This window comes from Amblyomma mixtum, chromosome 6 (genome assembly GCF_055824585.1).
Source record: "Amblyomma mixtum isolate Tamu chromosome 6, ASM5582458v1, whole genome shotgun sequence".
Classification (NCBI taxonomy): Eukaryota; Metazoa; Arthropoda; class Arachnida; order Ixodida; family Ixodidae; genus Amblyomma; species Amblyomma mixtum.
The window spans coordinates 90688218-90749165 of NC_143017.1; the positions used below are offsets into that span (position 1 = coordinate 90688218).

At 49.2% G+C, this 60948-nt stretch overlaps 1 protein-coding gene across 1 annotated transcript; it reads left to right on the top strand.

Annotated features, from left to right (window-relative positions):
- The first annotated feature begins 9468 nt into the window (after nucleotides 1-9468).
- On the top strand, nucleotides 9469-60463 carry LOC149339641 (lipid droplet-associated hydrolase-like). The gene is made up of 4 exons (XM_089548345.1): nucleotides 9469-9967; nucleotides 55067-55207; nucleotides 56259-56413; nucleotides 56880-60463. Exons 1-4 carry the CDS (start codon nucleotides 9769-9771, stop codon nucleotides 57396-57398), a joined length of 1014 nt encoding a protein of 337 aa, XP_089404471.1. The 5' UTR covers nucleotides 9469-9768; the 3' UTR covers nucleotides 57399-60463.
- Nucleotides 60464-60948: the final 485 nt, after the last annotated feature.

Sequence of the window (60948 nt, forward strand, 5' to 3'; positions counted from 1 at the left end):
CGAACGGCCCGCTTATGACCACGTCTGCTACTGGTAGGCAAACGCTCGATTCTTCTAGTATAGGTTTTATCCAGGCGCATTTGCCGTTGTATTGCGTTTGTTCAACGTAGTCCGGATGTACAATGTCAATTGTCGCTCCACTGTCTCTAAGCACCCGACATGTCTTTCCATTCACAGTAAGATTAAACAAGTACGGGCTCAGCAGCTCCTCATTTGAGGCTGAATCGCAAGCGTAAGCAAACGTTACTTTTGGTTTGCGACATCCTGCAGCGATGTGCCCAGTTTCCTGACAGTTATAGCATGTGAGCGGCCTGCGCGCCTCAAAAATTTTTTTCTTTGAGCGGTCATCATCTCCCTTTTTCTCTCGCTCACTTTGCGTGTTCTCAACTTTAGTAGGCTCTATCGTAGCCTCTGGAGTCTCAAGCTTCGGCTTTGGTGCCGCTCGCCACTGGCGCTCTGTCCAGCTCTTCCCCCTGTCAGCCGGCCTGGCGGAAGAAAACTCCTCTCGTACCCCTCGGCGGGAGACATACTCGTCCGCCAGTTCGGCCGCTGCCTGCACCGAGCATACAGTCGCCCTGTCTTGGATCCAAAGTTTCATCGACTCTGGAACTTTCGAAAGAAACTGCTCGATGGCGATAATTTCTAGAGCCTTACTAAACTCATCATTAGCTTTGGCGCCTTTCATCCATTCCACTAGGTTTGCCTTCAACTCATAGGCAAACTCTGCATAGCTAGCGCCCTGCTTCTTTGTTAGGCTCCGAAACCTATGCCTGAATGCCTCTGGCGATAAGCGAAACCTCTTAAGAAGGCTTTCTTTCACTTTGTCATAATTGTCCGAGTCCTCAGCAGAGAGTCTAGCGATCACATCCGCTGCTTCGCAAGGTAGCAAGCTCAACAACCGTCGCGGCCAAGAGCTGCGACTAAACTGCGCTTTTTCGCAAGCTCTCTCGAAATTAACGAGATAGAGGCCTATGTCTTGCCCAGTCCTGAAGGGCTGCAGCAGTTTCGTTAGATCATATAGATCTGGCCGGGCCACTGCCTCTACGCCTTGAACACTGCTCGTCTTTCTGAGATCAACTTCTAGGCGAAGTTTCTCTACTTCCAGCTCTAACTGCTTTTGTTCTGCCGCTTGGCATCTCTGCATCTCTTTCCATGCTTCTTCTACTTGCCCGCTCTCGGCATCCAAACTTTCTATTGCCCCGAGATATCAGACTTTGTCATCTCCGGACCGACCTTAATGCCTAGCTCCTCACTCAGACTCACGAGCTGAGTCTTGAGTAGCCGCTTGAAATCCATGACTGACAGCAGTGCGACAATGCCGTGGCCTCCACCCAGAAGTACTTTAATCCACGCTTCTGCGGCTGGCCTCACCAGGGAGAAGATTACACCTCTATCTTATCAGCCTGGCAACCAAAAGCAATGCCGGCACTCACCACTCTGCAACTGCCAGTCTCTGCGATCTCTGCGTGCTGTCCTCCGTCAGTCAGCCAGGCTCGATCCCACCACGCTGCCACCAGTTGTCGCGACGCCGGACGTTGGGCCCGAGTCGAGGGTAGCGAAGACCAGCGAGGCGTCGAGAAACCTCGGAGGCGAGGAGCTCTCGTAGGCGAATTAGAATTTATTTACATCTTTACAGATGGAGATTTCAGAGAATTCTGCCTCTTACGAGGCGGAAACACCGGGTTTTAAGCCTTAGAATGTCCCTAGGTCCCTAGGCAGGGAATTTGTTGTCCTTGGGCACGCACCAATCGAAGAGCACAAATTGCCATTCTTTTCACACGGCACCATAAAGGCCCGCCCCCGAATTCCTGCACGTAAGCCACAGCACGTGAGCACACACACCACCAGCCTTCCGCAGGCAACCGCTGTTTCTCACGCTGCGAACTTGGAAGATCGTGTTCTCGGCGTGTCCGCTCGTCCTTCTGTAGGCTTGCTTCTCGACGATGTGTACGTTTCTCCAAACGGCGGGTTTCGGTAAACCGACCCCGGCGCGAAGCCAGCGTTGCTTGTGTTATGCCCACGCCGTTGCACCTGGGCGAGGTCGCCGTTCTCGAGTAGCCTTGTATATCTTCTGCCTCATCCGGACACTCGAAACGATGCGAACTTGAGCTCCGTTTACGGCCACGCTCTACGGCAACCCTCGTCGACGAGTGCTTGTTTCCAGGCCATGGTTGCTATCCGCCTTTATGCGCTCCACGGTATACTTGTCATCAATGAGACGCACCGGCGCCTTCGCAGACAGTTGAGACATTACACCGCATTAGCCCGTCAGCTCGGTTCAGTGGCTGGCGCCAGCCAGGCCGCAGCATCGGTAGCATCGGAGACAACATCGCGCCCGCGGATAAATATGGAGGTCCCCTCCTTTTCCGGGTACACGGACGCGAAATCAGTCAACGAGTTTTTACTACAACTCGACGACTACCAGACGGCTCTGGGCGCCCCAGATAACGTGATGCTAGGGCAGGTCCTGCCTGTAGCACTCGTCGAGAGCGCAGCGCGATGGAGGCGCTGCCAGCCGACTTTCCAGTCGATGGCGGACTTCAAAGACCGTTTCCGCACCGAGTTCTTGCCGCCTGATTATGAGCGCCGGATGCTGGAGGAGCTCGCGTTGCGCACCCAACACCCAGAGGAAAGCCTCCTCGAGTACGTGCGCGCAATGCAAGAGCTGCACAAGAGGGCAGATCCGACGGCAAACGACCGAGATCAGGTTGCGCGTGTGATCAGGCAGTGCCATCCACGCTTCAAGCCGTATCTGCGGGGCCGCAGTTTTACAAACCTCGAGGCCCTAGCGCAGAAGGCCAAGACCGTGCAGGCGGATTTACTGGCCGAACTGCGCTACCAGCCGCCCCCCAGGCCAGCCGAATCGCTAGAACCGGGATGCGCATGAGATGGAGGCCGAGAATACGCGATGAGGGCTCAGCGCGCCGAGGTAATGGCCGTGGAAAGGCAGGCGGAACCCCCTGTTGTCCCTCGCGCGCTGGACCCGTACACCTTCGAGCAGCGGCGTCGTGCCGGCCTCAGAGGCCGCGCGCCGAGCGAGCGTCAGGAAGGCGCGGAGAAAGGGGAGAGTCGTCCCCAACCGCTTCGTGGAACGAGGGGTCCTCCGTCCACGCGGCGGGTGAACGACCGGCTTTGCTGGAATTGCAACCAGCCCGGCCACATGGCACGCGAGTGCCAAGCTAGGCGTATGCAGGGAAACGCCAGACGCTGGCGGTGATGTCTGGTTAAAGTGAGCTCTGGTGGCACCGGCCTTTCACCGTCAGCGGGAGAATTTCATGGTTGTCAAGGCGCTAGTCAGGAAAAGAACTCCCGCGCCGGCGACGGGGAGGCCTTTGTCCCGCTCGCCTGTAGAGCTCAGGGAGTCGCTCCGCGCTCAAGCCCATTTATGCTAGTGCGGTTAGCGGGTCGATGCTACTCCGCACTCGTAGACAAGGACTCAACGCTGTCACTGGTCGGTGACGAGGTGTACGAGGCCTGCCGGATAGGTAACATCCGTGTCAGACCGGCCGAAACCCCGTTAAGCTTAGCAGCTGGGGCGGCAAAGGCAAAGGGAGCAGTGCGTCTTACGATGCGCTTTGACGGCAGAAAGCGGAGACATCGCTTCGTCTATCTGCCTGGCTTGTCGATACCAGTAATTCTGGGAAGGGATTTCCTCTCGAACGAAGGCATTGTGCTCGACATGGGGGAGAATGGCTATCGTTACAGCCAGCTCGCCCCCCTCATTCCCTTCGAAAGCGCACCCTTGCCCGGCTGTCCTGCACAAAAGGTGGGTGTCCACACCTGTGCGACAGAAAGTCAGGGGAGCTCCCTCGAGATGCTGAGAGACGGTGGCCCGTTAGAAGCGATTATTGTGTCTTTCTCAGGACCCAGTAGTCAGCGCCGAAGGCTCGCGGAAACTTTACTCCCGTTTTCGGATTGCTTCACGGAGAAACCGGGCAGAACCGACCTGCTTCAGCACGAGATTCAGACGGGTGATACGCGCCCTTTCAGGTGTAACCCGAGGCCGTTAAGTGCGCTTAAGAGGCAGCTTCTCGACAGTGCCCTTGACGAGATGATTGATACCGGTGCGGTGAGACTCTCACAAAGTCCCTGGGCGTCACCAGTGGTTCTAGCACCGAAGAAAGATGGATCGGTCAGGCTGTGTGTTGATTATCGTAAGCTCAACTCACTGACGCCTACGGTTGCGTACCCTTTTCAGTCGATCGAGGCTGTGATGTACGCGTTAGGGAACGCGAGGTTCTTCACAGTCCTAGATGCAAGCAGAGGGTACCTGCAGATTGAGGTGGCCGAAGGTGACATTGAGAAAACCGCATTCACCTGCCACCGCGGGCTCTTCGAATTTACTCGACTCCCGTTTGGTTTGTCTAACGCCCCGAGTACGTTCATGCGACTGATGGACATCGTGCTGGGCGATGCAAGGTTCAACTACGCCATGGCGTACCTCGACGACGTTGTGATATTCTCACAGTCGTTCGAGGAGCACCTCATTCACCTGAATTCCGTTCTCGATAGAATGAGACGTGCCGGTTTAACCATTAATCCAAAGAAAGTACAGTTGGCATCGAAGAAAGTGAACCTCTTGGGCTTTGTCGTGGATGATGGCACACTGAGACCGAATGATGACAAACTGCAGGCAATTCTGAACTACCCCTGCCCCATGGATGTGAAAAGCTTGCAGAGGTTTTTGGGGATGGTTGCGTTCTACAGGCAATTCATCCCGCGCTGTTCGGAGCTTGCAAGGCCGCTGAACCTGCTGTTGCGTAAAGGCTCGAAGTGGGTCTGGGGCAAGGAACAGAGTGACGCATTTGTTGCCTTGGCTCGCGCGATAGCGAATACCGCTAGTCTGCGCCTCCCCGACCTGAACAAGCAGTTTGTCTTGCAGACAGACGCTAGTGACTACGGTGTTGGAGCTGTTTTGTTACAGGAACACGAGGGCAAACTGCGCCCTGTCGCGTTCGCTAGTCGCACGCTCACATCGGCTGAGCGGAATTACTCCGTGACCGAAAAGGAATGCCTGGCGATCATGTTCGCATTGTCGAAGTTCGACATGTACCTAGACGGAGCGGTCTTCACCATGCAGACAGATCATCAGGCATTGTCTTGGTTAAAGAGGCTCAAGAACCCCGCAGGCAGACTCGCGAGATGGGCGCTGACGTTGCAACGTTACGCGCACGCCATAGAGTACCGCCGGGGCAGCTTGAACAAGGTGGCCGATGCTTTATCGCGCGCACCGTGGAAGGCTGGCGGAAGCGCTTCAGAGGCGCAGCCCAGCTTTGCAGAAAGCGGCGTCACAGCTGTTAGAGAGGAGGAGAGGGCGGACGGGAGTGTCGCGCCTGGTTTGGCGAAGGAGGAGGCGGACAAAGGTCCCGTACGGTGCTGTGAGAGAAGGGAAGCACAGCAGCTCGTGGTGGCGACCGCTCGCCTGCCAAGGAGCGAGGCAGAAAGAAATCTGTCTTGGGGAGTAGCGGTCAGTAGAGAAGAGCTGATAGAGGCCCAGAAAGCAGACGGTCTTTGCCAGCGGGTGCTGAAGGAGCTTGCGAGCAGCGCAGCTTGCACCGGGAACGCTGAGGGCAAGTACGACGCGTATCTGCTGGGCGATGATGGCTTGCTGCTCCGCTATATTCCCCAACTTGACGAGGAAGAGGCGATAGCATCCCCTTTCCGAGTCGTGGTCCCGAGAAGGTTGCGGAAACGGTTCCTGCAGTACTTCCCGCTGGCAGGCCATGGCAGCGGCAGTAAGACTTACGACAAGTTATGCCGTGTCGCGACCTGGCCAGGCATGAGAAAGGATGTGCTGGGATACGCCCGTACCTGCCCGGTATGCCAGGTAGACAAGCCTCGGGCGGGCAAGCCCGCTGGCATGATGAAGGCGGTAGTTAGCAACTACCCGTGGCAAGTGGTCGCGTGCGATATCATGGGACCCCTCCCTCGGTCCGCGCGCGGAAACCAATTCATCCTGGTAATAACGGACCACTATTCCAAGTGGGTTGAGGTTTTCCCCCTTAGGAAGCTTGTGTCGGAACGAATTTGGGAAAAACTGTTGGAGACTTTCACTCGTTTCGGTTTCCCTTCCGACCTGATTACAGACAATGCTTCTTATTTCACAAGCAAAGTCTTTGTAGACTCTTGTCGGGCGCTTCAAATCCGCCACAGGAGAACGAGTCCCTACCACGCTCAGAGCAACATAACCGAGCGGGTGAATCGAAATCTGAACTGCATGCTGGTCGCGACGACCGAGCAGCACAGAGATTGGGACGCGCGGCTGTCCGAACTGGCGTTCGCTACAAGGACAACCGTGAACAGGTCAGTGGGTATTACACCCGCTTACTTGAATTTTGGGAGAGAGATCGCTTTTCCGCTAGAGAATGCCCTACTCGACGCGGCGGGGCCTGCGCCCCCTCCGCTTTCGCAGTACGCGGCAAGGCTCCGGGAGCGCCTGGAGGCAGCGCAGCGCGCAGCCCGCGAAAACCTCGATGTCGCGCGCATGGAGCAGGCGGATCAGTACAACAAAGGTCGCCGTCACGTCGTTTTCAACACGGGCGACTTAGTACTCAAGAGAACGCACCCACTTAGTAACGCAGCGCGCGGTTTCGCCGCGTCGCTAGCGCACAAGTGGGCTGGGCCGTACGAAGTTACGGCACGGACTACGCCGCTCACCTACCAGCTGCGGTTGTTGACAAACGGCGAACCCGCCGGTCCGGTGCATGTCGCTGATTTGAAGGCTTTCCACCTTCGCAAGGACGATGGCTGCAAAGCGGTGGAAAATCAGCGCGATGCGGCGATCTCACCCCCGGGAGGACGAGCAGGTAGCGGTGCGGTTCGCAACCGACGCTACAACCTGAGGACCAGGTAGCACCCGTGTCTCTCGATTAATAATCACTAGCCATGCTCTCGCCCTCTCAGTATGTCTTCTAGGAAGCTCCAGCGGACCGACGCCCTTAGCTCGGACTCCAGATAGCAAGGCAGACCACCGTCGAACGGTAGCCGCCATCAAGGCGCCCCACCCGGCGGGCGGCAGGAGCCGCGCGAGTGGCGCAGGTTCCACGGCCGCGGTGGCCCCCACCGCCAGCCAAACCACGTGCCTAACCACAGGAGAGCACCTCCCAGTGGTGCAGGCCAACGCAAGGGCGCTATAGGATCATCAAGCGCAGGGCACCCCTCAGCACCCAGCCGGCGCTTCGGCCGCCGAGCAGCCGCAACCCAGGCGGTCCAGGAGGCATCGGCCGCTTGTACAACGACGAGGAGCGGGCCGGCCTGTGCTCGCTCTGCGGCACACTTGTCGTGCACCGGCTCCGCCATGAGGCCGGTGCGTTGCATACCTGGCATAACGGCGACTGCAGCACCTTTCCCCGCTGCGCCACTGCAGAGGGTCAGCCCGGAGGAGGCGGCCCTCCGCATCCTCCAGTCCAGCCGCCCAGACCTGCTGTCCCCGGCGGCCGAGGAGCTTTGGAGGGCGCTGCCGGCAGGGCCCCAGTGGAGCCAGGCGCCTCGCTCCCCCAGGCGGCTCGTGAGGAGCCCATCCAGCTAGCGGTGAGCGGCCCCACGGCGAGCTCTCCTCCCCCCTGCGACGACTCCATGGATAACGACCCGGACCCGGAGGTCATCGAACGCCTACTGGCGGACCCCGGGACGGACGTTTGAGGGGGAGGGGAGATGTAGGGTCTGCTCGCGGGCAGGTCAAATCTCGCGCCGCTCACCGCGGGTAGCCTCGACCCCTTCTTCCCGAGTGGCGGGGCGGGGGGAGCGAGGCTAGGAGAAAGCCTTCTTAAGGCGCGACCGCGAAGGCTCTCTCTCTCTTGGACCAGCCCTGCCAGAGGACCACCTGACCCCGCTGCCCCACGACGACGACCGGCCCCCCTGATGTGAGATTAAACCTTTTCATACAGAGACCTGCCTCGAGTCACTGCCTGTGCGTCTCCGCGCAGAGGAATCGCCCACAAAGCCCACTTGGGACGATGATGGGGGCTCTTAAAATGTACCACCTGTGGTAAATATGAAATGGTGGGTCTGCCACAAGGAGCCTGTGGGGTAGGGAGCAGGGGCTTCGGGCATGTGCCATCGACGGTAACTAAGATACTGGTAGGCCTGGATCACAAGCCCCATGTGGGCCTGGAGAGCGTGCTTTCATGTTTGTAACATGATAATGATGGGCGTGAACCACACGGCCTACGTGGGCCGGAAGGGTCTCGAGAAAGTTCCATCTGCGCTAAACATGATAATGTGGGTCTGTACCACGAATGCCACGTGGGACGGAGAGTGGGTGCTTCCAGCATGTGCCATCGGCAGTAATGACGATCCTGGTAGGCCTGGACCACCAGGCAAACGTGGGCCGTGTGTGGGCGCTTTCAAGAATGTACCATCTCTGCTTAAAATGATAACGGAGGGTCTGGACCAGAAGGCTCACGTGGGTTGGGGTGGGCGCTCTAGAAATGTGCCATCTGTGGTGAATATGGTAATGATGCATGGGGCGTGGAGAACGCGCTTCCAACATGTGCCATCTGTCGTAGAATGATACTGGTTGGTCTGGAACATAAGGGTCACGCGGGTGGAGCTGCGGGCTCTCAAAGCGTACCCTCTGTGGTAAACGTGATGATGATGATGAGTCTGAACCAAAATGCCCACATGGGGTGTGGAGTAGTCGCTTTCAGCTTGTGTCATCGGCGATAGCTAAGATCCTGCTGTGCCTGGGCCAGAGGGCCCATGTGTACACTCTCAAGTACATAACACCAGGCATAAATATGATGCTGATAGGCGCCAGCCGGGTAAATATGACCCTCGTGCACGTGCACCAAAAGGTCAGCGAAGGTGGGAGTGGCGCTTCGAGAATTCGCCTTTTGTCGTCACGTGGTCTTGCTCGGCTTTGGAGTGGGCGTTGGCGTAGGAATGAAGGAGGAGAAGGAAATGCGGGGAGGTTAACTGGGACATGAATCCGGTTTGTTTCAGGGGTGGTATAAAGCTACGGCTGTCGTTTCCTCCGTTCGAAGGATGGCGATAATTCTCAGATTTTTAAAGAGCGTTATGTTTTGAAACGCGTCAGTCCTTAGTCTCTTCAAGTTCACTCATCGCAAAGAAAGCCCTCATTTTCACAAGTGTGCAGTTCTATTCACTAGGGAAGTCGGCGCCCTCCATTCGCTGTTCGAAACGAAGAGAGCTCACAACACGAGTGGCCCTAGACGGCGCACACAAACGCCCGAGGTCGGCGGTCATAAACCGCGCCGCGCGTTGACCCCCGCGCTTGATTGCCGAACAACGCCGAGCGCGCACCGCGTGCTCCGGGAAACCGTAATAATAACAATAACTCTCAACAGTCCATCCTACTGTCCCCTCACACACGCGACGACCGCCGATGGCGGTGGTGGAGGGCCAAAATAGCTCCACCCCCTGCCGACACACAATCAGCGCGCTCGGCACGCGCCGCCGCGAGCTTCCCGCCGGGCGCGTCACGTGGTTCGGGTACGCTGCCGCGGCGCTCCCTCGGGCCGCTCGCGCTTCGCGCGTCCGCACAGTCGCGCAACGCGGCGCAACGAGCGAGCCGTCGGAGGAGCCGCGGGGCCCCAGACCAGCTGCCGCTGCTGGACGCGCGCGCGCTCTCTGTCTCTCCCTCCCTCTGCATGTGCTCTGCGAAGAGGCGAGCGTTCTCGCCGCGCTGCCCGCCGCCGCCGCCTCTGTAGTAGCTGCTCCTCGACGCCGTCTCTCTCCGAGCCTCGTCGTTCACGGTTGCGAGGCGGCGGCAGAAGGACGCCACGCCGTGAGTGCGGCGCAGTCAGGATGGAGAAGGGCGGCGCCGCGCCGCCGCAGCCCGGCAGCAACAGCGACGATTCCGCCGCTCAGCAACAGCAGCACCGGGACGTTCCCATGCACTTTGTGTCGGTGAACAAGGTGCCGACGCAGGTGATCTGCTTCGGCGACCAGTGCAGCAGCCTCGTTGCAACCGATGACGCCAGGCCCGTGGTGCTGGTCATTCCAGGTGCGGTGATCCTGCATGCTCCATGCCGACTCGGGGGGGGGAGGAGAACCGAAACCGCGCGCAGAACTTGGCGCAGTGCTGCTGCGCTGCCGGTAGGAGCGCATGCGGTAACTCTCTTTAGCTTTCCGGAGCCCGTTGCGTTGCCCCTCGTTTGTTTTTGTGGACTGTCAGTGCAGCATCCCACGTGAGAGGAAAGAAAGGGGAGAACGTGGCGAGCTGCCTGCGGCCGGTGGATTTTGAGCTTCCTTGCTTGCGAAAGAGCGCTGACACAATTCAGGAAGCGACAGTGCGCGTGATGGACCTCTCGTTTGGTGACGCTTTCTTGCCAAAGAAAAACGGGGACGAAATGCGGATCCAAAGCAAGCTAGTTGCATGGCCTGTTTTGCACTGGGTACCAGCTGTCGACATGCTGGGCGTCAGTTCTTCGTTATATGTATTCCCTTCTGCGTAAATATCGCAAAAAAAAAAAAAAAATTGGGGCGAAAATGTCAAAATTTCGAGCGTTACGGTAAAGAATTCTGTAGTTTACCCTGCACAGGGCGGGCTACACTGCGTTTTTTTTGGACATTGTTTATTGCGCACTGTTTTGTTGGAGATTGTACTCCACAATTTATTGCGCAGTGTATGTGCCCGTTATCGCCCTTGTCACTTTTTTAGAGTGGTTATTTGAACTGTGACCTGCAGCTCCCTACCTGCGAGATCCTCTACGCTGAAAAGCTGTAGACAGGGAAAAAGCAAAGTTGCCCCAACGTTAACACCTAAGGCAGAAAGGACTTGGAACACAGTCTTCGCGCAGACAGTGTTTTGCCGGGACTCAGCTAGGTCATTACCCAACACTTGTATTGACCCGGTTTGTCCTCTACCTTATAAGTATAGCCTTGCCTTGGGCGCCAGAAGTTGCTTTGCGGTGCCTGTCATTCCTCGCGCGAATCGTTATTTCCGTTTGTCAAAACCAAGCCATCATGGACCAGGATAATTCGCCTGTCTGACGTACGCCACTCACAAATACAAGCCTCGGCGACAAGCTGTTAAAAGCGCTAAACTAAACTGGATTAAAGGAAAGAAAAAAAAAGGATTCTCACTTAACAACTCCAGCGAGGTAATTTCACTGTCTGTAGTCCTTTGCTGTCCAGACTTTTCTTTATAAAGTCTATAGACTTTCTATAGACAAATCCTATAGAGTAGTCTGTAGGCAGTACAAACCCTACACTTTTAGTAGAATTTTTCTAACTATGAATAGATAAAAGGAAATATCTATGGGAGGCAATGAGAAAACTATAGAGAGTCTATGGACCAAATTTATAAGGGCTCTTCCCTGCTTTATAGAACAACATCGTGGGCAGCCGGGATAATCACCATCAAGGCGGTTTTGCTATCTGCGCGATTAGACACTGCTTTACGTAGTAGGTGTTACAACGCGATGTCTCGTAGTACAGAACCATCAGCCTCGGCAGCAACTGGGTCGTACGCCTGGGCCGCGTACACCAATATATATATATAATACATCGAGTACATAAGCGTGGTGCGCAAGAGCATTCCCAGTCACCGTAAATATAACGTGAATCCCACGGGCTGCGGGCAGAAAGGATATGGGGACGAATGGAAGCGACAAAGTGCCGCTACGAGAAAACCAATTAGCGGGAGAGCCTAGCTAGCGACTAAACGAGCGTGCTGAAGAAAGAGGTACGAACAAGAACTTAGCCTTGGCAAGCACGTCACGATTAAGAGCGTCTGTTCAGGTTGCGACTAGCCCCATTGCTCTTTTTTCTTCGTTCGCTCAGCTGAACATTCAGCTGGGGCTCTATTTCCGAGTCCTATAAATAACTCCGTCATCCCCGCAATGGGTCGTCGTTGATGCGCGGAAGGCGCGCTACTTCCGATGTGTATCGTGATCACTGTCAGTTAAGATTCTGTAGACGGTAATGACGTCATGAAGAGATGGATATCAAGAACCTCTGGTCTCAATGAAAAGCACACCCGGCATTTACTATACGACGGGGCAAAACAGTCGCAGATTACATTTTCAGGATATCGCCATGCAAGTTTGCTTTAAGTTTTTGGCGATATGAAGCCGGCAGCAGTTAATGACGCCTGTATACTATCGCGTTTAATATCAGCTGCAACAAACAAGATACGGTAGGTGCTCAGTTCTCGAAGCAGTGTCAGCTCAACGGTGCTGGAAATTTGCGTATTTAGATGTATCCGCAAAAAAAAAGAAAGCACATTGAATGTTTGTGCAAGCTGGGTGGTCTGTGCGAAGCGAAACTGATATAAAGCGAAAACTTCAGTTGGTTCAGTTTGGCATAGTACGTTCCCATAGCACACGAGCGAAAGTCCAAGGCTGCATACCATCATTGGACGCGCAATCTGAACGATGATGATGATGACGACACCAGTGAACAGAAACGACAAACTTCTGCTTTAATTGTTCTAAAATGGATTGACGTAACACCAAAGTTCGATACTCGAAAAGTAACGCATCTTTCTCTTGATTCAATAATCGAATTTCAGGTGAGTGCTCAGTCATTCCCAGTTTACCGCTGGAGCCAGAGGAATCGCATGAATCCACAAACGGCTGCAAAAGGAAAAGATATAAGGGGGTGCAACACCCAGACCTTTTTCTATGCGTCGATGAAGCGGAGAGGGAGGGGTCGCGAACGAGCAAGTGTGATAGCTGTGCCCCCTTTCCACATAGCCCACGTGATTCAGGCTCATCGCGCTAAAATTAAGCCACAAATGATGTTTAACCGAGTACACTGTGGGGCCAGTTGGTCATACATAATCTGAACGAACAAACGTAGCGTTTAAACAGGACACAGAAAGATGAGGACAGGACGGGGCGGAGTCCTGTCCTCATCTTTCTGTGTCCTGTTTAAACGCTACGTTTGTTCGTTCAGATCACAAATGACGCATTTTCATTGAACCAACCGCTAACTTGAATTACGTCATTTCTGAAGGGTGACTAATAGGCACTCAGCGATCTGAGCTACTCACAAATTGAATCCTCGCAAGCCCCACAAAGTGTCTCTCAAACAGCTGCTGGTGTAAAAAAAAAAAAAAAACTGAAACAAAAGAGAACAAATCATTAAACGTGATCTTGCAAAACAAGAGAGAGTGAAATATTCATTCATGTGCGCGCACTGTACGAGCAGTGTTTGGCGGATCGCAGCAGACCAGAGACGAAAATTCCTGCGCATAAGTGTGCTCTCTGTCGACGCCGGCACGGATGTGGTAAAGCCATTGTTGAGAGGAAAAAAAAAGGTATGCAGCTGTTCATGTAATGCTCGTATCATCACAAAAGGAGGTACTTGTTTCACGTGTGTTATATGCGGAGCGAGGCGCTTTCGTTTTTTAATTCTTTTTTTTTCGCCTTGTGCACTAGACCGCGCGCTGACAGTTGCGTTCACCGAATGTGCCGACGCATAGGCTCCAGCAGCTGCGTCGTCGATATAACTCTCTGTGAAAACTGTGCCTCCGACAGGTGCAGACGCGCGCTGTATACTTTTCTGTAGTTAGCGTTCGCTATTCGCTTTTGTGTGCTAGCTTGGCTGTTCGTTATTTCGACGACGTCAGTAGCCAGCCTGTCACAGACTTAACATAAACACGATGGAAGAAATGGAAGCAGCTGCGTCGATTTTCAGTAATTAAGCCAATCCTCACAAAATTACGTCGTCGCTTAGCCCTCTAACACTACTCTACTGGTTGCCCGCAATAAAGTTCAGGTTCTCTTCTTTCCTTGCACCAGGGGTACACCGCCAGAGACGGTTTGTTCAACTGGAAAACTGAAGATTTTCTTCGCACCAGGGGTGCCCCGTCAGAGACGGTTTGTTTACTTGGAAGACTGAAGGGTTATCTTCGCACCAGGGGTGCCCCGTCGGAGACGGTCTTACGATGAGTTAAGATGCAGGGATAAAGGGAGTACTTGTAGATTTATATACAGATATTTACAACACATACAAGTTTAGGCACTAGAGACATATTAAGCAGCAAAGGTACAAAACAACAAAAGTTGGAACTAGCTAACACTAGGGGAGGCCCCTACTCGGCATAGCCGAAGATGCATTACATCTGACCTTAGCCCAGAACCCCCTTTCCGGCTCCGGGGCTCGGTTTTAAAGACCTAAAGGCCCGGCCCAAATTTGGTAGCATCCAATCATGTTACACTCTTCACATGATTGGTTTATCGAGAGCATGGCCAGCCCTCCAACCCCTGTAAGGTAGAACATTCTCTCCACCTCAAAATAAAAGCAAAACCAAATACAAATACACAGTCGTGCCAGCACGTGCAAGGTAAAACATTCTCTCTCTCGCAAAACTAAAAGAAAAAGCAAATGCAAACACACAGTCGTGTCAGCACTTGCGATGTTCACTGGTTCTATATGTCTTCCTCGCACCAGAGGTGCCCCGCCAGAGACGGTTTGTTTACTTGGAAGACTGAAGGTTTATCTTCGCACCAGGGGTGCCCCGTCGGAGACGTTCTTGCGATGAGTTACGATGCAGGGATAAAGGGAGTACTTGCAGTTTGATATACAGATATTTACAACACATACAAGTTTAGGCACTGGGGACATATTAGGCAGCAAAAAGACAACACAACAAAAAGGTGGAACTGGCTAACACTAAGGGAGGCCCCTACTCGGCATAGCCGAAGATGCATTACATCTGACCTTAGCCCAGAACCACCTTTTTGCTGCTTAATATGTCTCTAGTGTCTAAACTTGTGTGTGATGTAAATTTCTGTATATAAATCTTCAAGCATTCCCTTTATCCCTGCATCTCAACTCATCGCAAAACCGCCTCCGACGGGGCACCCCTGGTGCGAAGATAAACATTCAGTCTTCCAAATAAACAAACCGTCTCTGGCGGGGCACCTCTGGTGTGAGGAAGACAAAGAGGACCAATGAACATTACTCCCGCTTTTTTGTTGTAGCGGCGTTCATTTTTAGCGCGATAGCGTTGGAGGCCCCGTCCGAAAAAAAAAAACTTGATGGCGTCACAAAAATCCCATTGGTCGACAGGGCCGTGACGTCACAACCACATGACAGCGCGCAGGTAATTCAAAACACCCGACAGCGATCAGACTGTACATCAGCAATAACGTCACTGCACAATTTCTCATTGGTCTGCACCGTCGTGACGTCATCCCATCACCATTACGTAGTGCCCCTGTACAAAGAAAGGTAACTGGGCTGTTAAGAAAAGTGGTCCTGCCGGGACTCGAACCGCTGCCCCTTGAGTCGTGAGCCGGGCGCGCTAAACCTCGACCACATCGACTTTTTTTCTTTATTGAACCTCGACCACATCCACATCGATCGCATTACACTCTTAAGGTTACTGAAGTACCCCAGAAATTTTCATCCTTTGCTGTTAACTAGTGCTTCAGTTTTGATAACATGAATTATGCCATAGTATCCCCACCTTTTGTGTAAGGGGACAAACGGTGATAAGGTTGATTATGATAAAGGCAATGACGAGAAAGGTGGAAGCGGTTATAAAAAAAACCGTCGGCCTTTTATCGCGTTAATTCAACATGTCTAATCATTTGTCACCGTATTCCTCTATGCACTAAATCTAGAGTTTACATTGTTCAAACTCTCTAACATCGGCGGCGATGACCTGAGCGACATGGCTAACGAGATGTATTGCGTCACAGATACTCTTCAACAGATAAGATATCCTCACTCATGCGAACTCGATTCAGGAATGCTTCTGCGATCGTGATCGGCTTTGCGGATGCCCGAAGTTACTCCTCGCCGTGTTCTTGTTCGCTGCCTCACATTGTCTAGCTCCTTGACGTCATATTAAAGAACATCACTCGAGTTATAGATATCGTTGCGGATATCAGAGTGAAAAATGAACTTGAGCACGACATGTAGTGCGGAGATAAGATAACCAACGATCTGCTTGGTAGCAAAGCCGATTCCAAGCGGTGGATATACGTAGCCGGGGGTAGCAGAATGTCAGATGGGGAGAATGAGATTAGAAAAGTTGCGGCGATAACGTGGCGTCGCGGCTGGCTGGTGCAAGACAGGACATACCAGAGATCACGGAGGAGGGGCATTGTCCTATTGTGGACGTGACCTGGATTTTGATGATGATGACAATGATAATAGTTATCGAATCTCAGACGGGCACGCAGTGCATACGTCGCAGGCGGAGCTTCATAGCGTATGTATTACACATACGCACGGTCTTCATTACGTCTCTTAGCTTGCATGGTTTCGCACGACTCTCTGGGAGGTCGCCAAGACATCAATTACAACGTCTAGGGTCGCTTTTCTTCGTGAAGGCCGCATGCATATAGTGGGCATGCTTGCCTCTTGTAGTAACCCCACCCATGCTTTTCTATGGGCGGATGTCTTCCGCGCTCGACTTTCCTGTCTCTGCTGCCCTTGGTTTGCAAGAAAGCTTGAACTAATGCGAATTGGCAACGGAGGCCCAACGAGGAAGACAGAGTGTAGTTGAGTCTAATTGAAGCAGACTCCCCGCACCACTAATGTATTTTGGAAGTGCAACGAGGAAGACAGCAAGCGCTCGCTTTCCAGTGCGTCCTTATTAGGACGCAAGTATCACACCAGTGCGCTGTGAACGCTTTGAAAATGATAGCGCGCCAGCACAGGTGTGGTTTTCCGCGTTAACGTTTCTGTTATGCGTTGACGCAGCTACAGTGGGACATCTAGACAACGAGCGTCTGTGTATATAGTCAACGCCTGTTGTTCGCGGCTCAGGAAGAGAACGCGGACTCTGTTACTCGCCTGTCGTGCCGTCCTTGCACTGAAAAAGGTTGTGTAACGCCAGTAATTGTGGCTCAACAGGAATGAGCGCTTTAAATGGTCAGCACTGTTGACGATAAACGCAGGAAATACATCGGTCGGCGTCGTAATGGAAATCGTCACGTACAGTCGTGAGTAATGCGAGAGGGGACAAGGTTTGAGTATTATTTTATTGATTACTCCATAAATATGTGTGACAAGCACACTGTTTTCTATATTTTTTTAACTAGTTTCCTCCTTGGCGAACGATTTGCGAAAGTCATTCTCAAATTTAGTGGAGAAAAACCTAAGAAATTCTCAGTTTTGTGGGAAAGTTTGTTCCCCCTCATGTTGTCCACTACTGTACCTTTGAACCATTATCTGCAGCATTTATAGCCGTATATATCCGTAGCGAAATGGATGACGAAATGAAGCGTGTGATGGGCTTCGCGTTCACCTGTGTGTTGCAAAAGGCATTTCTATATCGTCTTCGCCTCAAGCGTATGCACACCTCTCCCTTAGATATGGCGAAGTACGGAATCGCACGGGTGACCTTGACACTATCCGAGTTTCATCCTAAGCAAGAAATCATTTGCTTCAACGTGAGGTAAGCTTACATGAAGGCTGCGTGTATCTCGTGAGCGAATCGCTAATCCCGCTTTCATGGCGTTTGTGCACTGCTTTAAAGGTCATTCTTTTGCAACAACATTTTTATTACAGCCAGGCTGAAGTGCGTTCGCATGCAGGGATTGTTAGCCGAGGCTGTTGCTAGGAGATACATTCGAAACATATCTGGTATAGACGGGCACGCTGCGACTCGAGAAAGTTGAAAGTCAATGGCTGTGCCTGTAGTATGACTAATGAATTTGTGTGCACTGGCGTCACGCTTATATGCGGCTCGGTTACTCGTGCGTAAAGATGTCTAATCTTCTGACGTAGGTCATCAGGTGTGTACATGCCAACCCCTCTACGTTACGGAGTTAGGCAACTACGTCCTGCTATATTATATATAAAGAGGGCTTACGCCATTCCTCGCATGTAGTACACGTCATCGTCACAGCGTTATTACGGCGCGCATAAGTTCGGTTTGAAGCGGCGGGGAAAAAAAAGCACGCCCTGTATTCTTACTTTTTAACAGCAAATTTATGTCTGACGGAGTTTTTTTATATGTGCTAGCTGTAACTATGCATGTGTTCATGACCGACTTGCGAAAACGAGTTGCGGTGGGCCAATATGGTTATCATATGAGTGGGTGCCGTGGCGGGACGCTGGTCAGCGGTTAACTATTTATTTGCTCGAAGAGATTTGTTAGGTCTGTGACTGTCTGAAACGTACGTCTCCTCTTACTGGATGCGCAATGATTTTTTTTCTTTCGATTCCATTTCACCGATGCTCATGATTCCACTCGTCCCGGCGCGGTAGCATCAATGTTGCGGCGATTAAGCTTGTCAAGACGGTGGAAAAGGAACGAAACTGGAGCCGATTTGTCCCGTTATTTCAGCGAATGATACAACAGCTGCTTTCAAACTCTATTCCGTTTTGGTTTGGTTTTCGAACGACTCGGGCTATGAGGGAGGCCCTAGTGGAGGGCTCCGGATAATTTCGACCACCAGGGGCTCTTTAACGTGCGCTGATATCGCACAGTACACGGGCCTTTATCATTTAGCCTCCATCGAAATGCAAGCGGCGCGGCCCTAATCGAACCCGCGTCTTTCGGATCAGCAGCCGAGCACCGTAACCACTGAGCCACCGCGGCGGCTGTATTCCATTTCGGTTCTGATCGCCGGCGGGCAAAACCACGACCCCGTTATCGCCAGCTCTGGTTACTGGAGCGCCGGATGGTGTCAATATGGAATAAATTGTAGGGACAACTGTAGGGACAACCACAATTTTAATAAAACAGACAATAACTGCAATCGGTTACAGCAGTAAATCTTAAATGCCTGTGCTAGCTGTGCTCATTAAGATCTTTGAACATCCTTTCCTCGACTAGTTAATAGGAGCCGTGCGTGCTGATTCAAGTCGAGCAAATGAATTGGCTGTTGCCTATATTTAGAGAATCCTGTGACTTCAGTCATCATAGTCCGCAACAGCAGCCTAATACCTACCTTGCAGGATAATGGCTCCAATGTGCACCCTTTCCAGCTGCGGCCACCTTATTGCAGATAAGTTATATTGTCCGCCCACACGGATCTCTACTGTTCCCTGCTACGCGCTTACCCTCTCTAAGAGTCCACTCCGTAACCCTTAACAACCATCGGTTATCTTGGCTTCCCACTACATGCCCTGCCCATGCCCATTTCTTGTTCTTCATTTCGACTAGGATGCCATTAACTATAGTCATAGCACTTCTACCCCCGCTTTAGCGAGCTCCTGACCATGCAAGTTAACAGATGATGAAAGGATCCTCGACACCTTCATACATTCATGACTGAAATGCACCGGGTTATTTACTTTTAATTTAGTTTGTCTCAGATGCCTTGGGCATTTAGCCTTGGGCATTTAACATTACACCTATCCATCCCCCTTTTTTTTGTCGGTGTTCTTTAGAACAGGAAAAAAAATAACTGTGCGTTTTAGTGCGCTTCGCGAGTAATTTAAATTCCAGAGAATGAACATTAGCGACATAGATACACAGAGATAGACAGAGAGGAAGACTCAAGACAGACAAGGTTGTGAACTGGAGACAACGCTGTCTCTCCACCACTGCCTGTCTGCTCTGGTTCTAATTCTGCACTTCTAATCGTTGAAAGCACGCAGTAGTTTGCTTTTAATTTAAGCACTCTGTGTTTCGGTTAATATTTAGTGAATTTTTAAGCTCCAAATCAGCGCTCGCCTATGAGGAACGCCGTAGAGGCGGGATGTATATTAATATTGACCACCTTACTTATGGTTGCGTAGTGGTGTGAACAAAGGTGGAAGTTTCTCTCACGTTTGTTTTTGATATTCACCGCGAAATGTAACCTCTGTATGTCAGGAAAATTTGTCACACCAACGTATTTGGCGTTCTGGAGGTAACCTCTGGACGACGGCCGAAGTTGAGGGGCGTGCTCGGTGAGTGCAAACAGCAGGAAGGATATCTTCACTCTTCGGGCATCACTGCGCTGCATATACACGCTTCGCTTGTCGGAGGGGCCCGGTGCTCCCATCTGAATAAAAACACAGGTAGCCGGCAAGCGCGCCGAGGCGTTGCAACAACGTATAGCAACAAGTCACGACCGATGTTCGTAACGCACTTGGGCGGCTGCTCCGTTCCACTCCAGCACCGCTTCCTTTCTTCCTCTCTTCTTCTGATTGCCATCTGATTCTGATTGAATACATTGCCATAAGCTAGGCCATTAGCGGTTTAGTGAAAAGGAAATAGCGCAGTAACTGCTTCACAACTTGGTGGACACCTTAACCACGCCGCGAGGGAAGTTATGAAGTATGGAGTGAAGAAAGAAAGGGAGAAAGAGGTGCCGTGGTGGAGGACTCCGGAATAATTTAGACCACCTTGGGATAATTAACTTGCACTGACATCGCACAGCACAAAGGCGCCTTTTGCGTTTCGCCTCCATCGAAACGCGGCCGCCGCGGCCGGTTCAGCAGTTCGTAAATCTGAACTTATGTGAAAATTCAGCAGTAATTTGTCAGCACTGATGAGCTCATGCAATTGAACTTTTGAGAACACGGCCTACAGCCAGTAAGGTTTCAAATAGACAAGCTAGAATAGAAGGAACAAATATTAACGGCAATGCCTGCAATTTCCACGCAATCTTTCCATTCTATTAGACTTTACCTTCGGCCGTGACGAAACAGTGTGATCTCGGTGATGGTGCAGCTACGCCGACTCGCTATTTTGTAAAATTCCTATTGAAATTCTTTTCCATTCCCATATACTACGACGACCGTATTCCATATCGTTCCTTTTCACCCTTGCCCATAGTATGCATCACCGCTGCGCCATCGTTTTTTGACCAAGAGAGATCGGCCTGTCGGCGCGGGAAATGATGAAAGCAGGCTTGTGAGAATATCTGGACTTGTAGCGTTTGTCACTAAGCTGTCACGAACAAATTTTGTTTTGTTTTTGTTTATTTAAAGCTTCGTACGAAATTCAAACCTCGCTTGTTATATGAAAGAAGACATTGAGCCAGATTCGCATACCTATTCGTGTCTCATTCAGTACGACGCTATGGCCAATGACCGAAACAAAAGGTACAAGACTGCTCATATGTCCTTAGGCCACAGGGTCTGCTCCTGAGCAGTCAGTTAGTCGGTCATTGCGTTGCCTGTGAAACTACGATGGGTCTCAAGAGTGAGGATTAGCCTTCTCCTTACTCTCATTACCAGGAATTCGGGACAGCGCCTATCCAGTGCCACTTAGCCCAGCTTCCTATCACGTTCTGTTCTGATGCCACTCGGTCATACTCTTGCTTTCTTACGTCACGAGTAACGTCAGCCTCTATTTTTGAACGTGGTGGCAGCCAAGAGAACTAGAAGAGCTTGTCCCGAATTCATGGTAATGTGCGAGCTTCGGGGTTGTCGTAAATGCCAAGGCTCAGTTGCAGATCCTGTGGCCCGGCGACTTTTGAGTAACCCTGTACATTCGCGAGAAGTCTCTGGCCCATAGTTGCGGTGGAAAAAGCATTTTTTTGTTAGAATAGTAAATGGGTGGAACTTAAAACTGACGGATTCACTTTGGTGCCGTTCACCCGCCAGTGTCCATGCTCCATTTTCTCAATGTGAGGCTCCGCGAATAAATTTGACTAATTAGCAACATCCCTGTTTAGCAAACTATTTCACGCGACTAAACGCTCCCATTTGTGTTAGCGCGTGCGAGGTTGTCCCACTGATATAATTGTAGTTCTCTAAGGTAACATCTCTCACGTTTGGTGCTTCATCTAAGTGGCCCTGACACAATCGCCAAAATTATTCGTTCAATCACGTTTAGCTGTCTCAGCTTCAATCGTAACGAAAAGAGGACTTCAGGCGGCAGACATGGTTGTTGCCTGTGAATATCTCCCATCTTTCAAGAATCCCTTCGCTCAAAGGTCTATGCATCTATGAACAGAGCAAAACTGCGTACAATTGCCTAATTTAATTGTTAAGCCGAGTTCGCTAATTATGGAAAGGCTGCATCAAATTTTCATATCTGTTTCGCACCTGTCGGATACTATATTTGCCTAAAGGGCGAACTGCGCAGTTCATAAAATTGCATGTTGTTTTTCGGCAAAACTGGTGAACTAGGAGGGCAAGGTAAAGATTTAAACTTGAACAACTTAGTGGAACGACAGCCTTGCACTGGCATAAAACGTGAAAACGTGTTGTCTTCCTCTGTAAATTAGAATTAGGAACTCAGAAAGTACAATAATATTCTAGGTATGTTTATAGCGAAGTTGCAGCCACGGGGCAAAAAATAGCTCACTCCGCAGATACTCCTTATCTGTCGACAAGACGCGCCTTCAGATACCCCTCAAGGTAAACATGCCTTTGATTTCGCAAAACCTGACAGCTCACACCGTTATCTCGACGTTATGGCCGCCACCGACACGCGCCGCAATGTGGTTCAAAGCTCACTAAACGATTGTCTCACGTGTCTCGCAATGTGCGTTTGCCACCAGTGTTGACAACGAGGCAGTGTTGCCGCGTGTGAACGACGTTCTCAATATTTTTTTTTGCAACTTCATTTATGCAATTAAATCTTACAACTGCCATATTGGCAATGTTCTCTAGTGTCACTGGATGGAGCTTCATTTGTTTGCTTCGTTACACTGGCTGTTTGCTAGCTTCAGTTAGGCTTCGTTATTCCAAAGGAGGAAGGACTAAAAAGTACACAGAGGTTAATATTGTGGTAACTAACAACGTTTCCAAAACAATTAGTAACGCCTACTTCCGTTAAGATTTCATATACGTCTGTTTGGCACAAAAGCTAATCGATTGGATGTTTAAGGAATTTTTATATACAGAGGCTACAACGTGTGCTTTGAAGCGTGTGTAGCGCAGGGCTCGGTATTGATTTCTACCGCCTGGGTTTCTTTATAGCGCACCAATTGCTCAGCGTGCGGGACCTTTTTGTATTTGTAATCGCCTTGTAACTGGCATAGCTTGAATAGTGGCTTACAAACAACAAACAAACGAAATGAACGAGAAGTTGATGCTACAAAAAAAAAACGACAAAAAGTAGAGAAACCTTGCTAGTACGGGATGCGCGGGAGATGAGGTGATCACGCCATAACACCGCTTGCTACATCTTTTGCAGTAAGCTGCAGACAAACACTTGCGAATCTATCAAAATCATGGCTAGAGGGAACAGCGCGAAAAGACGAGGACAAACACAAAATCTAACAGGACAGGCACCGAACTTCCAACAATTTATTGAGAGCGACGAGAGGGTTTTTAAATGCAAGCCGTGACCCACGTGAAACCAGCAAACCGTTAGCAGCACACAGTGCAAAGATATCTTCATATCGAAACGCCATCCATCGATAGCCTATAAAACAATTGGCATGTGTGCAGCAAGAATTCAACCCCGCTGTACAGGTGCCAGATGTTTTATATGCTACTGATGGATGAAAGTTTTAATACGAAGACATCGTTGTTTTGTGTGCTGTTAATGGTTTTCTGGTGCCACGTGGGTCCTGGCTTGCATTTAAAAACCTGCGCGTCACTCTGAATAAATTGTTGGTAGTTTGGCGCCTGTCCTGTAAGCTTTTGTGTTTGTCCTCGTCTTTTCGCGCTGCTCCTTCTTTAGCCATGCAACAAGACGAAGAAGCCCAAACCACAACATCATCAGAACTTTTTGCTGGACTAGTTGGTCCATTCTGACATTAGTGAAAACAGCGCGAAAGAAGAAGCCCGAAGGCGAAACGAGGAAGTGCTCTTTCCTGTCACTTCCTCGTTTCGCCTTCGGGCTTCTTCTTTCACGCTGTTTTCACTAATGTCACAACATCATCAACTACGCAGGAATGGTTACTCCGACATTTCCAGCTTTCACAGGCACACGTGCAACAGCCGCGGTGTTCTCATCCGAGTCGTGTTCCCAGCACCACGTGTCGTCCTGACGACACAGAAACCGCTGCGCCCGAGCGTATATGCAGCTCCCAGCAGAACATCTACCGCTACCTCGTAAGGCGAGAACGAAGGCGTGTCGGGGGAAACACGATCGCGCCTTTCGAAACACGATGGGCACTTCCTTCACCGCGAGGAAAGGAATCCCGCGGCGGAATCAGGGGAGCGCGTCGCCGAGCCGTTGTATGTTGCGCAAATGTTAACACGGACCAAAAAGAAAAAAAAAACTACAGTACGGTTACGAACTTGTAACGAGAATGATCCAGCGTTAGCTGGCTTATGATCGCGAAGAAATGGAATCGTATTGGAGCTGATATACTGCAGTCGATGCTCTAATCACTAGCCGACTGCAGCGGTCGCCCAGTGGTGAAAAGAGCTACCTCGTATGTGGGAAGTGCTGGGCGGAAGGTGCTGGGTGGAAGGTACTGGGCGGAACGTGCAGGCTCGTTGGTGGGAGGCGCATTTTTCTTGGCTGGTGCCCGAAGGTGGGCTTGCGGGCTCCGACGCCAACCGAAGAAAGAGCTGAGAAAAGCAAGAACCTTAAAAGTGATAAATGCGAGACAGTAAATGTGCTATTTCACTGAAAAAATTAGTCTAACATATTAAATAAGATCCTATGGGCACCAGGGCGAATTCGAGGTCCACGTTAGTTCATTGAGCAGAATACAGTACCGTCTGCTCTTAACTTAAATCAGGTCGCCGCAGCTTAAGCGGATTCGAACAGTCTTGAACTGTAGAATAAATAAAAACAGCAAAAAGGTTATTTTTATGAAGGAACACAGCGTTACGTTTCGAAATATTCTGAGCTTAGAGACAGTGGTTTTCGGATGGACATCCGCTTGTCTGCGAAAATTCCTTCCGGCTGCTCCCATGAGCTCGCGGTGCTCTTACGCTTCAGATTTGTGCATCGAGGCTGCGGCGCGGAGATGGCTGTCCGCTGCTTCGGAAGGTTCATCACGGCCATCCACTTGGGCCACAGCGGCATGGTATAGTGCGTCGGCGGCGACGGAGGTGCTCTGTCTGATTCACGGTGGATGCGGCAGAGCTTGTTAACAGCGAGCAACGGCGCCTGTATTCTAGCGGTTCTGAAGAGGCTTCTCCTCTTGCCCTGTGCGGAGCCCTATGCACGAGTGAAGCTTGGGCATTCTGTTCCCACGGATAGCTGTGCAGTGCAGGTGTCTGACCTTCGCCACCACTTGGGTCTCCTTCCGAGCTCGCCATCATTGCTGCACGAATGGCCTGGACCGCATTTTGCCGGAAGTGTCGAGAGTGTGTCGGTCGGGGACGTCCTGGTGGGCGGTTCTCGAAGACTGGTCACGTGACCCAAACGACAGTGATTGGACGCTTTTAAACGAACTAAATTCCCCAATCACGAACATAAGGACAGGGAACCCCTTTAAAAGGAGCCACAGTGCTCATTTTTTACGGCCGAAAGCTCATTGATCACCATGCAAATACATCTCTGTTAAGTTTCCCCATTCCTCGACCCGTCTCTGAATCGGCGTCAACCGCGGTGCCCGAGTGCCTGCAGCCCGACTTCTGACTTGGTTCTTCACTACGCGTTGAGTCCGCTATCGGAGCAGACACAACGCAACAACAGTGCTAAAGGAGCGGGACAGAAGAGAACAGGCACACACGAGCGCTGAATAGCAAGTGAATGCATTTATTGCGCGAACGCATAAATACATGTCAAGAAGGGTCTTTTTCTGCTTCTGGGCAAGCCTTGTTCACATGTATTTATGCGCTTGCGCAACAAATGCATTCATTTGCTATAGTCAGCGTTCGTGTGCCTGTTCTCTTGTACCGTTCTTTTGATCAGCCACCAACCCGCCCAACAACGTACTTTAATGTTGAAACGACAAAAAGCAGGATTTCTTTTAAAACCTCCCACATAGACTTCTTGGCCGGTGAGGTTGCTTTATAGGGTGAACCAGAGGTGGGAGCTATCAAGAATGTGCCCTGTGGGCTCGGGTAATCCGTGTGGGTCCGATCCATGGGGTCATTTGTGCACGATCTCTCGTATTGGGTCTGAAAGTGGATTGGCGGTCTCGGAAATGTGCTCCTAATGGCCACGTGATCCAAATTAGTCGCCAACTCACAGGCCATGGGGTCCTGGGAGAGGACTACCAGGTTTTGGAGGGCTACTATGGCAGATAGCGGGAGTTACGTATCATCGCCGTTGACACTATTTCTGAATGCCTGTATGAGGAGCAGTTGGGGTCCTCATTCGTGCGCTGCGGTTCATTACTTAGCAAGGCAACTTCATCAGCAAATTAGGAGTAACGTTTTACACCTTTCACGATCGACTTTATCTCACTCCTACGCTGGAGGATTCCCGCAGCGTGCGTGTGTAGGAGTATGGCGAGTTTTAACACCTCTGTCCCCAAGTGATTTGCACACGCCCATCTGCGCATATCCTATAGACATTTCTTGCGTGCACGCGGCGCGCACGTGTTCGTGACTGCTAGGCAGATAGCGAGGCGTGGCGTGTTTTTGCGTCACTTTGATCCGGGCTCGTCCAAGTTCCGTTTTACACTCCCTTCGTTGCTGTTTCAGCATCACGATAAGCGAGCGGCGAACATATCTACACTGCTCCCTGTTACTCCACGAGTGAGCGATAAGAGTGAGACATATGCACGCTTGGTTTTCCTGCCGTCGCCAAGCGCAAATGTGGGGCACGTCCAGAGAGATAACAATAATAATAAAAGGGTGTGCTGCGTGCGGAGTCAAGAAAAAAAAAAGAATTATCGTGACGCGCTTCGCGATGGGCTTTAATTAATATTTCTTGGTCGTGGGTAGAAAATGATTTCGTATATTAAGAGCTTTCTTAAGGAGCTCTCCCTTGTCACGTATACTTCGTTGCATCATGCATATAGTGGAGCAGGACGATAGAGGAAGCACTTGACATCTCTCATGTATCCTCTCCTTTGCGAGCAGAGCGGCTCCTCTTGAACTGTAGCGATATTGCGTTGATTCTTTCGCTTAGCTTCCGTTGCTGTCTTTTTTAATTTTATTTTTTTCGTAGAAGCATCGCCGCCACGCTTTTAAACGATGTAATGGTAGACGCGGCAGGCAATGTGTGACAGCGCAATAAGGAACGTCGAAAGATGAAAAAAAAAGGCTTAATGCTCTTTCCAGCTGCGCTTGATAAAAGATGTTATATAAAAGACGCTCATCTCTAATAAAAGATGTGGACTCCAAATCGTTTTGCAAGCGGGCATCTAAACGTCAGACTTTCATTGAGGGCGGGGATGACGTTGTACGGGGAGAGCAGATACAGCCCCCGTCAAAAGTATACAGCCCAAGGGGTTTGCTTCTAAGCTGCTTAGCGGGGCCCCCTAGCACGTCTAACAGTCCAAAGCTTGGGAAAATTAAGGACGCATAGCCATTCCTCTTTCGAGAGACTACTGGCGCTGAGGATGCATAACGAGGCTGACTGCAGGCCTCACAAGCAAACCCCTTGGGCTGTATACTTTTGACGGGGGGTGTACATCGATAACGCAGTAATTTGTTACAGACGCAGATAATTTGTTACAGTTCATGGTAGGCGGAGCAGTTTGTTAGAAATTAAATACCACTGGGTTACGCTAAATGTGCACATGGCTTGAAGGGCTCGATTGCAAACCGGATTAGCGTGGAGTAAAAAAATTAAAAAATACAATCTCACAAGGTGCGACTATATATATGCGTGTATTCAGCCGCTATTTCGTGCAAGTCTTCCGCCAGCGGTTCTGGCACGAAGTATAATACATATTAACAGCCATGTGACGTAAACTAAATACCCCTCTGTTTTTATTGGTTCCCTTCACGTACCCTGAATTTATTTTTCAAGGTCTTGCCGTGGACAGCACGTTCGGTCAAATATAGGATGATGCTCGGATTAAAGAACTAGGAAGCGTAGGGGCGATACTTTAGTTCAAGTATACATTAATGCCACCTCCCATCCCCCGTACCAGTCCAAAACGTTAATCAACAGTGCCACTGGGTAGCCGTGATCTAGAGAACCCTAAGAATGCCTATCCTCACATAGGCGCTATATAAAGCGAACCCGCCGTGAAGCCCTCCAGATATCCGTGAAGCGACCTCGTTTTGCGGAGCGGCACAATCACGATGAAAAGAGACGCTTCGTTCATCTCGCCACACCTACAATGGACCCAATGGCGTGAGCGATACAGGAAGGGAAACCAGCGGCGTAACGCCTGTGGGCCTTCCCTTATCGGATGCGCGGAAGGTGTGGGCGAGGGAGTCGGTCGCATGCCGATCGTGTGCGCTGGGCGGCAACTACTGTATAACCGTCTCGTCGCCCGTCCCGACTCAAGGTCACTCCGCATCGCCTACGCATGGCGGCGGCGCCGGCAAGTGGCGCATGAACGCGCTCGCATCACGGAGCAGGCGGGCGACATCTGCACGGGGCTGTTGCAGACGGCGCGGCGGGACCGCGGAAATCGACGCTGACTCTCCGTCCGATACAAATCGCAGGCGTTTCCCGTTTGGTGCGCCGAGAGTTTTCCGCCTGCTGTACGGGGCTATCAGACAGTTCGAAAACAAGTGAGGGAGGTACTAACGACTAATATGATATGCCAGTTTGTTGGTTCAAGGACTGCGTTGACGTCTTCGATTATAGAAGCGGCACGGATTCCTTAACGCGAGCGACGGGGGTACAGTCGTGCCTCGTTAATGCGACCCCGGTTGGTATATGGACGCCTCGAATTGTGAACAACTTGCTTGGGGAGCAAACTTTTTCAATGTACTAGCGCCTCGTTAATATGGAATCTCGCTTTGAGGACAACGGACGAGAGGAAAATGCACTTTGCCCCTTGGGACCCGCGTATTTTGTCTGTTGAAATGGAGATGATAAGAATAATATTTCTATTGGCCAAACCAGATGTGTCATATTCTGCATTTTGATTGCAGTACACCACAGAAGTGCACTGAAAATGTGCGAATGATTGAGTGATGGCCCTTTTCTTTTGTACTTTGATGTTTTACAGTTAAAAGTTGCCCAGTCGATCGATGCGCCTAACCATTTCCCAAATTGCATGAATGGCCATGAGCAGAACTCCTGCAGCTTGTGCCACGTCTAAAGCTGCTTTTAGCAGCTCTCAGTCGACTGAGTGCTGATACGTTAGCGATTCGTGGAATGTGAACAGTCATAGCTGGAGTAAGGTCATCTGGCCATCGGACACCGTTAACTACGCGCGTCAAGCTGCACCACATTATTTCAATTATAATGGCGACCAGGATAATAGGCTTGTAGCCCTACAAATTATGTGTATTTGAACTTCACTCACTGGCCACCACATCAGCAGAAGCAAAGCTTAATCATAGCATGATTTTTATTTTTTATCCTTTTTTTCCCTTCGCTATTCGTTATTACGGACGACTCGCCTTATGCGCAGTTTTATTAAAAGGAACCAAGGTGTCCTTAATAACGAGGCATGACTGCAGTTCCTGGTGGCGGTATAGTCCCAGCTGCTGACACTTGTCCTGAAAAGCTATATATTTAGGGAGTATATTTTAGGCATGATTTAAAGAGTATTCATAGTGGAGACATACGAAGGCCCAACGTGCTTAGGGAAACACCCACTGTGATGTGCATTTAAATTAGGGAGCAATTACTCATTAGCATCCACCTGAGCGCCTTCATAGAGCTACAAAGGAAGTCTGCACAACTTTCCGAGAAACTTATCAGTTGAAAAAGATTTCTTTCTTGTTCAGGGATCGAACTCAGTGCCAACCCCTGTGCGGGACAGTGCTATGGTCAGATTACTGTTGCGTTGCAAGCCGTAGACAGCGCACCTACACGCAATGCAGGTGCAGACAAGAAGCTCCCATAATTTCGAGGTGAAAACATGGAGGGACAAAACATTCTTGGACAAAAATTTTGAATACTGAATACGGAAATATTGAAGCTAATGGTCCTTTCTTCCGATGTGTCGCAAAATCTTTCTTTTATGGGTTTTCCATTGCTCGCATCGAGCAGTTAAGACTGCCATAGAAAACCCATGTGGAACTCGTTTGACCATCGCGAAAACGTTAATAGAAAAAAAAAATGCAAGCCTGTGGAGGAGAGCTCTGCGGATATATTGATTGCTAGCGAAATCTTAGAGTATATGGAAAAATGTGTGTTCATTAACACTTTCCCGTTCAAAAATGCTTTGGTCTAGAATTTTTGGGTATGGGTGGTTTCAGAGAAAGTTGTATATGCTTCCTTTGTAGCTGAATGGCTGCGCTTGGCTGAACGCTAATGAGTAATTAGTCCCGAATCGTACTAGCGCAGGCGTACACAGGACCAGACGGGCGTCTGTACTGAGCACGTGCAGTAGTCAGGCAGGGGACATGGCTGGTCCTCCTTGGTTTTTCTAAAGCTATAGACGTTCTTAGCATACCGGAGACGTATTAGTGGAGATGTATACCGGTATTCTAAAAACGTCTGCTCTTAGTTGTATGCTGTCGCGCTCCGCTCAATGGTCGAAATCCACTGCACGAAGGATGGCGTGTGCCTTCTGCATCTCTGCTAGCGTAGAATAAATTTAGTCTCTAACTGAATATAGAAAAACTAGCGTTCATTCCATGCTGCGTTACTATACTGGATCGCTGCTAAGCGTTCACCGTGTACTTTATAAGCAATGCTGAGCGTGCTATGGCTAGTTTGCCATTGCGCTGCAAGCCGTAGACAGCACACCTGCACGAAATACATTCAGGCAAGAGGCTCCCATAATTTCGATGTGAAAACAGGGACGGAAGCGGAGGCAGGCGAGTGTGGTTTGTCTTGGCACGTCGCGCTCATAAGTGATGCACTATCCCCCTTTGCATAAGCCCGCAGAAACAAACGAAAAAATCGTAAAGAAGAGATGAGTTTATTTACATGATGGCGGGGGAGGGGAGGAAGCAAGAATCAGCAAAAAGGTTTTACACATTCATTAACAGATACTAAACACCGAGCAAGTACGTATTGTTCATAATATAAATATTAGTGGATAACATTCAAGACGAGGAAAAACCGCAGTAAGCAAAAAATATTTCTGTTCCACTCATAAGAACCGTTAGTTAATGTTGAACCGTTAGCTTGCGGTTCTGTCTGATGCCTGCTACGGGTCCCACCGTACTGCGCATATTGGTTAGAATATATCGATGCTTTTTTCTGTGCCAGGCAGCAACGACATACTCACGCGTTCTGGTAAAGGACAGTATGGGAATTTCAGAGCAGCGTCCGCTGCAGGCTACCACCAGCCGGCAATGTGCGCTGTTTGCGGCTGGCAGTGGTGGAAGAGTCTAGGCTAAAACTCTCTAATATACTGGTTGTCCCAGATAAAATGAATAAAGATTAAAAAATAAACAAAGTGTTCTTTCGAATAGGAATCAGGTGAAAGTTATTCGGAGTCGGAGTTATTTAAAATACAGGCTAGTATTTTTCTGCATCTGCCTACGACGTGCTGACGTTGCGGCGTCTGCCGTCGCTGACGGTTATGACGGAACCAGAAGCAATGCAAAACCCTGTCGCGGACAGCGAAGAAGGTGTGAAGCAGACGGCGCTTCACCTTGTTGCAGATGACAGTCCTGCATTAAGGCGCATTCAGGCGCGCGCAGCATGTGATATTTTAAGATTGCACGGGCTTTAATTTTTGGTGAAAAAATTAAAGATACGCTGAGGCTACTTCGACGGAACCACCTCTCTCGGGATATTTTCATGGCGCTCGAAAAGTTGCCAGTTCACGCATGAGCGTTTTAAGCTATATATAATATTACTAATACTTTTATTGCGACTAATGGAAACAGAATATGTATTCAGGCCTGCCAAAGCCTTATGAAGTTAATTACTGTGAAGTAACGACGCAAGTAGGCAGATCTAGAAAAATACTGACTAATATGTATATAACTCCTTAGAATGTTCACTTCATTTCAGTTCGAAAAAACGCTGTGCATTTTTTTTAATCTTGATCCATTTTAGATGGGACGCCCGGTGTATTGGTTTATGGCCGTTCTTTTCCGACGGCAGCAGACTAAAAGCAGCGAAACGCAGAAGGGCTAGCGCGATGACCGCATCCCTGTTTCGAGGCGCGGCGTCCAAACATGCATTGTTTTGTCTAACTGTGACGCTTCGGCCGCGCAGGTGGCTGGGTCGGCGTGAATCTACCAAGAGCATTTCGCAATAAAACAATGGTCACCACGGTTCGCAAAGGGAAACTGCATAGGCTTTGCAGGTAAACAATGCGAAGTCCTTTCCGGTTAGCACCTGAAATGATGGCGTAATCGCCGATTGAAATTGAGACGGCCGTCAAGCTTCTCCTCAGCTCAAAGTGGGGGGCGCATCATGATGTCATGTTTGCTTTCAAGAAATAAAAAACGCCACAGAAGGCAAAAGCCTCCGAGCGTTGTTTGGAACATACAACTGGCACGGCGGGGGAAATTTGAAATCTTATCTTCCGTGACGTCACACCGAACTTCTCCGCACTCCTCTGGGGCTGTGAGGAGAAGCCTAAAGTTTAATCGTCGATAACGCCACTATTTTAAATGCTGGCCCAAAAACACATGGCAAGCTTTACCTGTAGCCTATATAGATTTGTATCCTTGAATATCGCGGAATTCTCAAAAAGTGGTGCAGTGGCCCTTTAAGCAACCGAACCAGTGAGGATAGCCCAGCCTACTAAAGTTATAAACTCACTGGCTTAGCTGTTAAACACAGTAGTTGTGAGAATTTGGTTAAACTTCACCAGCTTTCCTTTCAATACAGCTGCACGGTAAGAGATTTCAGAACAACTTTTTTTACATTATTGGTTCCGGTGTTCGGCACTGTTCTGGCCCGTCTAGTACGCGGGCACTCACCTTTTATGAAAGGGAGTGCGCTGGACATGGGCGTCCGGAGGGGGGGGCAAGGGGGGGCGGCTGCACCCCCCTGGAAAATCACTCACTCGAACCGTGAGTGATGGCCGCACGCCAGGGGCGGTGGTGCGCTCAGCCAAAAGGGTAAAAGCAGCCCCGCTTCGACGCTTGGTCACATCTGCGAAATGCCGCGTCCGGGCGCGCGTCGTTCCGCCGTTTTCAAACCACGCCACCGCCAGCTCTGCTGAAGGACGACCTGTTGCAGACATGCAGCGGCACCGGCGAGCATGTGCTTCGAGCCGTCTTGAGATGGGTGTCTGTTTCTTTGATCTCTAGAGAGATAGCGACACGGAGGCAGACAGTGCACAGGGCACAGGTCGCTCGCTATAATCATGATACGTTCGTACGCCGGCCACCGATGAATTCTTGAGGGGGGAAGGACAAATCAGCCGTGTCCACCCCCGCTTTGTCGGGCTGCTCAGGGGCAAGCGGGCGACGAGTTGGCGCCGCCGCCGCTCGCTGTCTCCTCCGATCCACGGGAGAGCTCGGTGCGGTAGAAGCGCCGCTTTCAGAACCTTCGGCAAAGGGGATTAGCTGCTTTTGTTCACGGCGACGCAGTCTCCAGAGGCGCCCCCACACCAGCGTTCCTTGCGTCTTCTCCGAAAACCAGCGCCTTTGGTCAACGCAGCCCGATGGCGCCTGCCTGGCTCGCCTGTCACCTCTGGCTGGGCCTCAAATCACAACAGCGCCCATGTACTGTGCGTGTCAGTGCATGGTAAAGAGACCCAGGTGGTCGACATTATCCGAAACTCTGTACTACTCCGTCCCTCATAGCCTGAGTCGTTTTGGGGCTCTGAACCCCATAAAAGCACAAAAACAAATTTTCCGGCCGAATTAGTTGCGGGTGTCCCTTCCCCTCGGAAGTCGCGCGGCGTTCCTTACACCCCAAAAGTGCGCATTCGTGGATATTGTGGCAAGTAAGCCCTTGCACGTGTGCGCGCTTCTGTGTTTGTGCTTCGGTGTTTTTAGTGGCGGGTTGTCAACGAAGGTGAGAACAACCAAGACAGCGGACGAGAAAACGACGAGCGGCGAGCAGTGTGTGTGCGGTTGCTCGACTGTGCGGATGCGCGAGCAAGATGGAGCGAGGTGTATGAAGCTGCGAGCGTGCATTTATCTTGTAAATAAGTTTTCGTTGTATATATAGTCATCTTTTGTTTTCAACGTACTCGTTCAACCATTTTTCCAATCAATATATATGATGACTGTGCACTGAGAGCGTGTAATGAAGCACAGAAATGAATTTATCACCCGTGTAACTACGCAATTCGCCCAGAAAAATCCGAGGCGCCTACAGTTGCTGTTCAAGGAAGACTGACTGAGTGACTGTAGTTGCGTGTTTGTGAACATATTGCGCTGTGTGCTGGTCATCAATTCGGGTGAGTCGAGAACCCGTATGCAGTAAGACTGAGCACTTCGAGTATTGATAGTATCTTTTTGCATTTTTATTAATTTTAATTGTTTCTTTGTTGATAAACTTCAATGTATCTCTACAATCCGCGCTTTAATTTGCTGCTTGTAATTTTCTTTCATGTGTGTATTTTACTTATTTTTTATTTATATATAAATAAATAAATTTACTCCGCAAATAGTGCCTTTTCGCTACGAATATACCCCCCCCCCCCCCTCCGGCGCCAACAACCAATGGGCCCCCCCCTGCAAAAAATTCTGCGGACGCCCTTGGCGCTGGAGGACAACTTTCTCCCTTTTTACTCCCATATAGGCTTATTTGTGTACAGAGTGTACGAAACTATATATCCCGCCATCCCTTGTCACTCTTGGAATAAACTGCCATTATGCACTGAAGAAACGTTCTAACGCCGCAGTATTTAATTCAACCTTGGCTCATTTATTAACTCTGTTCAAGAAATCCGCCCATATATTTGGCGAAGTTGGAATGCTATTTTTGTACCTTCAATGTAGGATACTTTTACTTCTCGCGAAGTGAATTCTTTGCAGCCTTCAGAAGGCTCAGGCTTAAAACATCCACAAGTAACGAAGGACTAGAAAAGAAAGCCGCATAAGAGAGCTTGTCACGTGGCTTCCTTCTACCTATCTGTCGTCCTTTGTTCTCCTTCCACATCAATATGGGCCAGAACCAGCTCGCCCACCTGTTCACAGACAGCCTCGTTCTGCGTACGATCATTAAATCTTGTGCATGCTTTTGTGTTCTGTGCTCAGAGTATACTCCATACCACAACTGATATAAAGCATGTTTGAAAGCACTTTCGAAATTTTTCTCGGATTTCGTCGTCTGACAAAAAAAAGGGGGCAAAGTTATCTTTCTTATTGCCGGGAATTGCTTTGGAAACCCGACAGCGGATTGTTTAGGTAGGTCGGTAGCGGATATGATTTTGCGAATTTGACGGTTTAGCGTCCGAAGCGACACATCGGGAGTGAGGGCAGCCGTAGTGGAGAACTCCGGATTAATTCAGACCATCCACAGTTCTTCAGCGTGCGATGACGTCGCACAGCACAGGGACATTTTTGTATTTCGCCTCAGCTGTCGCGGCCGGGATCGAACCCGCGACCTTGGAATCAGCAGTCGAACGCCAACGCCACTGGGCCGCCGCGATGGGTCTAATATAATTTTTTTTAATGATATAATTTACCCCCATATTTACGACCTCTCTACTTGTTCTTTTCGCGCGTTTTTGTAGCCGCGATACAAAAATCCCTTGTTGGCAGTTGAAGCACGCGTGTCCATTATGTGCAGCTGACTGATAATTATTTGTAGAGTTCTTCGCAACCGCGCCTGCCAAGTCTCGGCGGCTTAATTTGCACAGCGAATACGCTTCTGCATTGACACGATTTTATGGCGTACTTTGGTTCTTTTTTTTTTTTGTTCTTCAATGCCTACTCTTCGCTTTTAAGCTTTTTCAGCTTAACATATCCACAGTATTCTGCATACTGCCTGCAATATCGACCCGTAGCTCCGAAATGTTAGTTTTGCGAGGAAAATCATCCACGAACTTTCTTCCTGCTGGGCAGCCTTCTTTATTCTTTGCTTTGCTTCAGTGGTTCAATGTTTGCTATCGCATAATCTAATAGCCTCCGGACGCACGCCGACCGTCTTCCCGGGTCGCGCTTACTTAAGGCTCCCCTCCGCTCCATTTGAAAAGAGGCCGGCCGTTTCTGTTTTCTTTTTAATTAACCAACGCTCGCGTCGAGCGGTTTTGAGGTCAAGGTAACGTGACGTAACACCGCTGTAGCCCCACGTGACCAGACCCAGCACTCTCCTCTCCTCCGCTGTCAGGACCACGCCTAGCGGCAGAGACGGGAACGCGCTTCGAGGCGCGGTGCTTATTGCGCGTGCCTCCGAGCGCGGTGAATGGATAGGTGCCTCCGGGATCACCGAAGGCAGACGAAGAAACTAAACGTCTGCGCGCAAACGTAGGGCACAGCGGGGCGTGCGCGCCATGTAAGAAGGAAACAGGTCTTTTTCCTCAGTGCTTGTTCGGCCGTTCGCATTGCCTGTCTGGTTCGCTTTCGCCTTCTCTTTCCCGCCAACACCAGTTCGGCGGGTCAAGGCCGCGCATCTAGCGGCTGGAGGAGCAAGCCGCCGCAGGGAATGTATATTAGGCGCACGGTTAGTTTTGCGTCTACCGGCTACCGTAATATGTTGCGTGTGGGTTTTTTTCAAACGCACGAAATTCTTATACGAAGGAAGCCCGAAGATGTCAAGATATCCGGAAGCAATTCGATGCTACTTTATGAAATCCTAAGAATCAACGACGCCTAAAAAGAATAAAATTAGAGCCGAATAAGTCCAAAGAAGGTCAGTAGAGAGCGAGAAAGAAGTTACGATGTCGGGGAACGTAAAGTCGTCATCTGCACTGCTCTACGCAGAAATGACATGTGTTAAGTGTTCACAAAATGAACAAGGGAGGGGAAAACCTCAGGTTGCTTGAGCCAACGTTTCGACAAGGGGACTTGTCTTCGTCGGACAAGTCCCCTTGTCGAAACGTTGGCTCAAGCAACCTGAGGTTTTCCCCTCCCTTGTTCATTTTGTGATCGCCAAAGACCATCTACCACACCCTCTCTCTACCATGTGTTAAGTGTAGCTACTTAAGACAGGCGGGCGCAACAGGCTAGTTCTTTAGTTTACCCGAAATGGCCCATCGCACGGAAGGCAACGGAAGCACAAGATAGAGTAGCCACACAATTTTCTTTCGCCTTCCATAAAGATACTTATAGTGTCGTGATTCTTATAAGAGCAGGAATAAATTTTCCAGGAGAGGCTCGCAGAAGATCTGTCAGGATCGCAGCAAAAACCCATCCGCTGCCGTTTCGATTCGAAGCGCGTGAGCCTAGCAACGCCTAGCGAGCGATGCTGTGCCAGCACGCCGGAAGGCGGTGCATGCTGCAAGAGCGTCACTCGCCTGAGCGCAATGTATCTCCTAATTTACAGATACTGTTGTATATCGCCATTTTTATGCATAGCATTATTGATATATTGAACTATTTTGCGATCCCCTTCGAGTTTCAAGTGATATATCCGGATTCCACTGTATAATGGCATGTAATTCAACTAAAATTCCTGGTCTGTCTCCTTAGCAAGAGTGTATGTACTCTCTAGATATTAAATGCTTACTCTTTACTATGGGCTCGAGAACACCTTAGCCAGCTATGATCGCTTACTCATGTCCGAACTGCCCAAGGTTTGGCGGCGCGCATCCTTTGTCTAAGCGGTCAAAGGAACAACCACCGGCCGTTCCTCCTGCTGTTTACAGCAACGAGCTAGGTTGCCTGCGCCGCATGACTGCAATATGGCGCGGAAAAGGAGAGCACGAGATAGAAGACCACCGTCAAGCACACCCTAAGTTCACCTTTGAACACGGTTTCACAGCGCTAGTGCTGCCAGTATGTATTGTAGGCCCCGCAGCCGCCCCGTCTTCGCGCACGAGAAATGATCGAAGAGCGCCGTTAGGAGGAGAAGCGGCTCTTGCAGAAGCGCAGCGAGAAGTTCGATGTATCGTACGACCGGCGATATTGAAGTTCGATATACTGCGAGAATTACCTTTACTTTTACTCATAATTTTCAAAGCAATAAACTGTGCGTTCGATGTATCCAATAATTTGATATATGCGGGTTCGATATATCCGTGCTCTACTGCATTACTGCATATCAGGGCACGACTGTACAACCTGCATATTCATACGTGTATGTCTCGTAATACGAAAAATGCGTGCACCCGCAGCGGTGGCTCGGTGGTTATGGTGCTCGGCTGCTAACTCGAAAGACGCGGGTTCGATCCTCGCCGCGGCGGTCACGTACAGCCCCCGTCAAAAGTATACAGCCCACGGGGTTTGCTTGTGAGGCCTACACTCAGCCTCGTTATGCATCCTCGGCGACCGTAATCTCACGAAAGAGGAATGGCTATGCGCCCTTAATTTCCCCAAAGCTTTGACTGCTAGATGTGCTTAGGGAGCCGCGCTAAACAGGTTAGAAGCAAACCCCCTTGGGCTGTATACTTTTGACGGGGACTGTATATTCCGCCACCCCACGTGGTGAGAATTATCCGCAGACCTCTACTACGCCGTTCCATAGCCTGAGTCGCTTTGGGACGTTAAACACACACACACAAAAAAAATCGAATTGCTCATAAATCTAATTATGGAGCCTGGTTTGAATCGAAGGTGCAGTGGGCATGTATTCCGTCGGCACTTTCAGGTGGCTCATACCCTCCTCACGATGCTCGGATAACTGCAGCCTATGAACTTGACTCAGGGGAAGCCATCCCTGTTCCTGAAACGCTGGAAGTTCCAGATTCCAGCGAACAGGTTCAAGATGTCGACACTAGATGACAAACGTGTCCTGCAAAGCGGCCGCGCTCGGGCAGCTTCAAGCAAAATAATCTAGTTTCTCTCTCGCACATAGTTGAGTATTACGATGGCACAGTTCACGGAAAAAAGAGCGAAAGGAAATATGAGACGTTCATATTTCAAGGAGGGATGCCCTGCAATTCACCGCTAAATAGCACTAACGCCGAAACTTACATCAATCACGTTCCGTCATTTTTTTGGCTGTTAAAGCGCCCTAATCCTCAGCACGCGGCCTAAAATTCCATTCGGGGCAGCGGTCAGATGAAATGCGAAAACGCTTTCATGATGAGGTTTCTGAGTGTGCCCTTCATTTTGACGCTTTGCGATTCTCAGGTGGCCAAAATTAATCTGAAGCTCTCCACTGGAGTGTCTCGCTTTACCCGCAACGCTATTTGAGGTAAAGTAACGAACATGTATTAAAGAACAAACTGCAGCGTAGTGGATCACGCATTCTGACAAACTCGCAGAACGCTTGTGCTAGACGTGGGCGCCATGGTACTTGTTCCGTTCGTGCGCCTTCGGCTGGTGTTGGCGTTGCAGGTATACACAGTGGTGGTGCAAGGAGCCGGACGTGCGTTTCGCATAAACAGAAGCTGTTTTGCTGATCCTTTATCCAAGCTAACACGCGTTGCTCCACCACGCATTTGTTCACGCCTACCGCATGCCTGCCGGGCAAGACAAATGTCTGAATAACAAATAACCGCACTGCCGTAGGTGCGGGTGTTGCGGTTGCTATAGCGTTGCTCAAATGCTCCCCCGCACGTTGCTTGCTGGGCTCACCTCATTTACCGCAATTTGATTACATCATAACGTCCCCCCCCCCTCCCTCCCATCTCTCTAGGCCTTGATGAATTTTCATTTGTTAGTTATTTTTAGGCAGCGAACAGGATTTCAGAGGATACCAACAGGAGCAGCCCCTGGCTTTCCGCTTTGCGCCACATAATGAAGTCTGGCACTATCCCCCTCCGCCTCTACCTTTCTCTCTCTCCCTCGGTGCATTATACGACAGCGGAAAAACACAAGGACGACGAGGCGCCCTTCCGTATCACACGCGATGGTCGCCGTTAACAAAGGACGCTTGCGAAAGCGCACCTAAAACAAGCTCTGCACATCACGGTTTTCTCATGCTTCTTGGAGTAGAACAAAGGGCAAACGCATTGGAGTGGATCTCTTTTGTTCGCCCACATTTAGATTTCAGTAACCATGCAGGGGGATTGCAGGCACGTCTAGGCTTGTGCACAGTATAACTCCTGTAGACGTATGAAGCGAGTTCGAAGTCGTCACACGTTTTCCTGTGTTAGCATTCGACGTTTGTCGGAAATGTTGGAAAAAAAAAAAACACTTACACAGTACTACTTGGCCGGTACGACTCAACTAAAGTTGTGGAGACACCAAATTACGCGTTTCTTTTCCTTTACGTGTAATCAAGAGGTAGCGCTTGCAATTCGCCTACGCCAGGTAAATAATTTCTAATTTGAACTATTCTCCCATGTGGTTTGAGTTCTAGTAGTCTGTAGCGTTGATTGTAACGCCACAAGTAGGCTTGAGATCGTGAGAGATATAGAAGAAGTGCTTTAAATTAGCTGATTCGTCGTTTTAATTTACTCCGAGTCTTAATCCTGCCATCCAGTATTACGAAGTGAACAAACAGTTTCATTTTGCAGAGTTTGTATGCCTCCCGTGATCTTGATCAAACCTATTTGTGGAGTTACAATCACCGCTAGACCGCTTGATCCTAACACCCCGCACACTGCCTGTCATTTTTTGCTGTATTTACTGCTGCTTTAATGGTAGGAGCTAGACCGCAATTAAGCCTTAGAAGACCGAGGTCGGAAAACAGGCCTAAAGATGCGCGAACAACAGGAAAGCTGCTTATGGTAGGCACCAGGTTCCAAGGCCAGGCCACTTAGCTCCCTTGAAGGTTGTTCGCAGACTAAGTTGTAAAGCTAATTGTAAACAATGAAGACGAAGTGAGAAATGCTACACCACAGTAAACATATTTTGCAGCGAAAATGTACAACGAATAATAACAAAAGTATACAGCACTTAGCGAGGTTATTGTTCTCTTGTCACAATTTATGATATCAACGCCAAATGCACGTAAATAAATATTGTGCGTGCGTGGTTCCGCGTGTATGTGTAGAGCAGGCAGTTTTAGCGCAACGCGGTCTTTGAGACGCCAGCTGCCTACATGCGCCGTCTTCATCGACGACAGGTGACAGTAAATATGCCATTCTAGTTTTCTGCGCTTCTGTCGCTGGTTCCCCGCGGATGCGTATCGCGCTGTGCAAAAACTTCCAGACTCTCTACAGACACCAGGCCACATGTCGGGGGCTTCAGGTTCGATGCTTACGCACAGAGTGCAACCACGCAAACCTGCAAGCCGTGCCAAACCCCAAATGCCTTTCCTTAAGCTCAGCTTTCGTGCTCCCCTTTTCGAAGCATAGCATTTCGAACGCTGCACAGAAGCGTGGCGTTGTCTGTAAATGCAAACGTTGTAGCGTAGGTTTCTCTTTCAGTGAATGCAAGCAGTGAGAGCGGTTTCACAGCGTGCGCTGTTTCTAAAAGGCCGTCCGCAGGGGTAGACGCGTGAGCCGTAACCAGGTTGTAAACTACAGCCACGATATCGTCGGTTTGAGTTCTGCCACCTATACGCAGGGTTTTAAGTTATCACCCAAAAAAATTGCGTTTTGAGGGCGCATAAACATGGCATCACAAAGGTGATTGTTGTACTGGATACACTAGGCAGCGGCTGTCATATACCTTCCAAATCCGGAGTCGTGGAGAGGGGGAATGCAGCACACTGGCAAACCTCCCAGTGACTCTATACAACACAGTCGTGGATCCCCTGGTAGGCACGCGCTCACTTTCCACCGTCTGCCGCGCGGAGTTCTTCACCCCAGGCTCTGAGCAGTTGTCGTGAGCAGTGAAGGGTAGCAGAAGATAAAGCCTTTTCCCAACCATTCCAAGGCACGTCAGTCTTCATTTGCATTCAGGTGACCACAGCGTGAACTAATTCAGGCACTCTTATACCCGCGGTGGATCAGTGGTTATGGCGTTCGGCTGCTGACCCGAAAGGTGCGGGTTCGATCCCTGCCGCGTTGGTCGAATTTCGATGGAGGCGAAATTCTAGAGGCTCGTGTACTGTGTGATGTCTGTGCATGTTAAAGAACCCCAGGTGGTCGAAATTTCCGGAGCCCTTCACTACGGCGTCTCTCATAGCTTGTGTCGTTTTGGGACGTTAAACCCTCATAAACCATGAACCAGTAAAAAATTTAAAATTGGTTTTTGAGGAATGAAAAGGCGCAGCAACTATGTCACTTCTGTGTGGATACCTTAAATGCGCCGTGAGGAAAGGGAAGTGGGAATGAAAGAATAAAGTGAGAACGAGGTGCTGTATTGGAGGGCTTCGGAATAATTTCGACCAGTGAATGGACACTATACCCGCCGCGGTGACTCTGTGGTTAGCGCGCTCAGCTATGCTGAGTCGGAGTTGCCAGGTTCGAACTCGGCCGCGGCGACCGCATTTAGATGGAGGCGGAACGCAAAAGGCGCCCGTGTGCTGTGCGATGTCAGTGCACGTTAAAGATCCCCAGGTGGTCGAAATTTTCCCGCGGAGCACAGTATAGGACAGCACAAGAAACAGCTCAGTCTCTCCACTCCGTCGCTCCACGTATTTCTCTTAACTGGACCATTCTACCTAACGCCCTTCTGAGTTTTCCCTACAACACACTACCGCCATTCGTAGCAGAATTCGCCGCTTGTGAGCTCGATCAGCTCCCGCAGCATTATTAAAGGAATTACCAGAGCAGGAGCGTATACGTGAGGCACATCATTTTCGGGTTTTATCCATTTTTTTTCTTTTTTTTTCAGAATTAGGCGGGCAGAAACCGGACGCCGTTTTCTGAGTTCAAGTTCGGGTAGAAATCAGACTATTGGGCAAATATTTTCATATATTACGAGTTTTTTTTTTTTTTGGAGGGGGGGGGGGGGCTTTTTTTCAAGAAGACAGGTGACTATTAGCTTGCGTTGAATGTTAATGTTGAAATTCTTTACCTGCGCTCATTACTTTCACAGTCTGTTGAGGAATGACAGCTTACACAAGTAAAGTGCTCTCAAAGTAAAGATTTTCTTTTTGTCATCCCAACTTTTTCGTCGCGTACATAACTGTCTTCGTGTGCAGCACATCAGCATCTCTGCTAGACCTTCCTGCCTTTGTGTATATATCAACATCACTGCAGTCATTTGAAACCGGACCTTGTTAGCGGGTGGCGCTTGGTGCAACAATGCCAAAAAAACGTCCCTTCAGCGCATGTGTTCTGGTTTCTCGTTTCTATACTTTTCGAACTTATTCACAGATTAAATCATGCGGTGGAATAACAAACATTAAATGACGTTTAAAATCATCGGCTAACTGAAAATGCCACCCCAAAAAAACGTACAAGGCATCGACTAGTTTCCGTGTGCTGCTTTAAGCTTTGTACACTGGCAAGCTTTAATTAAGATGTATTTTTGGGTAGAATTAGGGCGTCATTCGATATATAAGAGCTCAGCTCGGGGTGCAAGGGTCAGATTTCACCCGAAAGCGAAGGGGGCCTATATATATGACATCTTATGCCCCATCTGAATGGCGATCAATGACCGGGAGGACCCCTCGCATCTTGCCAGAAGCAGCGCCTTCAAAAGCGCCTCGCTACCACGAGAGAACTGGCGCCGGCCTTTCAAATCCCGCATTGTGGAGAGCGAGAGAGGGACCCTGACATTTTTTTTTTCTTTTAATATGGCGTCCGCCGCGACACTTGGCAGCTGTACATTTCGTGCGACGGACCGTTCATCGCCGAGGCAGATGACACCCTTTCTATGGCTGCGCACATTCTCCATGCTTTTTGACGTGCTGTGCACATTGAAGTAGGAAAAGGAGAGGGATTAGGGGCTATTGAGAGAAACCAGTTTAGTACAGACCTCTTCCTTCATTCATATCGCTCTGTGCCGCGCTTCAGGACGCCTGTTGCAGTAGGCATGCAGTGACACATTGTTAAAAGTCGCCGTTGGCTTCCCTGGAAGAGCCAAAGCCACGGCGATATTAATACCGTAGTAGTGGAGGGAAACGGCAGCTGTCGATATTCGCTCCACGTGCCTTACGCATGACACATGTGGAGTAAAGCTTACTCGAGTGGGAAATGTTTTAAAATGAGAGAAGGTGGGATAACTGCATCGGCCCGAGCGAATGCCTTATCCGCGTCGTGATGGACTGAATGCTGGACTTGAACGGTGGAGGTGGTGGTGCGACACTTTTTATTAACAGCCTTTATGTTAGGCGTTCAATAGGTCCTGGGCCAAGGTGACGGGGGCGCGTTGCAGGTTCAGGCCCCGGGAGGCAAGCCAGATGGGCCACGGTGGGGGTGGCGGGAAAGGATAGGCGGAGGACTGGAAGGCTACGTGGCACTGTGTAAGGCAGTGTTCTATGTCTGCATATGTGTGTGGACAGCTTGGGCACTGAAGTGTGGAAGTGTGCCGGTACAGATAAAGTTTGGCTGGTGTACGCAGGAGATTAAACTGATTCGGCGAAGAATGTGAGCTTCACGGATAGATAAGGATGGGTGTGGTGGTGGTAAATCAGCTAAGTCTTAATTTTTGCTGCGTGTAGTATTCGTCGACAGTGTGTCTGTAAGCCCTGGCGAACGACCACACTCGGCGTAGGATCTGAGTGGGAGGGTCCACGTTGCGTGCTACGCTGGGTGGTTGGATCTACCCACATGTGCTCAGATGAGTGGCGAGCGGACACTTCGAATTTCGAGGTTGCTCAGGTGCCATTTTTTTTAATGCGTTCTTTTCAGTAGCATAGTGCATATGCCACGATAGTGCTATGATAGCTGTGATAGTACATATGCCGAATCTATCATAGCTAGGAAAATTTTATGTCCGTGTGCAAATACTTTTTTCTCATGTTGAAAATGTCATGCCTACTGGAACATCTTTTATCCCTTCAAAGAGAGGCATTGAAACGTGTGACCATATTAACAATGCTTCACATGACTGGCTTACTCACATTAGGGAGAGAGAAGAAAAAAAGCTTGTTCCCGATCATGGAAACTAACCACAATTAGTTATGACAATGACAGCCAGTGAGTATCCATATCTCCGTGAGAGGTCTTGCCAGTAAATCGACCCGATTTTAGTTATATATCTGCCACGCGATCTGCGATTACATTAACCGCTTAGTAATTATAACCATCGTCTATTCGCTGCGTGCTCGCCAGAGGAATCTTCAAAGCCCGACGGCGACATACATATACAGCCACGACGCGAGTGAGTCATCGCGTAGGTCTTAGTGCAGGACGGAGGACAATGCCGTGACTGGACGCTCATTGTTCAAGCCGAGCAGTATTATGAAATGTGGAAAAAAAAAGACGCGAGTCGGAGCATGAAAAACGATCAACGTGAAAGCCGATCTACTCAACCGACTCTTCTTCGTTAAAGCCTTGAGCCGCATATAGAAGCGCGACTGTAAGCCTCCTGGCGGTCACTTTCTGCTGTCTGACCGCTGCCACGAGTCATGGCAACACCGCCTGGACTATCGGTCATATCTGAGGTCCCAGGATGCGACAATGCCTTCACGCGCTTTAAGTAAAAAATGTTTCTGCGGCTCGCAGGCGTCCAAGTCCAAGGCCGCTGTTTGATAGTGGACTCATATCGGGCGCCACCACGGTATGGGCACGGCGCGTGCACGCGGGAACTGCGTGCTGCGGATGAGTGCGGCGGGAAGGGGCTGCGAAGTGTAGATGACTGCCCACGACCCCTCGTTTTTTTTTTTTTTTGTACGTTAGCATTTAAAAAGTCTCCACTTAGCCATTTCACCTATCTTCTTCTGAAGCCTGCTTGACTTAGAAGCAACCTGGTGCCTCCCGCCCTGGTGGCAGGTGGGCTTCCAAGCTAAGCGACCTTGTGACGTCATCACAACCTCCCCTCCGGATTGCGAGCAAACTGCCCACCGTAGCAGCTGGTGGTTAATGATTTGTCGCGAGAGGTTTCTCGGGAAGAGCAGCCTGGGTGGCACAAGCCCCACCGGTGGCAGCAGTTGCCATCGCAGGGCAGTGGCGCATAGCGTAACCGCTGCACCACAGCGCCAGGAGTGGTACGAGGTCTTTCAGGGATCTGTAAATGTAAAGCAGAGAATGACCAATTCCGCATATGTGGAAATTAACCCATTAACTCTATCGCCTTAAGGCGGAGCTTCAGTGTCCCGTCCAGTTTTAGTGCGCTTGTACTAAGGCCCCCACTCACCGATCTATGTATGGAGCCTGCTTGCCCTCGAAAACCGTGCCACGAACCGAAACCGAAGCGAAAATCGAAGTGTAGAGCACCTAATTCGCATTTGGCCGAGCCGCGCCAAATCGTCCGTAATTTTTTATTTATGGCCCACAGGGAGCGACAATCTTTTCTTTGATGCGCGATCCTTTAATGGCTTGAAGTTCGATGCAAAAGTAAAAACGAAATTTGTGTCTGAACGCGAACAGGACGTTCCATTTCGTATTTCTGGGGCCTGCACGTCTCTGGTGGCTAGGAATGTCGGGAGCTGCGACTTCAGACCTCTACTCCCCGAACTGTCTATGGGGAGTACAGGTGATTGTTGGATTGCGTTTGCAGTGCACGCTAAAGAACCCCAGGTGGCAAAATTATCCGAAGCCCTTCACTATGGCGTCCCTCATAGCCTGAGTCTCTTTGGGACGTTAAACTCCCTTAAACCAAGCTATTTATTTATTTGCTTATTTATTTATTTATATCCCGGCCACGGTGGCCGAATTTCGATGGAGGCGAAATTCTAGAGGCTCGTACACTGTGCGATGTTAGTGCAGGTTAAAGAACCCCAGGTGGTCGAAATTTCTGGAGCCCTTCAATACGGCGTCCCTCATAGCCTGAGTCGCTTTGGGACGTTAAATCTAAATAAACTAAACCATTTATTTATTTATTTACTTATTTATTTATTTATTTATCAATAATATCTCAAATGCCGCAGAAAACAGGTATTACATGAAGGATGGGCTCAGCGTTCAAGTGAAATGGAAAGGAGTTGTGCGCAGCGTGCTTGAGGATGGTTGGTGCGGCTTGATAAGGCGATGAGCTGAAATCAAGTGGTGCATAATAAAATTTGTGATAAATCTACAGCCTAAAGATGTGACGTCTGGATCCGAGATTACTGAGGTGAACAAGGAATTTAAGCGCGGTGCCGCTGGAGTAAAAGGAGTAGTCGGAAAAAATAAATCAACCTGCGCGATTTTGAACCGATTCGAGGATGTTGGAAAGGTTAGATTGATATTGGTCCCGAATTGAGAAAAAAAAATGAGAAAGTAAAAACACCCATATCTTACACGTATCTATTGAATTATGTTTCAGGCAAAAGTATTTCTGTTGCGTTGTGTTGGGTTTTGTGGCACATAAGCAGCTAAGACTATCATTTGCCAAACATGATTTAAGTAAAAAAAAAAAAACTATTGCACTGCTAATTTCCCGTTGATCAACGTTCCAAGGAAAAAAAAGCATCCTGTTATGTTTACCTTTACTTCAGTGATTGTTGGCTTTCTTTATGTGTATGCTGTAACCATGCCCCTCATTTGCCTACTCTTGTCCGCTCAACAGCAAAGAGTAAATCACGTCTGGCGTCTTGACGTGGTTTTTGAACGTGCCCAAGCGTACTCTTGTATTGAGGCGCAAAGCTAGGCACCTTTACTTTGTCAAAATGCCTTCATCGAAGCCAAGAATCTGCAGACCTGCAATCGGGCGCTTGGAAACGTATTGCGCCTGAGCCACATAGGCACAACGGTGCGGGTCAAGGCGTACCTCCGAGCCATTTCGTGATCGGGCGCACGTTTCACTATCTCAGCGCGCGCTCAAGTTGCGCGTCGACTTGGAAGGACGCTCGCTCGTAACGCGAGGCAGCGTGAGCGGGCGCTGTTGCTGTAAGCTTCGTTGTCCGCAGGCTTTGTGAGTTGATCTCATCGTGGAGCTATTAAGTAATAATCAACAAAACAAAATAGGACCCTGCATTGGTTTACGACTCTTCTTTTTTTATTTTTTTACGACAGCCCGTACGCTGGCTCGGGCATCCGAGGCTGTATCTAAGCCTCATTGCGCCATTCTGAAGGGTATGGGCTTCATGCGATAAGCTGAAAGTGAGAAGCCAGAACGTGCGGGTCTGGGCGTGGATTTGCATTGTGTGCAGCTCGGCCACCTGCTCGCATAACAGCCATTGCAAAGGCCGTTGTGATGAAGCGAAGTGGGAGCCTGCAGAGAAGAAAGGTTACTACTAAGCTGGCAGGGTATATCTTTATGACGATGGCGATAAAAGGATATAGAAGACGCTATCCAGCCCGTTGGAGGGTAGGCACGACTTTACGTACAGGCCATAAACGGGATATTTGACGGAACAAAATTCCCTGTTACCAGGCAAGCTGTAGACTCCCTCGCGTGATTCATCGCGGTGGGCTGAATGTTGATGAACCCACTGTGCCACTTTTGGTGCAGTGTCTTATTTGTGGTTAATAAGTCATTAGGCATTTTACAAGTGCTATACACAATCAATCACTCACTCACTCACTCACTCGCTCGCTCACTCACTCACTCACTCACTCACTCACTCACTCACTCACTCACTCACTCACTCACTCACTCACTCACTCACTCACTCACTCACTCACTCACTCACTCACTCACTCAATCAATCAATCAATCAATCAATCAATCAATCAATCAATCAATCAATCAATCAATCAATCAATCAATCAATCAGTCAATCAATCAATCAATCAATCAATCAATCAATCGAGCAGTCAAGCAATCAATCGGGATGTCCCAAATCGTCTGTTTTAGCCTACAACTAAAAAAAAAAACGTGGCACACATTTTCTGTTTGAAACTGAAGCATTATTCTTGACCGAGCTTTTTACTTCAAGCTGATGTAGTTGACCAATGAAAAATAGTCTACTACTCAAGTGCATGATGAGACTTGGACTACTGCAACTGGAAGAAATTTGACACTTTAAATAGCTGAGTATCCACAAATGTTCTGTTATGCACCCAGGCGCATTAATCTTTCCGAGGAAAATAAATGAACGCGGTGCCAGATTTTACGCAAATAAGAAAAGGGCAGTTTGGGCTGGATGGCTGTACTTCATTCTTTAGACAGAGGCAAAGCTTCTGGCTATGTACTACTATATGCGGCTCAGGACATGTGAACAATCAAATAAACTGGTTAGAGTATGCAGCCTTATTCAAATGTCTGTATAAATTACGTGGTGGGGCGATTTGTATACTCTACACTATGCAGTACTGGTCGTATATGCTTATAAAACTTTTTGAAGAGGGGTGAGGGGGGGGGGGGGGGAAGGGGGAGATACTGAGCTACCACTGAGATATCAAGAGCAGAAAGTCGAGTGTAAAGCTCAAAGCAGCGAGATAGTCCTTACGAAGAACTTTTTTCGCGTCGAGGAGCGTGCATTCATATCTGTTTGCTATTCACATAAGACGCGCTATGCCGATTGTTTCGCGCGATCTTGACTCGACATATGGGACGCACGAAACAATCGGTTGGCCTTCAAACACATGCAGAGCACATACACACAAGCACAACAGAAGCGACGCAGATGCGCTTCCGGTCCATTGTTTTACCTGGACGCGAACAGCGCGAGCCACGTAGAGTTTTCGTTTTCGTTCGAAATCACTGGTGGGAGTGTGTCTTTGCATATACTAAGCAATCACGATAGGTTTATCACCTGGACCTATCGTGTTTCCTACGCAGAAGAAAATCGCATGCACTGTATGCGGCTTTAATTGCAGTGCTAGATAGGAAAGGGGGCAGGGAACAGCTTTGCCACTACAGGTGGCGTCATTTTTTATGCCATAAGGGTCACGATATAGAATCCAATGTTTAATGAATATCTCGCGAGGATCATTGTCGTCATCATCATCGTCAGCAACAGCGGCAACCTCACTTCACCCACTGCAGGACAAAGGCTTCTCCAATATCTCTCCAATTAACCCTGTCCTTTGCCAGTTGCGGCCACCGTATCCCCGCAAACCTCTTAATCTCATCCGCCCACCTAACTTTCTGCCTCCCCCTGCTGCGCTTGCCTTCTCTTGGTATCCACTACGTTACCCTTAAGGATCATCGGTTATCTTGCCTTCGCATCACATGCCCTACCCAAGCCCAATTCTTCTTCTTGATTTAGATTAGGATGTCATTAACTCGCATATATTCTCGACATACTCTGCCCTCTTCCTGTCTCTTAACTTTACTCCTATCATTTTCCTTTCCGCAGCTCTCGCCTCCACGTTTCTGCCCCATAGGTGAGTACCGGTAAGATACAGCTGTTGTATACACTTTTCTCTTGAGGGATATTGCCAAATTCCCATTCATGATCTGAGAGAACCTGCCATATGCATTCCACCCTATTCTTATTCTTCTAGTTATTTCCCTCTCATGATCCGGATCAGCGGTCACTACCTGCCCTGAGCAGACGTATTCCCTTACCGCTTCCAGCACCTCGCTACCAATTGTGAACTACTGTTCCCTTGCGAGACTGTTGAACATTACTTTGGTTTTCTGCATGTTGATTTTTATACTCACCGTTCTACTCTGCCTGTATAGCTCATTGATCATGCTTGGCAGTTCATGTCCTGAGTGACTTAGCAAGGCAATGTCATCAGCGAATCGCAAATTACTTAGGTATTCTTCATTAACTCTTAACCCCGACTGTTCACAATCCAGGCCTCTGATTACCTCCTGTAATTATAGGCGCTGATTAACATTGGCGATATCGTGTCTCCCTGCCTGACACCCTTCCTTATTGGAATTTTATTGCTGACTTTATAAACGACTATGGTGTGTGCGCAGCCTTTATAGATATGTTCCACTATTATTACACAAGGCTCATCTAAAGTATGATTCCGTAGTGCTTGCATGATTGCTGAAATTTCGACTGAGTCAAATGCTTTCTCGTGATCTATAGGGGCTATATATAGGGGTTGATTATATTCTGCGAATTTCTTTCTCACCTGACTGACAGTGTGAATAAGGTGTATTGTCGAGTAGCCATTACGAAAGCCTGTCTTATCATTTGGTTGATTAATATCCAAGGTTGTCCTGACTCTATTACCGATTACTTCAGTAAACACCTTGTAGGCAACAGACAGTGAGCTGATCGGTCTGTAATTTTGCAAGTCCTTGACGTATCCTTTCTTACGAATTAATATGATGTTAGCGTTCTTCCAAGCTTCCGGTACTCTTGAGGTCGTAAGGCGCTGCCTAAACAGGGCAGCAAGTTTTTCTAGCGTAATATCCCCACCGTCCTTCAACAGACCTTCTGTACACGCGATAACCACCAGCTGCTTTCCTTTTTTAGCATTGCTCCTTAGGCTTTCCTTACTTCCTCTTTTGTTACTGGCGGGATGTCCCATTGCTGTGCGCTACTGCTTGCCTCATGAACGTTCGATTACATTGGCGAGGATCGATACTGCTAAAAGGTAAATAAAAACGAAAGAGATAATGCTCGCAGGAGCGGATTGGCCCCTGTGCGTCATTAGAAATGTTTAAAAAATTTATATTTATTTATTTATTTATTTATTTATTTATTTATTTGGAATACTGCCAACCCTAGAGGGGTCATTACAGGAGTGGGATGAAAAAAAGAAAAAAAAAGGAGAAAAAAAATAGAATACAAATATACATGATGAAACAGGGTCAACAATGCGTATAAGAAAGAACTGCCTTTTCAGCGAGCGCAATAAATTTTTCCAATGTTGGCTGCGCGGTAATACATGGTTGCAAAGCGTTCCATTCGCGTACGGACATCGGAAAATAAGAATGCCAGAACGAGTTGCTATTGCAAGAAAATTCCTGTATCATATTTGAGTGTATGTGTCTGGTTTGGCGCGTATGTCTTAGATCTATAAAGTCTGAAAAATTTAGTTGGAATGAGTTGTGAAGAAGAAGATAGAGAAATTTCAAACGCTGCAGTTTTGCTCTACTTGTCAGAGTATGAAGACCAGCGCGCTGTAAAAGCTCCGTGGCTGAATCGAAACGACCGTAGCGGTTAAATAAAAAACGTGCAGCTTTTCTTTGGACCATTTCCAGTGAGTAGATATTATCTTTTGTGTGTGGGAACCATATAATATTTGCATATGGAGGGCTATTGAGCACATTCACGATTCTATTACAGTTCTGCTCTTTCCTGATTATTTTTGCACTCGGTCATTAGCTGAGGCGTTGCCATGTTGGCCATAACAATGCAATGGAAGCCAAAAAAAGAAAGCGCATGATGTCGCTCCAGTTTTTCAGCATTGTAATCTGACTGGTCGCGATAACGAGTATGCGTAATGCTCGAGGAGATTAATGAGTGAATTAATTAACATTGCAGTGTTTTACAGTTTCGGTCATCAACTAGACTTTATCTTTGAACATTTAGTATTTCGGGCGTTTGCCTCACACCAGGTCGAAGGACTTTACGATAACGTCCTTCTCAAAGCACGCCACTTACTCCTCAGTATTGTTCGACCGTAACGCAAATACAGTGCCATGTCGGTACTATCGCTGCATTCTGGGCACTTCACGAACGCTCTATGCCACATGCGCCGAGCCACTTGGAAGACTCACTTATTTGAGATAAACGTGAACTCCGAGCTATCTTACAGTAAAGTGAAAAGCGGGCCGAAATAGTCCTCACTGCGGCTGAAACAATGCTATCTCAACGCCGGTGACGATTTCCGGGAGGCCTGCGGCGCGGTGCTATCTCTTTAAGCTGAGAGAGGCACTCACGCCATTGTTTCATAGCAGGGGATGGCAACGCACCTTGAAGGAGCCCTTAAAACACATGATGAACACATTAGATAAGTACTCACCAGTGAGATCGTACGATGTTGAACAGCTGGAGCAGGTATAGCTGCCCTTTACTCACGAAAGGACCTGCAATCTCGCCTTGAGGATTGTTTGCTTGTTTCCTATGTATGTTCTAAATTCCAGTCATTTCTTCGCACCTATACTGGATCGTCATATAAAAGCTAACCGTCACGGTACGCGAATGACTCTTATAGGTTAAGCCCTTGAAATTATCAAGGGGCTTTACATAGGGCACACTCCGCATCGTCATGAACGCCAGGTGCAACTGCGACTGTCGCGGAAGAAAAAGCGGGACTGACTAATGCGGAGACTCGAAAGCCTAAGGGGAGTAAAGAAAAACGCGCACTGATCACGTGTCGCTATAGCCGGATCATCACTAGCGTCGGCCAGCGCTGGTGTAGTGGTGGCAGTCTCGCTGGTGACAGTCTCGTTCAAGCAATGTTTTCTGCGCCAAATGTTGATACAGGAATCGAGAAAGTACTTTCAAACCAACCGCGCAACCTCTTTCGCCACCCTGCGTTTCGCCGCAGCCTCAACGGTAGGAAGAGCGCTCGTTCCTTCGGTGGGCGGAGATGGCGCTACCGGTACCACTGCTATGAAAGCTTGCTTTTTTAGTTCGCTGTACTTCACCCTGAAGACATTTACTTCGAAGGCCGTTGACCTAAAGGCCTTTATATTGGCATTGTCATTAATGACCCTCGTAATTTAGTAACGTCCCTTATCATCACAAAACTACAGCTATCAATAACTATCACTATAAATATGACTAATTTTAACTATCACTAATTATCCCTATCACTATAACTGCTACTGTCTTCGCCGCGGTGGCTCAATGGTTATGGCGCTCGGCTGCTGACCCGAAAAACGCGGGTTCGATACCGGCCACGGTGGCCGAATTTCGATGGAGACGAAATTCTAGAGGCCCGTGTACTGTGCGATGTCAGTGCACGTTAAAGAACCCCAGGTGGTTGAAATTTCCGGAGCCCTTCACTGCGGCGTCTCTCACAGCCTGAGTTGGTTTGGGATGTTAAACCCTCTTAAACCATAAATCACTACTGTCTTGTCTAATGTATTCGCTTCATTGCCTATGATCACCCATTCCTATCTTATAGTTTGCTGCTGACGGCATGCGTGGCCATGGTGACGTCATGATGTTTTGGTACCACTTTTCATGGTCAATGACGCCGGTTCGTTGCTGATAAGCCATATAATGCTTTCGGATTAATAATTCAGTTGACCCATTTTCAACCAAGAGAAACACAAACAAATACGAAAATAAAAGGTGTAAAGATTTTAAACTTTATAAGTATTTCCCAGAGCTGGTGTCCGCCACTTTTGATCGCATCACTTAGTTGCAGTGCTTGCTTCATCAGTCACTGCGTTCCGAACTAAGGCACTACACTACATCAGATAAGAACCAAAGTAGCACAAGTGAGCGATACTAAATACAGTCGAGCACATTTATAACGGCTGCAGTTACAACGAACGCTCGCTTATTACGAACGAGGGTGGAGATACCTTCAAAATATGTGTTAAGGCTATGCCACTGCATCTCAGATAAAATGAACAATCGTGGTCCCACCAATCGGTTGCAACGAACAGTGAGGCGCCGTAAATTCTCCCCGCTGACGACAAACGCGCGATCTAGGCGCACAGTCTAGATAGCGTCTCCCATCTCCCGTGCCTTCCCCTAACAAAGAAAGTGAAAGTGCCGACTGCCAAGAAACAAAAAAAGGCGGCATAGCAATTGCTGTTAACTGCTGGCTAAGCGCAACCGGACGCACTTTACAAGGTCATTCGGCGCGTGCGTACGTGCCGGCTGAGCTAAGCATCTAAAGTGGCAGCAGAAGCGCGGTAAGCGCAAGACAGGGCCAACGTTGAAAGCGAAACTACTGCACACGGCCGGGTATCAACAAATAAATGCGATATGAGAAGTTGGAACACCAGTCGCAAGATATGCCACGCTGGTCCAACCGCTCACGTGCGTCTCCTGCCGAGTCCGATCTCGGCCTGTGCGCCGCTTCCGTGCGCGGACCGCAATATGCGTCACCCTCCTGTAAAGCGGTCGAGTAGTGCGCAATAATTAATGAAAACTGAAAGCAGACAGTAGCTTAGGGTAAAGTCCTAGTTCCTGTTTGGTCTCTAGGCCTAGGCCGCTTTAATTCCGTTCAAAGGTTGCTTCAGAAGCCTAGCAGCTGCTGCGGCTTGTCGCTCGCTTTATTTGGAGCCAGATGCGCTACACGAGCGCTTTACACAAGGGTTACGCATACTGCACGTCCTGCGTGCACATGCGCTGAGGCAGTTTTGCCGCTGCATCCGTGTCAAGGACCGAAGTCGAGGATGCCGACCTGCCTACAGTTGCTGCGAACGCCTCGATCGCTATTGGTATTATGAGTCCTTAAATGGCTCGCCCAGAGAGAGTGTCGGTGTCACGAGCGCGTTATCGCGCTGGAAAGCTTAGGAAGCGGCCTGATAGCTCTGCTTTGAAGAAACGGACATCCATAACTGACTTTTTAAAGAAATAAACGTCACTTTTGTCTGATTTACATTAATGGGGCACGTCCACTTATTGCGAATTCCGGATATAAGGAACACAATCCGCGTGACCGTATTATAACAGGGCTCGATAGCGTATCTGTCTTGCCCCATGTCGTGACGATCTGCACACGCATTGGGGAGTGACCGATGCCATTGAACTTTGCAGGCAATCCTGGCTCTATCGAGTTCTACACCGAGTTCATGCGCGAGATCTACGAAGGTCTCAAGGGCAAGGTGATCGTCTGGGGTGTGTCACATGCCGGCCACGTTGCCCCGCCCAAGCCCATGCAGATCCCCAACGTTGAAGGTCAGTACGACTTTCGGTATAAACGCTTGACGAAGCGCTGGCGCCGCGGTCGACGAACAAACTGCATCGAGAGGCCGTTTATTTTCTTACCGACCTTCTAGTTAACCCGTGTGTTTAGATCAGGCACTAACGGTTCGTGTACGCGATGTCCTTCAGTCCTGGTTTAGGGTATGAGTGTATTGAGCAGAAGGTTTCAGTGCTGTGTGCGTGGATTGTGTTTGCACTGGACTCTGCTGAATAAAGGAGTATGCAGACACTCTGACCAGTGTATATGCATGTCATTACTCTGTAACTTTACGTTGTAGCACGAACAGGACATCGGACAGAAAATTGACGAACCGTTGTAGTATGTTGTGTCTACACTTCTTGTCTGTCTGGTGACCCTTCAGGTGCTTAATGATGCTTAATGAGCCATTTATCAGATGCTTAGTTAGCCATTAGAACACACGGCAAAAGCTACCCTGTAGATGGTAAGACTGTTGGATGTTTCGACTGCTCAGCATCCTATTTGTATAGTACTAAGGCCTGTAGCTACGATTCCTAAGGTGTACCGATCCTTTCAGAGACGCCCAGCACACCGAATTTTGCTGCTGTATTGTACAATAGAGGTGAAGTATTATCTCTAGTGTGCCGATTTACATGCCGAATTACTTGAACTTTAATAGACTGGTTACATAATGGCCAACAAAGTTTCGAATTAAAGTTTGTAGTGGAGCATTACAAATGACGTGCCTGCAAGATTATCAGCGGTATTCTTCAGCCAGGTCATACACGTAAGTGAGCTGCCCAGTGAATATTTAAAGCATGCGGCATGCCTGATTTAAGATTGCTCCGGCAGTCACCACCTCCACCTTATAGCTGCCGCTTGAACCTTCCGACTTGCCTGACTTTGGGCTTCTCGTTCTGTGGTTCAAACCTAGAATTTTGTGCTTAAACACCAAACTTACACGTTTAAATACTGGAGACATACACAGCGATTCCTCTTCACGTCGGCTTACGCCATCCAGATCGGCTCTGTGACAGTCTCTGTTCGTCCACATTTTACACGCAGACCACCCGACGCTTTACTCGTGCGAGGGCCAGATCGGCCACAAGCTGTCCTTCATCAAGCAGTACATTCCAAGCGGGGCTCCGCTCATTCTGGTGGGCCACTCCATCGGGTGCCACATGGTGCTCGAGATCCTCAAGAGGGCACCCGACATCAACGTGAGTAGCTTGAGAGCGAAACGATGATATAAGCATGAAATGATGCGGCATTCAATAGATCGAACAAATTTTGAAAAAAAAAAACTAATTTCGTCATTGGATTGAGATTTTATTTATAACGAGTCTTCAGTGCTGTCAAGCGCTATATGCTTCGTCGGACAACGGCAGGTTACGCCTGATTTCGCGAGATATCGAACTTTTCATTCTGTTGTGCCAGAGCACGCATTCCGTTGGCATCAGGTCTTTGTGTTTGTCACCAGGCTTATAATCAAGCATGGTTTCTATCCTGGTTGAGCCAGTTTCACCTAAGCCTAACCACCAAACCTGAAAATAAATAGGCAACGTCGTGACAGTCACCAGGCGGTGTTGGCGCTCTGTCACTGCGGAAGGCTTCAGAGCAGGCCGCCTGTGCAGGATAGCCAGCTGCATGCACGACGAGTGTGTACATTCAGTTCTTTGTTCGCAGGTGCAGAAGGCGTTCCTGCTCTTCCCGGCCATCGAGAGCCTGGACGCATGTCCGCGCGTCAGCATCATCAACCCGCTGGTGACGTACCTGAGGCCGCTGACCGTGGCCACGCTGTCCGCTCTGCGGCTGCTGCCGCGCGTCGTGCAGAACCTGCTCATCCGCCTGTACATCTTCCTGGCCACCGCCTGCACCACGCCGCACAGGTCGTCGCTGCGGGGCGCCGTCAACTACTTCCGGCCCGAGTGCCTCATGGCCTGCTTCGTCTTCACGCGCGACATCATACAGAACGTGCGCGAGCGGGACAACGAGACCATCGCGCGCCACGCGGACAAGCTGATCGTCTACTACGGCCAGAACGACCACTGGAGTCCGGTCGAGTACTATGACGACATGCGCAGGACGTTTCCCGAGGCCGATGTGCGCCTCTGCGAGCGGGGCTTCCGGCACGCCTTCGTGCTCGACCGCGGCGTCGACGTCGGGTGCATGGTGCGAGGGTGGATCGAGACGCTGCTCAGCTAGCCGAGGCCGGCGTCCGGGACGCAGCAGTTTTCTTTTTTTTTTTTCTCGCACACCTTTAACAGTGTGGCAGGCTGTCCCGTGACAAGCACCCTCACATTCCTTGAGTGTGCGACTCAATGAACTAAAGGAACTATCTATCACTAAAGGAACGAGATGCAGTGCTTCGCGAAGGGTTATCGGTAACGTATAGCTTTCTCGCGAGCGACTGAACGGCTGCCGGCTTGCTTTGTGGGATTTTCTGGCGCTTCGGAAAAGCGTGTGCGTGCTTACAGACGGTCTGCAATGGAACCGCCCGTGGAACATAGACTATGGTTGCTGAACTCTGAGGCAGGGGTCGCTAACTCATCTAAAATGGCAAAAACTCCAGGAAAAGAAAATGAGTTGGGTCAACCTTTTTACCCGGTGGCAGCAGCGCCCAAAAGTTGCGGCCTTCGTACGATCGCTTTCACGACTCGTGCTGCCTGTGACGAAAACTGTCTACATGTCAATTGCGGACTTCAATTTGGACCAAGAACGAGGGACCAGAAAAGGACCATGCTTGACATATGGCGACCGTTAAACTGTCAACTACGGCTGCTTACCCGTTTTGGAAGGTTTAGGTCACGTTAGGCTCTGGAGGCTTGCACGTGGTGGGTCTCCTACAGCGTTCGAACAATTAATATGGATTGGGACACAGGCTCAAGCGCCTTGTACGAAAGCTCGCGCAGGTGACAGATTCAGATCGACATACAATGCCAGTCACTTTTAGGTTTTGGCAATGCTATATATAATGCATGCCTAGAAGAATATTTCTCGGGGTTGCATTCGCCAGAATTGTAAGTCGACAGAGGTTAAGGGTGCTGACGACACGGGACACCGCGTCACACAGTTCAAGGTGTTCGAACTTTACATGGCGTATGCCCACATACTCATTGTTCTTCTATTTGTTTGTACACGATACCTTCGGAAGGCGCCAAACACAAGGGCAGCCATCAATTATGTTGTTGTAGGCACGCTTCATTTGCGCATTATACGCATTCTAGTCCCGCCTTGATGCTTTGATTTGCGCGCGCGCATTCAGTTCCTTATTGAACAGCACCTTGTTAATGCCTATAGGCGCGCAACGTCGCGAGTTTGCGGAACACCATTCCATCTATCGGGACGTTCTCTTAGCACCGGCGAGTTCGTGGTGAGCATATGCTGTAGAGTGCTGGCCGCTGCTGCCGTATTTATAAGAAGGCGACGGTTTGGAACAGTGCCGTTGTAACGAGGTTGTAATTTGCGCAATTTAAACGAGCCAAAGTGGTAAAAATCACTCCAAGACTCGTCTCTTTGGCTGTACTCAGAGCTCTTAATGTGTGTGGCGTGTACTCTCGCTCCTATGGCAGCAAAGAAGAATACATCTTGAGTCAACAAAAGCAGAAGCAAAGCAGCAATGCCGTGCCTCGTACACCCTAAACAAGAATATGCCTATATGGGAGTAAAAAGGGAGCAAACTCTCCTCTAGCACTCCCTTTTAGGGGCAAGGTATGCTGTCCAAGTTCAGGGGTATATTTCGGTCACTCAGTATACGTAATCCTGGCCTTTGGCAACGGAGGTATATTTTCACCGCAAGTAACTTGATGCAGTTAGCAATTGGAGGAGGCATTTAAGCGTGGCACCGGAAGTCTTGAGGTTTGCAAAAAGAAGAGGTTGAAAGCTCGGTTAAAATTTTCATAACTGCTAGACCTTCAAAAGTTTTTGAGAGTGAATTTGTTTCCGTTGTCAGCCGTAAGTACTCCGTATTTTTAGTGGTGGAAATCTACCCCAAGGCTTGGCCAGCACACCCTGACCTGTTGAGGGAGTGCGCCAGAGGACAGCTTACTCTTTTTTTTACTACTTTTGTATTTTCAGCGTATAGGTTCGATGTGACTTGGGCAATATGAGCCTGATTCATAGTTTTAATGGATACATTATGCCATATTGTTGATTCATTTCGCTACAGGAGCTTTTAGCGGCTGGAACCGCACCGTAAAAATTATGCCGTCTTCCCAAGAGGCTCACCAAACGCAGCCAGCGACCAGCCATGCCTGTTACCGTAGTACGGATGTCCCGAGTCATGCGACGCCCCAAGCAAACGGTGTCGTTCGTTCTGCGCATGTCACGGAACGCGGTGGTAAATTTCCTTTGGACCAAGTTCAAGAAGTGATGAGGAAAAGTCGCCGTCAATTCTAACACCGGAAAAAGGTCGACATTGAAGATGTATTATGTCCACACTTAGAAGCCTGCACGAAAGCTCTACAAACGCGTGTTCGTCGAACAGAGCTGCACAACTAAATGAGAACTGACACAAAATTGTGATGCTGCATTACCTGTGTAGTGAGCAGCTCCAATCAGGTGTAATAGCTAAAACAGTTTGAATGACATTTTAACTTCAGGTGGTCCCGGCGAATTGACTGTAAAGACTGTGAATTGAGGCACATCGTGACAAGGACGTCAACTGAAGAACACAACGCGTATGTGAGCGAGGAATGCTTACGTCGCAGATTTGGCGTGTAGCAGCACGTCAGAGATTTGAGAGCCCACATATAATGATCACTTGTATATGCCTGAACGCCTGGTGACGTCACGACGTATTTGTCGCTCTTCGTAATCGAAACCGTAACTGGTAGCGACAAATGAAGGTGTTTTTTTTTTATTGTTTGCATCAGGTTTCAGAGTCAAAATGGACAGTTATATGTTCAGTTGTTACCTATTAAAACTGAAAAAGGAACCGCAATTCAGGAACGTGTTAGTACTCGTTTAAACTGATGACGTAAATGAGGCATGTCCATTAATAACGAAATGTTTCTGACTGGCTGCAAGGGTCGTTTTGAGGGCGGAAACCGGTCCGAAAACTGTAGGCAGACAGCGAGCACTATATTACATCGGGACCAATACTGAAGCAGGCTTCGCTTACCGCGTACTTTGGAGTCGCTACTTCTGTAGGGAGACACGTCTGCTGAATAAAAAAAGAAATCTGCTTCTGTGATAGCCTACGCATGCACCATGTCTCCTGCAGTGTGATGTTTGTACATAGCAAATAAAATTATCATGGCAGCTTGTTATATCGTCTGCGTCTTCTTGTCTATACCAGTGGTGTTCCGACACCACGATACACTTTAGAGCAGCGATACTGTTCCATTGCGGAACCGAAAATTCTCTCCATCAGGCCCAAAAGTGCACTATTCCAGACCCGATATTTTTCTGCAGAAAATTCCGCAAAATTTCCTTAACCTCCGTAGTAGAAATTTCCTTTTCGCAGATTTTACTCCAAAAATTCCCCCAAAAGGAGAAAATTCCCCTGGAACACAACTGCTTTAGAGACACAGCTATCGATATATGTTAAAGGGACATTGAGGACGAACTGAAGTTGGCCTGTATCGACAATTGCCACATTTCAAAAAAAAAAAATAAAAAAATATGCAGCTTTCTTTGAAAACAGAGCTTTAATAAGCTATAAAGACCAACAAAAATGAATGACAGGACCAGCGGCCGATTGCGCGAATAAAAATGCGTGCGGCGTGCCCATTGCAGCGTGCCCATTCTAGGC

Bases quoted from the DNA above. Each gene is read 5' to 3' on its own strand.
- LOC149339641 (XM_089548345.1), top strand. From the start codon at position 9,769: ATGGAGAAGGGCGGCGCCGCGCCGCCGCAGCCCGGCAGCAACAGCGAC. The intron at 55,208-56,258 runs GTCAGTACGACT...TTTTACACGCAG, and splicing joins GCAGATCCCCAACGTTGAAG to ACCACCCGACGCTTTACTCG. The intron at 56,414-56,879 runs GTGAGTAGCTTG...CTTTGTTCGCAG, and splicing joins AGAGGGCACCCGACATCAAC to GTGCAGAAGGCGTTCCTGCT.